The following is a 54,893-nucleotide window of genomic DNA, read 5'->3' as shown; positions in this document are numbered from 1 at the left end:
GGTGCATTGGGGTCTTCAAAATTAGGCTCAAAGGGCTAGATGGCCTACTCCTGCTCCTATTTCTTATGTACTTATGTACCTCGCCCCGTTGTCTGTGATGTGGCAGGAGTCCTCTATAGGCTCTGGACTTTGAGGGACCTGTCCACCTTCCAGTGCCTGGGACTTTTCCATGACACCCTCTTCATCCCGCTGCCCCTAAAATGCCCGTGTCATGAAGGGGGAGAGTCAGAAGATGTAGCCACAGCCTTCTGGCTGGAAGGCCCCAGAATGGCCTCAAGCTCTTCCTCCTCCCTGTGGGTGTTCCTGTGAGTCCGTGAGTCAATCCACGGGGCTGCGGTTCTTCTGGAATGAGCTCCAGAAGCTGAGGCATCAGCTGGCGCTGCCAGTCCAGAGGGGGCCACCTGCGCCCTACCCATGGTGATCAAGCCCTCTATGATGGCCGCCTGAGTCACGGGTCACCTGTTAATGGTCGCAGCAAGTGCCCTCTGAGACTGGGCCACGCTCTGCAGCCCCTCAGCCATGACCCTCTGTGATGAGCTCACATTCTCATATGGCTCAGCACTGTCCTGCTGAGTCCCCTGCAAGCTCTCGATCCTCTCAGCCATGCACCACAGGATCTGGAGAAGCCTGTCCAATCCCTCAGCTGTGGCTCACTGTGACTTGGCCATGCCCCTCAGAGACTCTGCTGTGGCTCGACCATCGCTTGGAGCCTGCCACTCATGGTGAGGATCCCCTGTCCCAGGCTGCCCACTGCAGGTGCCACCCTTGCAGTGATGGCCTGTAAACAACGCAAGACAGGCAATAGCTTTGGGACTCCTCCCAGCAGCTTTGCAGTTTGTCCAGTGTGGCCGTCAGCCTCCCCTGGCTCTGTTGCTGCATCTCCAGCAGCTGAGGGAGAAGTGATCTCAGAGGCCCAGCATGGACCCTGGGACCAGCTGAGTCCTCGCCTCCGGCCAGCCCCCACGTGCCAGAGGCCTCAGATGTTCCTTCCTCCACCCAATATACATCAGCAGATGTGTAGTGCTCCCCAGAGAGTGACCCAGAAACCTCACCACTAACTGGACCCACCAATGTATCAGTGTCTGGGATGATGAGTTGTGAGGTGGAAGCTGATGCCAAAACAGTGCCACCTTGGGAGGTCCCTTCAGCCATATCCTCGAGGACTGGTCTGAGTTGTCCTGAAGAGGATGGGTGGGATCTGCAGAAGGGGCCTGTAGTCCAGAAGGCCCCAGGGCATCTCGTTCTGTCTCTGTAACACAGGACACAAGGATAAGTGCAAAGGAGGGAGAGGAATCCAGGCTGCAAAGGATGTGATTTACATTTCTCCATTGAACATAGAGCAAAGCACCAAGAAAATTACATCACAGGAACAGGTATCTCGGCCCTCCAAGTCTGCAATGACCAGGTTGCCTATCTGATTTTAATCCCCTACCTTTCCGGGGAGCGGCTAAGAGGGGATCTTATTGAAACATATAAGATGATTAGAGGTTTAGATAGGGTGGATGGTGATAGCCTTTTTCCTCGGATGGAGAAAGCTAGCACGAGGGGGCATGGCTTTAAATTAAGGGGGGGTAGCTACAGGACGGATGTCAGAGGTAGGTTCTTTACCCAGAGGGTGGTGAGGGATTGGAATGCCCTGCCTGCTGCGGTTGTAAATGCGCCTAGTTTGGGGGCGTTTAAGAGATCTGTGGATAGGTTTATGGACGAAAAGGGATTGGTTTAGGTTAGTGGGTCATTGTTTTTTAACTGGTCGGCGCAACATCGTGGGCCGAAGGGCCTGTTCTGCGCTGTAATGTTCTATGTTCTATGTTCTATTCCCATCCCATTCACAAAGCTGTAAGGACACCCCTTAAAGGTCACTCTCGCATCGGCTTCCATGACTTCTCCCAGCAGTGAGTTCCAGGTACCCACTACCCTCTCCGTGCAAATAAAGATGCTTCATATCTTGTCCCTTGCACCCCAAATCCATGCCCTCAAGATGTTGCCTCAAAGTCAGTGGAGGAATGACAGGTGCTCATGTCTTGGTGGCAGCGTGACCATGCTGTTGCCGACAGCCCGAATCTCTCCTTCCCTTGAGAGGTCCAGCACCTGCTCCTGTAAAGGGGGTGATGACCCAGAGGTCTGGCTCACCAGTCCCTGTCCTTGCCTCTCACGGGTGCTAAGGTCGATCTTCTCCTTGGAGACAGAAGGAGCCATGAAAAGAAATGATGGTGTGGCCCTTAGGGGGCAAGTGTAGTGGGGCTCGTGAGAGGGATAGGAAGGAGCTGGAAGCATGCAGGCTGCTGGGAAATGGGAGAATCTGGGGGAGATTTGGGGCAATTTGCGAGATGGAGTTAAACACTCACCCTTACTGCCCAGCTGAGATCATTGACCTTTCTCCCGGCATTGCTTCCCAGTTTTGGGGGGGTGGGGGGGAGGGGTGGGCAGTGGGGGTGCGGGGGCAGAGGTCAAGCACTAAACGAGGTAGTGACTGCCTCCCAGGCCACATTGTCATCAGAACACCTTGGTCTGTATCGTCCTGGGAGGAAGAGGGTGTCCCGTCTTGTGTCTGCTGCATCGAACATCCTGCCCAGATCACCTTCACAAAAACTGGTCGCGCACACATTTTCCGAAACGCCTGCCTGTCCATTCTTGACTTTTTAATGGAACTGCCCTTTGTTTGGGCAAATCAGCTGCAGACAGTTTGTCAGAGCATTCCAGCAAGTTACATACAGTTTGCTGTTAGCATTGAGTGGAAGGCAAGTGGGCACTTGCAGGTGTGCTGATGGGGGTTGGGGGTGGATCAGTGCCTCAATGCTTGGGGGACAGGGAGAGAGAGGGAAATCAGCAATCAGAGTCCAGAGGAAGTGGGGTCCGGGTGGGGGTGAGGGGGGATCACCCCGCCTGATATCTGTTGGGTGGAGGGGGGAGGATGGATCTCTCTGCTGAGGTTAGTGAGGGGAAAGGGGGGGGGGTCTGCTGCCATTCTGCCTGAGATCAGTGAGGGGGGGGGGGGGGGATGGAAGGGGGATCCACTGTCACTCGGCCTGAGATCGGGGGTGGGGGGGGGGCGAGGGGTGGGGAAGGACGTCTGCTGTCCCCCTGCCTGAAATCAGTGAGGGGAAAGGGGGGCCCACTGCCACTCTGCCTGAGATCAGTGGAGGGGAGGGGGAAGGGCCCGCGATCGGTTTGTGTGGTGGGGTGGTGGGGGGATAAGGGGATCAGTAAATGTTGTGGGTGGTGGGTCAATGTCTGTGGGGGCCAGGGTATTATCTGGCCCAGAAAGGATGTGGCAGAGGGCAGCATTCTTTCATTTTTCTGTGCAGGTGCAGTTGGAGGGGCCAATCGGAGCTGGAGGGATTCGGGTGAGTTAAATCCCACCCATAAGCTTGTGTCGGGGGATTCAGAATCGCTGATTTTTTTTTACAGGCAGCGTTTGGAGGTGCCTGAAGCTGGGTCTTAAAGTCAGATCTGAAACACTCCCAGTTTTAAGTCCGCTTAGCAGTTAGAATCGAAATGGTAAAATATAGCTCTATATTTCCTATTGGGCAAAAAAGTGCCAAGGATTGTGTCAATTATAACTACAAAGTGATTCTGGTTTAAGGATTTGGAATTACGTCCATCTTCTTTGTCCTTCACATTATGCACTGACACTGGGTGTGATGACGAGTACAAGCCTTTTGTCAGCTGAATACCAAACGAAATGTGATTATCACACTACCAGCACCTCAATTCTGTTTGGGTTCTTAATTAGAATCAAAAATTCCATGAGTAAACTTAGTAAAATTAGGCCCCAACAATGTAACTATGTTAGCATAACTGTGAGGAAAGGGTACTTCAAGCCTAAACTGATTCATTGTTAAATTATGATCTTTTCTTGTAAACTAAAATCTTTGTTCAAACAGTTTAAAAAGTAACACTCAGAAAATGAAACACACTCTCACTATTGAAAGTTGAACAATATGTAAAATGGAAAGGAAGACAATTACTTTGAGCTCATATCTGTTTCAGTAACAAATGAACAAAATTCCTCTTACAAACGTAAATCCCACTTTAGTTAGAGTTAATAATTAGAAATATACTTGCTATAACTTGTGTTAGCAGTTTTAAATTTTTCAGTGAGATTTTAATCGAGAGAGAGAGGATTCTTAGTAATCCTCTGCAAATGTTTTTCATTTGTGCAGAGCTGCAAATTCAAACTGTCAGAAGTTCCTTCTCTCTGTACATAACCAGTTCTGTACATTACAGTATGACATTTTTAAATCAACTTCACAGATAACCTTTTGATATACATCAAAGATCATCATAATGCTCGCTATCATGATAACTAATCACTCCTTCTCTTTGACTAGGACCAGGGTGGAAACCTACAAGTAACACCAAGATTGTTAGAAGCTGAACAGAAAACCTAAACATAGAGTCATAGTTATGTAATGCATGAGAACAGGCCCTTCAGCCCAACTCGTCCATGCCAATTAGGTTTCCCAAACCGAACTAGCATATGATGTTGTGTAGCTGTGGAACTGAGGTCAGTGTATCTTTACTGAGATTAGGGAATAGCACACATCCGCAACAACAGTGGCCAGGGAGAACTGTGAGTATGCAAATACTGTAAAACCCTGCACTTCAATAAGTAAGGATAAGAAACAAACCTCTTCCATGATTATCCTCAACACCACTGCCAAAAAAGGTGTAGTCCTCAGCCCTACTAGACTCATTCTCCTATAACTGTCTGGTCAAATTTCCCTCCAATCAATTCTGATATTTGCTGATGAAACCACTGTTATTGGGCGGATTGCAAACAATGATGATATGGAGTAAATGGGAGAAGTAGAGGATATGGTGAACTAGTGTGTCGAGAAAAATCTCTCCCTTGATGTCAGCAAAATAAAGGAGATCATCATCATTTTGGGAAGTGTAGTGGAGAACACGTTCCTGTGTATACCAACAGGGGATGAAGTGGAAATCATCAAAAGCTTCAAGTTTCTAGATGTCCGGATCACGAACAATCTGTCCTGGTTCCTCCATACCTATGCTACAGTTAAAAAAAACCTATTAATGCCTCTACTTTCTCAGGAGGCTAAGGAAGTTTGGCATATCCTCTATGACTCTCGCCAACTTTTACAGATTCATCATAGAAAGCATTCTTTCTGGTTGTTTCACAGCTTGGTATAGCTCCTGCTTTGCCCAAAATGGCAAAAAGCCACAAAGGGAGGTTCACGAAGCTCAGTCCATCACCCAAACCAGCCCCCCATCCATGTCAAAACCTCCTGTTGTCTCAGAAAATCAGCCAGTATAATCAAAGACTTCAATCAGCCCAGACATACACTCTTCCATCTTCTTCTATTGAGAAAAAGATACAAATGTTTGAGGACATGTACCAACAGACTCAAAAACAGCTTCTCCCCTGCTGCCATCAGACCTTTCAATGGACCTACCTCTTATTTAGTTGACCTTTCTCTACACCCTATCCATGGATATAAGGTTACATTCTGCACTCACTCTATTCCGTGTATAGAGAATCTTCTCTATGTACAGTGTGCTTAGCATACTTGTCTGTATAGCAGGCAAGAAACAACATATTTCACTGCATAAATACATGTGACAATAATAAATAGAAACATAGTGATTAGAACCACTAGTAGGTCACTCAGCCTTTGAGCTTGCTCTGCCATTTATTTTGATCATGGCTGATCATCAAATTCAATAGTTTGATCTCCTCTTCCCCTCATATCCCTGGATCCCATTCGCCTCAAGAGCTATATCTATTTTTTCTTGACATCCGAAGACATTTTGGCCTCAAGGACGTCTGTTGTAGTGGATTCCACTGATTCACCACCCTCTGAGTGAATAAATTCCATCTCAGTTCAGTTCTGAAATGTTTACCCCCTTTTCTTCAAATTATGACCTTCGATTTGAAATTAAATCAAATCGAATATTTTCCACGTGATGAGCAATGTGCTAGGCATAGAGATGCATACTATTCCTAGTGTTTTCAGTATGCGTGGATGCATACTTAAAACATCAAATGGCAAATGGTGTGCTGACGAAACTTACAAATATATTTCCCCACTAAAACATCATTATTTCCCAATACACGCCAACGTGTGCTGAAGCCGCCCTGTTGATCCGTACCAAAACATCAATTAAAAAGACGAATGTTAACAACACTGCGATTGAATCTGTGTCTGAAATTTAGCTGAACATTTCAGAACTACGAGAATTCCTCTCCCTTAAAACAAGAAACGGCAACAAATTGCTGCTCTTCAAATTCATTCTGATACATCGATTGGCGTTTGGAAATTGGAGTCACTCGATGTTTAAATCTGTATTACAATGAGAATGAACAGCCTTGACGTCGTGGCGTTGAGATTTGATATTGGACATGAGATCACGTTCTCAGAATGATGGAAAATTTAGTCCATACCCTTAGCGTTATGGATCTCATTGAATGATAATAAATATATATCTTGCCATTCATTGGAGATAGGTGCCGCTAGCTGGATTTCCCACTGTTCATTGCCGGGGAGCTGAGTAGCTCGCAGGCAATTCAGAGTTAATTACATTGCTGATGGTCCAGTGTCACAGACAGGTGAACAAGGTAACGTTGTCTGATTTACATCCCTGAAGGACTTTAATGGAATCAGATTTGTTTATTTCGCAAATATCAACACTATAAACGGACACCTTGAATTGATTTCAAATCCCACCATCTGCCTTAGATCTGCCATTGGTTTCTGAGTGAGCAATCCCTTGGCAGTACCACAGTCCCAACACTTCTCCAAATGTGCAGTCCTTGCTAAGCTTGCAGTTTTATTGCTTCCATCGGTGATTGCTGAACAAGTGAGGAAGGAAATAGCAGAGAAATCAATGACAGAGCTAATGTGGAGCTCTGGGAAAATGGGAAGATCTGTTATGGGAGCGTATGATTACTTCTGAAAAATTGAGAAAGATCAAATGGAAAATACGAAGACAATAACTTGTAATGCATCCCAAACCTTTCAGCATGAAGAAATGGGCGTGACGATCCATGGTTCACTCTCAAACACGTGACTTAATGAGTTTGTAAACTGGCTCTTACAGACATGAATGATCTCATCTTTTACACAAAAAAAGGCAAAATTTGTGTCATTGTGTTTTCACGTATGGCAAAGACAGAAAGCTAAAGACAGAAAAGATAGATAATTATGAATTGGACGAAAAAGAAACGCTGCTGACCAATGTGGAATTGATGGGGTTACACTGTTTATATTTCAATGCAAAAAGTATGACAAATAAAGATAGATGAGTTAAGGGGCAGGAAGACACACGGCAGCATGACTGGATTTAATTTAGTACATTTATTACTGTCACATATATTGGCTTATAGTAACAAGCGTTATTTCCTGTGTACTATACAAACAAGGCATACTATTCGTAGAGTATATAGTGGAGATGGAAAGGAGAGAGTGGACAACATCCTGTTACAGTTACCAATATGGTCCAAAGTAAGAATAGCTAAATATGTTATAGGACCATTCAAAAGCCTGATGGCAGCAGGGAAGAAGCTGTTTTTGAGTTGGTTGATATGCGTTTTCAGGCTTTTGTATTTTTTTTCCGATGGAAGGCAGTGGAATAGTGTATGTCCGGGCATGTGGGGGTCCTTCATTATGCTGACTGTTTCCTCAAGGTAGCAGGAACTGATATGAAGACAAATGGATGGGGAGGCTAGTTTGCGTCGTCACTAAAATGGAAAATCTGGCTAAAGGGGCAAGTTTTTGCTGCTCAGTATCTCTGGTTATCGAGTTTTCAAACACGATAGAGTGGGAGATAAGAAAAGGAGGGGAGTAGCACCAATTTTTAACTAATCAATTCCAATTGTGAGATGGGATGTGATAATGAACGGCTTTCTGGGTCGAGATTTAAAAAAGGGCAATAACACTACGGGGCGTACACTACAGACCTCCAAATAGTGAAAAAGAGATAGAAAAATAAATATGTAGGCATATTTCTGCCTGTAGGAAAAAGAGAGTCATACGAGTAGGAGACTTTAACCATCCCAATGTCAACTGGAATTCAAAACAAAATAAGAGCATTGTGGGAGAAGGATTGATGTTGTGTGTGACAAGATTTTTTTCAACCAATTAGTGAATAACTCAATGGAGGAGAAAAACAATTTTTGACATAGTCTTGGGGAACAAAGAAAAAGTGAGTGAAGTGATTGTTTGGGACCACATTTGGGATAGTAATCCAATTCAGCTAGATTTAGAGTTGCCAGGAGAAAGGAAAGCTATGAAGCAGGAATAAAAGCTTTGAACGGGGAAGGCAAATTTTGCAGTAACGAGAAGGGACTTGGCTGAAGTGGTTGCACATCTTTTGTAGAGGATAAATCATTGGAAAACGAGTGGCAAGCACTAAAAAGTATCCTAAATGTACAAAGTAGAAATACCCTCTCCAGAAGTAAAGGTGGTACTGCCAAATCTAGAAAAAGGCAGGAAAGATCAAACAGAAACATAAAAAACAGGCGCAAAGAACTAAGAACTGCAGATAGTCTTAATGAATATAGAAAATGCAGAGATGAAGTAAGAAGAAAAAAAGAGCAAGGAAACAAAGAGATGGCATGAAAAAAGAGGAAGTTAAAGAAAACCAAAAGATGTTTTAACAATATATTAATGTAAAAGTTTAGTGAAGGAAACATGGGATTTACCAGAGATGAAGAAGGGAACTTGTTTGTAGTTGCAAATGCTGTGGAAGGGTTTTCACTTAAAGGAATGATGCAGATTTCATAGTCCAGGAGGAAAACTGTGAGATATTGGGTGGGATAATCATAAAAATAGTGAAAGTACTTAAAGGGTTGGAATCCTTGAAATTCCATAAATTGCCAGGGCCAGGTGGACTTTTTCTAAAGGTGCTGAAGGAGACTCAGGGAGAAAATAGCAGATAATCTGAGGATGATATTCCAAACCTCACTAGATGCAGGGGAGGTATAAAGGACTGGCGAAATGCAAATGTAGTTCCATTGTTTAGAAAGGGAACAAGTGAAATGCCAAACAATTATAGCCCAATTAGTCTTACAGCAGTGTTCAGCTAATTAGTGGAATCAATCCTGAGATATAAGATTAATTGTCACTTTGAAAGGTGTGGAATTGTGAAGTGTTGTCAGCATGGATCTGTTAAGAAAGGGTTTGCTCACAAACTGGAATGAATCCTTTGAGGATGGCAAAATGTCACACTGCAGACTTTCTATGAGAAGAATAAAACAACCAGTGACATAATTAGGATCCTTGGAGACTTTCATTAATTGCAACCACTGAACAAACAGATTAATTAACCACATCCAACCTCCATGGCAACAGACGAACAGGAATACATATTTAAAAACCCTGAATTGGAACTCAAAGAATCATTAATGTAGAGAATGGAACAAAGAGCACAATCATTGTCCATCATCGCCACTGAACATGGACATGGAGACAGAGGATTGATTATTAAACTGGAATGAATTCTTTGAGGAACTGACAAAATGAGCTGTTGAATGTAGTTCAGCTGAGGCAGATTGGTCAAAAACGTAAAGGATAGAGGGTACTGTGCCAAATTGGATCAGAAGTTGACTGACTAACAGGAAACAAAGGTCGATGGCTTCCCTTGGGATCAGAAAGATTTTTTTCAAGTGATGGTCCATAGGCTCCGTGGTCAGAGCCTTGCTTTTGTGTCAGATATTAACGATTTGGAACGTGGTGGGCCCGATTGGAAAATTTGTAGATGACAAAGATTGGCTGAGAAGTGAATATTGTAGAGAATATTTATAATCTACAAAACCATATTGATGGGCTCTTGGAGTGGGTGTTACAGTAGCAGATGGTTTTAATGTACTGAAGTGTGAGGTAATGCATTTAGGTCACTGCATTACATGAAGGACGCAATTGGTCTGGCCGGAGGGTGCAGAGGAGATTTAACAAATGTTGCCAGGTCTAGAAATGTTTAGCTATGAGGAGAGATTGGATAGGTTGGGGTTCTTTTCCTTGGGAACAGAAACAGCTGAGGAGTGACTTGACTGTGGTGTACAGAGTAATGAAGGAAAGGTATAAAGTGGACAGGATAAAATTCTTTGTCTCAGTGGAGAGTTCTAGAACAAGAGGACAAGATTCAGGATAAGTGGCAGTAGGTTTAGATCGGACATAAAGAACAGCTGTTTTATGCAGACAGTGGTGGGTGTCTGGCATTCACTGCCTGAGTTGATGGTGGAGACAGAGTCCCTAAACTTGTTTAAAAATGCTTGTATCTGCACCTTATGTTTTGTCAGTTATAGTGTTGTGGGCCAGGTGCAGGAAGGTAGGATTAGAAAGGGCTCCTGAGCATCCTCGGGTTGACATGGACAAGATGGGCCGAATATCCTACTTCTGTGCTATAACTCTTCTATGGTTCTAAGACCCTAACAATGCCTTTCACAATGAGAAATTGCAGGGACCATGCGTGGAACACAACTGCACAAAACTGAACATGTTTTGCCTTCCCAGGAATATTACCAAACATGGCTAATTACATGGTCAACAGCAGACACGACATAGAGTAAGAGCTAAGTGTAACACAACCAGGAGATGACAGAAAAGACCTGTGTTTCAGACATGTATGGTTCTCACTGATGGCGGTTGGACTAAAACCTGGTGTTGTCAGACTTTTTACTGTGCCGGCCAATAGACCAGAGATTGAGTCTCCACAAGCAATACCATAGTGAAACAAGAGTGAGTCTGATACTTGAATGCAATGTTCTGGGGCTGGTGTATTTTTAAAGCATTTTCAACAGCGTGATTCATTTTGTCCTACACTGAAGATCCCAAACATCACAAATTCCAGCAGTCACAAGTAAATTTATTCCAAATAAATCAAGAATCATCTAACAGCAATGCACACAGTAAAAAAAAGCTATGGTCATCCGAATATTCTGGCCATATTGTAGAAGCTTTGTGCTCCATAATTAGCCATATCCCTGGACAAAATGCTTATTCGTAGCTTCTGCACTTGAATTTGCCAAAAAAATGTGAAAATGTGCAGATCCATGTACTTTCCCATCAACTCAGGGGCAATCTCATATGTTATGATCAAGAAATGCATCAATGTAGCCTCCGTCCACTACAAAATGATGGAATAAGAACATAAGAACATAAGAAATAGGAGCAGGAGTAGGCCATCTGGCCCTTTGAGCCTGCCCCGCCATTCAATAAGATCATGGCTGATCTGTCGTGGCTCAGTTCCACATTCCCGCCCTCTCCCCATAACCCTTAATCCCCTCTCTTATCAAAAACCCATCCACCCTCTTCTTAAAAATATTTAGCGAGGTAGCCTCCACCACTTCAACAGGCAGAGAATTCCAGAGATTCACCACCCTTTGAGTGAAGAAGTTCTTCCTCAACTCCGTTCTAAACCGCCCCCCCCTTTATCTTGAGGCTGTGCCCCCTAGTCCTACTGTCCTTTCTGAGCGGGAAGAGTCTCTCCACCTCTATCCTATCCATCCCATTCATCATCTTATACGTCTCAATGAGATCTCCCCTCATTTTTCTAAACTCTAACGAGTACAAGCCTAGTTTATTCAGCCTCTCCTCATAGCTCAACCCCCTCAACTCCGGCATCAGCCTAGTAAACCTCCTCTGCACTCCCTCCAAGGCCAAAATATCCTTGCGTAAGTACGGCGCCCAAAACTGCACACAGTACTCCAGCTGCGGCCTCACCAATGCCCTATACAGCCGCAGCAAGACCTCCCTACTTTTATATTCAATCCCCCTCGCTATGAAGGCCAGCATCCCATTTGCCTTCCTGACCACCTGCTGCACCTGCAAGCTGGGTTTTTGCTACTCATGCACAAGGACCCTGAGGTCCCTCTGCACTGTCGCCTGCTGCAGTTTTTCACCACGTAAGTAATAGTCCTTCCTACCATTATTCCTACCAAAGTGGACCACCTCGCACTTGCCAACATTAAATTCCATTTGCCAGTTCCTGGCCCATTCGCCCAGCCTATCTAGATCCTTCTGCAGACTCTCCACACCCTCGCACAATTTGCCTTTCCACCAATCTTGGTGTCATCAGCAAATTTCGACACCATACACTCGGTTCCCTCCTCCAGATCATCTATATAAATGGTAAATAGCTGAGGCCCCAGCACCGACCTCTGGGGCATTCCACTAGTCACCATCCGCCAATCCAAATAGCACCCATTGACCCCCACTCTCTGCCTCCTATTTGACGTCCTTTACATTCGTCGTCCTTTACATTAAATAAGACATTAAGGAGCTCCGCCGACATTAAAGCCAACAGTAAAAGTGAGGAATATTGTACAATGTTTAGATTACAGTTTCCAGAAAGGAAATGAATGTAGTTTTTGCATCTCAATCATCTCAACACCAAGTATGGGTGTCTTCAGTTGTTTCATCAATTTTAACCTTCATTTCAATTTCAATAGTAGAACCTGCCATCAAATGCTGCAGGGTATTTCAGCAATACTTCAGACTCCATCATTGACAGAGCCATCAGTCTTTGCAGAAATATTGGGAAAAGGGAACTTAGGAGTTAAGAGTAGGAGTAGGAGAATTCAGCCCTTGGAGCCTCCCTGCCATTCAATCAGATCATGGCTGATCTCTCCCTAGTTTCAATCCACCTCCCTGTCTGTTCCCCATCTCCAATTAACCCTTTTTTTATTAGAAATATCTCTATCTCCTTCTTGAAACATTCAATGATTCAGACTCCAACATGCTATGGGGCAGTGAGTTCCAGAAATTCACCACCCTCTGCAAAAAATATTTCCTTCTCATCTCAGTATTAAATCAACTATATACCTGTGACCTCTTGTTCGAGTTTGCCCCATAAGAGAAAACATTTGGTCTACACTTACTTTATCAATCCCTTGATCAGATCTTATCCCTTCTCATCCTTCTAAACTCAAGTGAGTATAAACCCAATCTTTTTAATTCCTCCTCATCTGTCAATCTTTTTATCTCCAGAATCAATCTGGTGAATCTCCTCTGAACTGCCTCCAATGCCACTGCATCCTTTCTCAAATAACGAGATCAATATTGGACTCAGTTCTCCAGATGTAGTCTCACCAACACCCTATGCAATGGAACAACTGCTTTTACACTCCGTGGACGCCATGAAAGCAATGGGTAACATGGGCCTGATAGGTGGGAAGCATAATTCATCACCAAAACAATCAATAATCGCCACACCACCATTACTGAATGCGTAACATAATTATACAGAGTTTTACCATTGACTGAATGTGGAAAGCATTAGCTAATCTCTTGTAAAGAAGATGCAAGAGCGGCTACTCCAATTCAAGAAGGCAGATCACCGGCAGTTTTTCAGGTGCAAGTGCGGTTGCTCAACAAATCCTGCCCTTGACTGAGGCATTTATATCCCGTGAAATAATAAACAAAGAAAAATATCCAAATAAATACATCGATCAATATATAACCAATGTTTAAAAAAAACACCCGTCTTCTAAGGTCATCTACCATCATCAAAACACAATGACTTTAGGCTGAAATATGTGCAATTATCTGGATGATGATCGTGATGACGCTGAAATGCTCTGATGTTGTTTTTGTACTAGACAATTTCCGCACCTTCCCTACTACAGTGAATTACCTATATTCGTATACATTCAGGTCCCTTCACAACAGCACTTTCAGAATAATCATATCCCTCGTTTTATGGCATCCCATGTTCTTACCGCATAATACTTCTCCACATTCAATTTATTTACCATCCATCTATTCTTTCCACCAACGTTTGCATGTGTATTTGAATGCCTACCATGCCTTGATTTGAGTTTACAATACTTCCCTGTTTCCTGCCGGATATAAACGTAGATTTGCCCGCTGCGCACCAATATTTAGATAATTACATCAGGTAAAGCAAATATTCCCTGAGGCGATACCGCCAAACTTTCGTCCAAAACCAAAATATTATTTGATCAACCCTTTCCTATTATTCTGGTCTCGAAGTTTCTACTTTCGCTTTTTTGCATAAGATACATTTTTTTCGCAAGCTTTTATCACTATATCAAAAGTCTTTTGAACATCTGAGCATACCACATCAACAACACTGCAAATCAACACTTTGTGTTAACACTTCACAAAACGATACTTAGACACGATCTAATCAATCCACATTTTTCTCCGTAACTATTAACTATCCCAAGTAATTGTTTCTGGACTGTTGTCTGCCGCTGAATTTCAAGTGACCCATCTGTGAATGCAATTTTTTGTTGAACAAGGGCATATTATATGAAATTCTGCATTCCTCTTGCACCTCTCCGGAGTCCAGATGCTACTGGAAGTGTCCTGCTCTTTCAAGATCCTTGAATGCATCGAAGCCGGTTCATATATCGTGTCATTCTGGAGTACCGACAACGGATCCAACAGATACACCTTGTCAATTTTGAATCTGCGCTATCCGCTCTTTTCGTTGTTTGGGAAGTATCAACCTCCTCAAATAATGCAGCGAAACGGATTGAATTAAGATACAATTTAGGTCCCGCCTCTATGTGCAAATTGCCTTTTCAGTATCTAATCCGTCCTGTTTCTATTTTGTTATCATTTTATTCAGCATATACCTGTACACGACATTCCGCATTCCGAATATCAGTCTTTCCTGATAATCGCTTTTCTTTAATGTTATATACATTCCACCTTCCGTCAGAACCTTAATAATTCAACTTACATTTTAGATATATATTTACGTGATATCTGCAATTTATTTCATTTTACATCCAAAATCTGATGCTGACCTTTCTTCCCAACCCATGTCATTGATGCCATTTTAATGAGATGTCCTGGTTGTTCGCAATCCACAAAAAGTAGCCCCTGCAGTCGCCTTGCTACCCGGATATAAAAGAGCTGAGGAGAACTGGTTGAAGGGGTGAAGGGAATGGAACTTGCATAAGTGTGTGCAGCGATGAAGTCTGACCAATATGTACACAGTCCAGCGAATTAATGAATTTGTTGTGGGCGGTGGGCATACACAGATGATAGATATAAGATAAAGGAGCATCTCAGAGTTATTATGAGAGATACGGCCTCAGCTGTAAACTGACGGCAACATTGCAAACTGAATTTGCAATTCAGTGTGGAACTAAGGATGAATAAAATCGTAACAAATAAACTGAGTTGGTAAGAAAAATAAACCAATGGAACCACAGAGCAGAGCAGTGAGTGACCTGATTAAATATAACGACAGTTAATATTCAATAAAGTTAACAAGGCACGTGGAACCAAAGAGTAAAATATTGTCAGTTGCTTCAATAAATTATTTTAGCATTCACAGGATGTATGTTTGCTGGCTACTGCAGCTATTATTACCCTTTTCTAATTGCATTAGGAAGGTCGTGATGAGTCCATTCTTGCGCCGCCTTCGTTCATTAAATGTAGTTAGACCTGCGGATCTATTATGGTGGGAGTTCCCGGATTTTGCGCCAGCCACTCTCAAGATAAACCGATGTATATCAGCATCGCTATGGTTCTTGATGGGGAACCACAGGCGGGGGTAATCTCATCACTTTTCTGTTTTTGTAATTTCCACAGTGTGGAGATTTGAAAGACGCTGTTCGAGGAATCTTCGCGGGTCCTTTGCAGTGTGCATCGTAAATGGTCACTCTCGCTACTGGTGGAGGGAGCGTTGTTTGTGCATGGCCTGCCAATCGCTTTTTGGTGAATGGTGAATGCTGTCTGAATGTGTTGAAAATGTACACGTGGGGGCAATGTTTCATGTCCATCATTGTGCAGATTGGGAACACGATTCGGATGCCCCACTGTTCCTAGGTTTGAACCTTATAAGGATACTCCAGTTAATTTCTTGTCCATGGCAACAGCGATAATGCTGATGGTGAGCGGGTCCGAGATTACAATGCAGTTGCGTGTCTCTCTATTCCTTTGGGACTTGAGCTTCACTGGCTGGTCAGCATTTCTGGCCGCTCCCGAGGGCAGTTACACATCAAGCACATTGCAGTGACTCTGGAGTAGGCCAGAGCAGGAAAGGACGGCAAATTTTCTTCCATAAACGGCATTAATGAAACATATAGGGTCTTTCCCAAAATCGAATATGATTTCATGGTCATCAGTAGATTCTTAATTCCAGATATATTTTAAAAGGATTCAGATTCCAACAGCTGCTATGACGGGATCCAAACCCGGATCCCCAGAACATTAGCAGAGTTTCAGCTAGAGACAATACTGCCAAGCCAACTCCCCCTCCATCTGCCGCAGTACATGAATTCAAGGAGTGTTGTTTCATTGAACTAATTACTAAATATTGGTTGATAAGGTTGTTAAGAAGGCGTGATTGAATTTCGGAGCTGTGAGGTCATGTTACAACTGTACAAAACTCTGGTGCGGCCGCACTTGGAGAATTGCGTACAGTTCTGCTCGCCGCATTAGAAGAAAGATGTGGAGGCATTGGAAAGGGTGCAGAGGAGGTTTACCAGGATGTTGCCTGGTATGGTGGGAAGGTCTTATGAGGAAAGGCTGAGGGACTTGAGGTTATTTTCATTGGAGAGAAAAAGGTGACCTAATTGAGGCATGCAAGATGATCAAAGGATTGGATAGGGTGGACAGTGAGAACCTTTTACCTCAGATGGTGATGGCTAACACAAGGGGACATAGCTTTAAATTAAGGGGTAGTAATTATAGGACGGATGTCAGAGATAGGTTCTTTACTCAGAGGGTAGTAAGGGCATGGAATGCCCTGCCTGCAGCAGTTGTGGACTCGCCAACTTTAAGGGCGTTCAAATGGTCAGTGGATAGGCATATGGATAACATTGGAATCGTTTAGGTTAGAGGGTCAAAGAACAAAGAACAACCCAGCATGGGAAACAGGCCCTTCGGCCCAACGAGCCCAAGCCGCCATCTGAACAAAGCATTTTCCTACACCTACCTTGCCCCGTGTGTATGTGAATGGTACCCCTAATGTAACCAGATTCAGGGGAGAATAGTGTAGGGTCAATTTGGTACACCAATCAGCCTAAGAGTGCATCTTTCGGGTGTGGGAGGAAACCTGAGCACCCGGAGGAAACCCACAGGGAGAATGCGCAAACTCCCAAAGACACTGGCCCAAATCCATGTATCTGCACAGCTAGCAGTGATAGTCACTGAGCTGTTGTGGTGCCCATCTGCTGGTCCAGGTTTAAGCACACACAACAACGCGAAGTACTAGGCCACTCTCGAAACATCCAAGAGCAGCCCACGCACAACCCACCGTGTGTATGCCCCTCGTTAGACAACAAGGTGGACCGACACACCTGCAGAGTAAAAGAGACAAAACATTAACACGTAGTATTACATTTCCTGTAACGTCCAGAGGCTCTGACCCTTTTTAAAACCGTCTCCTATAACCCTCCATCCCTGTTTCACTCATGTGCCTATCTAAGTAAACCTTAAACAAGTCCAGCGTGCCTGCCTCCACCACCTTACTTGGTAGTGCATTCCATACCCCAATTAGATTGGTTCCACTGGTCGGAGGAACATCGAGGGCCGAAGGGCCTGTAGTGCGCTGTAATGTTCTATGTTCTGTGTTCTAAATAAGGAATGGAGACAGAAACAACCGCAAAGTTCCGAGAGTAAATTCCAGAAAAATAGCTTGCATATCTAACACTTGAATAAGGATACGAACCAGGACGTTAAACAGATGGGAGATCCGCTAGAGCGGCAATTCAGTTTAATGCGTAACATGTAACCAATAGAGTATGTAGATACTTACCAGAAACACCAAATATAACAAGCATTGGAAAGTAAAAGTACTGAACAATACGCAGCAGATAGTATATCCGATCGTCTAAAGTGTCCCAATCATGATTTGTAGAGAACGCATTGATGTCCCATGACAAGTCCCTGTCTATATTCCGTTCTGTTGCACTTTTACTCAGGTCCAACATGTCTTTCTCTCTGAAGCTACTAATCACTATGCCTACACTGAGCTGTGCTTCCCTGCATGGCAAAATGTCACACTGCAGACTTTCTATGAGAAGAATAAAACAACCAGTGACATAATTAGGATCCTTGGAGACTAGCATTAATTGCAACCACTGAACAAACAGATTAATTAACCACCTCCAACCTCCGTGGCAACGGACGAACAGGAATACATATTAAAAACGCTGAACTGGAATTCAAAGGATCGTTGATGTAGAGAATGGAAAAAGGAGCGCAATCATTGTCCATCATCGCCACTAGACATGGAGGGGGAGACAGAAGGTTGATTATTAAGCATATTATTACAATGGTTAGAGGTGACTGGAGCGGTGATCTACATCTCCTCACCTTACCGTCAATTAAATGTCAGCCTTAATCAAGAACAGAAATAACTGGTGCTTTTGAAATAAAAACCTGAGCCCATTAAGTGAAACCTAGCTCGGAGTTCCTACAGGCAGAATGTTTTATAGACAATGTCGCGATTATGGCGCAGAATGAATCCATTCTTCCATGGTCTTTAGTGCAGAAATCTGTAGAGAAAGCGAATCCGTTCCCTTCCTCTACGAATCCTTTTTTTTTCATTCTTGTCAGATTGTATTTAAAGTAATGGATTGTCTGAACTTGCACAACTCTCGCAGTTGTTTCATTAACCTTTTTTAATGTAAGTTGTTCGTAAAACATCCCTTCTTCTCACACGTATATCTTATCAGCAATTTTAAAGCCTTTATACCATCTGCCAATCAGAGAAAATTTATTGCGTCTGCAAATGAGCCTGTACACATCAGTGGGATCTCTGCTAAATCTTCGTTATTCCCGGAAATCAAACAGCATAGCTCTCGGGGAAAGGATGGTGCAGATTTGAAGGCAGTCTGTTTGCAGTGATTCAACTAATTGCGATTGAAGTTCGTTGCGAGATCTCATACAGTCAAAGAGTGGTAGAATTCCACAGCGCAGAAAGAAGCCATTCTGCCCATCTTGTCTGTGCTGGCATTCAAACACCTATCATTCTAATCCAATTGTCCAGTACTTGTTCTGTATCCTTGTATATGATGGCGTTTCAAGTGTTCATCTGAGTGCTACTTAAATGGTGTGAGGGTTTCCAACTCCATCATATTTCAGGCAAAAGGTTTCATAATGAGACACTCCTGTGGCTGAATGGTGGCAGAGATTTAACCTTTAACATGCTGAATGACCTTCAATCAAACAAACCTGATTTCTGGGTTAAAGCTGTTATTTTTTCATTTTGCTGGGATTTCTTGTGGCCAAGCTGGCCTGGAACTTAGATGTGACAGCTTGTCCTTGACAGGGAAGAGTTCTTGAGAGACTTTTGGAGCCAGTGTTCCTTATCTGGGCATTGAAATGTAAACAATGTGTATTTAAGGAGGTTAGATATTGTTGGGTCTGGATTGACCAATGTCACTACACTAGCTCTATTTGATTGGCCAAATCGAACAATCCCATTGGGTTTCCTGATCATTGGCTGCTAACCAAGGAAAATTTTGAGTTTCAACTCTGCTAATACAAAGAGCTTGTTCAGAATGGCAGTGTGAAAACTGCATTGTAGAGGCAGTTGAGGCTACCTCATTGAATGTTTTAAAGGCAAGGATAGATAAATTTTTGAACAGTAAAGGAATTGAGAGTTATGGTGAGCGGGTAGATAAGTGGAGATGTGTCCATGAAAAGATCAGCCATGGTCTTACTGAATGGTGGATCAGGCTCAAGGGGCCAGACGTCCTACTCCTGCTCCTAGTTCTTATGTTCTTATAACATGAATCAATTCCAGCCTCCCAGACTACCTGGATCCACTGCAGTCTGCCTACTGCTGCAACAGGTTCACAGCAGATACCATTTCCCTGACCCTGCAATCAATCCTTGAACAACTAGATAACAAGGTCACCTATGTCTGACTCCTATTTATTGACTACAGCTCAGTTTTCAACACTATTATCTTCATGAAACTCCTGATACTCTCAGCAGCACATCCTGGGCCCTGAGTTTCCAGCTGGCAGGGGGTGACGTCAATGGGCCTTCCTGTTGACAGTTGCAGGACCAGAGAAACTCACAGCTAGAAAACAGTGCGTCACTCCCGCCAGCAGGAAATACATGGCTGGGAGGTCAGAGAATCTCACTCATTATGTCTGTTTGACTGAATATCGACTTACAATGTCCTGCAATTTATCTTGTTCCTTGCAATAATGGATATATGAGCTGCAGCTGCATAGCATTCAATTATTTTTGTGTTTGCAAACTGGTTGATTAAAGCCTCTATTGTAATTGGGAATAGTCCTTGACTCTTATCTGGGTCTGCTTCAGTCAAGACCTGCAGTATTTCCCACCATAGTTTGTGTGATTTTTAAACTTGTGTGATTATTAACCTTTTCATGGTCTTTACAATATCCTACCTTACTCCCTTCCACTGAAAGTTCACAGCATGTACTGCTATCTCATTATTGCAGCCACATATCCAGCTGGAGCGCATTTGGCAGATCCCAGATTATGAATGATTATTACAAACTCATGAAAGACAAATGCTGTAGATCTCAACTGCTTTCAAATGTCAGAAAATTCGAGCTCTCTCTTTATATTGTCAGTGCCATGGCGGGCAATGAATCACATTGCCTCATCGTGACTTACCAATTAACTACATTATTATAAGGGCGTTCAAATGGTCAGTGGATAGACATATGGATAACTTTGGAATAGTTTAGGTCAGAGGGTCATTAGATTGGTTCCACTGGTCAGCGCAACATCGAGGGCCGAAGGGCCTGTACTGCACTGGAATGTTCTATGTTCGAAAGACTTTCACTAATGGGCCATGATGTGGAGGAGCCAGTGTTGAAGTAAGGTGGGGACAGTTAGAAGTCTCACAACACCAGGTTTATTTGGAATCACGAGCTTTCGGAGTGCGGTTCCTTCATCAGATGAGTGTAGAGGTGGGTTCACAAGCATGGTGTATATAGACGGATACTCAAATGCAAGATAATAGTTTGAATGCAAGTCTTTCCAGGTAATCAGGTCGCTACAGCGATAGACAATGCGAGTGGAGAGAGGGATAATCACAGTTAAAGAGGTGCAAATTTTCTCAAGCTAGGACAGTTAGTTGGATTTTGCAAGCCCAGACCAAATGGTGGGGGTTTCATGTTGTGTGACGTGAATCCAAGATCCCAGCTGAGGCCGTCCTCATGCACGCAGAACTGGCTATAAGTTTCTGCTTGGCGATTCAGCAGTATCGTGTGTCTTGAAGGCTGCCTTGGAGGAGGCTTACCTGAAGATCCGAGGCTGAATGCCCTTGACACAAACAAAGGCCTCAATCAGAATCTTGGGTTCTTTTGAGACTTCTTACCGTGTTCACTAATTGGCTAACAGGACTGTAAGTCAGGAATTATTAGAATGTAAGTCAGATGTATTAATCAGCCTAAATGAAAGGCCTAAAACTGCATTTCCTCCACACAGACGCCTCTTATACATTGGACAAACTCCACTGAGTCGGTCAATTGTAGAAGAGCTGCATGGTTAATAGGCTGTGAATGTGACAACTGATTTGCTCAGAATGTGTGATTGACTCATAAGTTGGCAGGTCATGTTCTCTTGCTCCCTGGTTTGTTGACATTACATGTTAGACACTGGATGAACATATTTGAATGAAGTTTATCACAGTGATGGGAAAAAGCTTATCTCTTGTCAAAAGTGGATCATCGTGAGTGTCTGAAGATGCTCATCCACTGAGTCAACCATCAGTCATCGGGAGAATTTTCCCATTTTGCTGAGTCTCTGTACAATTGCTTTGAGAGGATATGTCAACACCAAATTCATTTGCTCTCTGAACTTGGAAAGGGTGACCACATAAATAAGTGTGTTTGTGCAGCAATTTAAATTGAGCATCGTACCTCCTACATCTTGTAATATATATACAGAATCAGTAATGGAAAATAATCCTATGACCTTAACATATATAAATTTTACAACATTGAGCGACCAAAGGAGAATGAAGGTTCCAGATATAGTGAAGAGTAAAATTATAGACTTCCTTCTGCTCTCCATTTCTGGATCACTGTTATTTCCATTCTTACGCTGAGCCATCAGTCCCTTACGGACTCTACTTGTTATTAAAATATGCCTGACTGTCAGAGCATTAATCAATAGAATTAAACCAAACGGGAGCAATGGAGTCACAACCTTATCAAACCATTGAAATCCAACCCAAATGGGGTCAGTGAAAGTGCTTAGCTTTGTTTGACAGCCCCACGGCACATTTCTGAATACAAATATAGGGTCCTTTGTAAAGTAGAAAGGAATGTTTTTTAAAATGAGCAGAATGCCAGTCAGTGCAAGAATCACTGTCGCAGTTTTGCCAGTGCAATATTTTGTTTTCAACTTCTGACAACGAATGGCCACAAATCGATCGAAAGAAAATGTTACAGTGAACCAGACGGAACAATCTGTGGCTGCACCCATCATGACAGATTTAATGCTACACACAGGTGTGATGTACAGGAAACTAATAGGAAAATAATATTCATTGATGGTGGTCAGTATAACCACAATAATAATGACGAGTAGATCAGCTGCCGCCATCGCAAGTAGTGAGTTGTACAGATGGAGAGGCCACATTTATTCCGGGACAGGACCAGAATGGCCAGTAAATTAACTGTAAAACAGAGACGGGAGAAAACAATGTTCAGTATTACTAATGATGCATTCTGGTTCAGGCACTAAGGAAAGCAGTTTCGCACTAAACATTTTAGTCAGAATTTAATATTTTAAAATCTCTACGAGGACTCGATCCACTTAGCTCCATTCCACACCAAATAAAGGTTTAAAACAGTTGGTGCAGAAGTAAGGCTAACAGGAGGAGGCTGGTTGATAATTCAAATGTTTCGATGAGTTTGGAATTTGATTTAATGTTTTTGACAGAGTTAACATATGACAACTCACATTTTGATATTGAACACCAAAGTGTACCGGGCAACACCTAGGATTGGCATCAGCTAAGCCACACATCCTCCCAATAAATACCCTGAATTGATACCAACTTGGACTAACTTTTCAGCACTTGCAACCAACAGGCGGTTATCGCATTCTCAAAGAATTCTCCCCCACGTCTTGTGGCCAGATCGTTTACAGTGATAGTGAAGATAAGGAAGTACGAGATGCAAACGCAGACACTGCCTAGGCACATTCTACTCAGAAATAAACCCACGCCTTGTTGGATCACTCTAATGGCACATAATGCCCATGAATAGACCACCTCCAGGTTGCCACCCTCAGAATGTTTTTTTTAACCCAATCAGTAGGTGTAGAATTAGACACATGGTACTTTGTATTATCTCCATGATGTCTTCTGTTCTAGTTTCGGACACATAGAGATCAGGGCTTGGTTAGATATGCACAGCAGAAGATTGTATCCAATCCAGGAATGTGAACATCACAAAGAACATTCAACTTTTAGATCCAGATTCACGTATGGATATAAAATAACTTGCCAAATCAAATGTTTCCCAGGGTAAGTAATTCCACCCACACTCTGAGGAACAGTGCATTCTCAGAATTAGAGCAGTATTGAGTATTCTCCATCCCCATTCCAGATAGAACAAATAGGTATGTGTGTGTTTTTCAGTTGAAAACCAAAAATGAAATTAACACCAATGCATTCACTATAAAGCAAACACAGTCATACGAATCAACAACACTTCATCAAGGCTAAATCATGGCTTTCAACTTTTAGAACATAGAACATAGAACACTACAGCACAAACAGGCCCTTCGGCCCATGAGTTGCGCCGATCACATCAACACCTATCTATAACCCCCAATCCCATAAAACCCCATATACTCATCCAGAAGTCTTTTAAAAGACCCCAGCGAGTTCGCCTCCACCACCACTGACGGCAGCCGATTCCATTCACTCATCACCCTCTGAGTGAAAAACTTACCCCTAACATCACTTCTGTACTTTCCTCCCCGCACCTTAAACCTGTGTCCTCTCGTAGCGACCATTTCAACCCGGGGAAATAGCCTCTGAGAATCCACCCTATCTATTCCTCTCAACATCTTATAAACCTCTATCAGGTCGCCTGTTAACCTACGTCTCTCCAGGGAAAAGAGACCCAGTTCCCTCAACCTATCTTCATAAGGCATGCCTCCCAGTCCAGGCAACATCCTTGTAAATCTCCTCTGTACCCTTTCAATAGCTTCTACGTCTTTCCTATAGTGAGGCGACCAGAACTGCGCACAGTACTCCAAATGAGGTCTGACAAGGGTCTTATAAAGTTGCAGCATTACCTCCCGACTCCTAAACTCAATCCCTCGATTTATGAAGGCCAGTACACCATACGCCTTCTTGACCACCTCTTCCACCTGCGAGGCCGATTTAAGAGTCCTGTGGACCCGGACCCCAAGATCCTTCTGCTCCTCAACACTACCAAGACTCCTGCCCTTGATAGTGTACTCATTCATCCCGTTGGTTCTGCCAAAATGGACGACTACGCATTTATCCGCGTTGAAGTCCATCTGCCACTTCTCCGCCCAGTCCTGCATCCTATCTATGTCCTGCTGCAACTTTTGCCATCCTTCCACACCATCCACAACACCACTGACCTTCGTGTCATCAGCGAACTTGCTTACCCATCCTTCCACCTCCTCATCCAGGTCATTTATGAAAATGACAAACAGCAAGGGTCCTAGAACAGATCCCTGGGGCACTCCACTGGTGACTGACCTCCATTCAGAAAAAGACCCATCCACAACCACTCTCTGCCTTCTGCAGGCAAGCCAGTTCTGGATCCACAAGGCTAAAGGCCCTTGGATCCCATGCCCTCTCACCTTCTCAAGAAGTCTTGCATGGGGGACCTTATCAAACGCCTTGCTGAAGTCCATATACACCACGTCCACGGCACTTCCTTCGTCAATGTGTTCAGTCACATTATTGAAGAACTCAACTAGGTTCGTAAGGCACGACTTTCCCTTGACAAATCCATGCTGACTATTCCTGATCATGTCAAACCTCTCCAAATGGTCGTAAATCTTGTCCCTCAGAGGCCTTTCCATCAGCTTACCAACCACTGAGGTCAGACTCACCGGTCGGTAATTTCCCGGGCTATCTCTGTTCCCTTTCTTGAAAATAGGGACTACATCCGCAATCCTCCAATCTTCCGGAACCTCTCCCGTCTCCATTGACGACGCAATGATCATCGCCAGGGGCTCTGCAATCACTTCCCTCGCCTCCCACAGTATCCTGGGGTATATCCCATCTGATCCCGGCGACTTATCTATCTTGATAGAATTCAAAAGCTCTAACACATCCTCCATCTTAATATCCACAGACTCAATCTTTTCCATCTGCTGCAAATCCGTGGCAAAATCTCCCAGATCAGCTTCCACCGTGAATACTGAGGCAAAGTACTCATTAAGCACCTCTGCCATTTCTTCTGGTTCCACACAGACCTTTCATAAGAACATAAGAACATAAGAAATAGGAGCAGGAGTAGGCCATCTAGCCCTTCGAGCCTGCCCCGCCATTCAATAAGATCATGGCTGATCTGTCGTGTCTCAGTTCCACTTTCCCGCCCTCTCCCCATAACCCTTAATCCCCTCTCTTATCAAGAACCCATCAACCCGCTTCTTAAATATATTTAGCGAGGCAGCCTCCACCACTTCAACGGGCAGAGAATTCCAGAGATTCACCACCCTTTGAGTGAAGAAGTTCCTCCTCAACTCCGTTCTAAACCGCCTCCCCTTTATCTTGAGGCTGTGCCCCCTAGTCCTACTGTCTTTTTTGAGCGGGAAGAGTCTCTCCACCTCTATCCTATCCATCCCATTCATCATCTTATACGTCTCAATGAGATCTCCCCTCATTCTTCTTCCCCCTTCCTCATTCCCCCTTCACCTTTTATAGGTCCTATCCCTTCTCTTCTCATCCTCTTACCTTTCACATATTTATAGAAGGCCTTGGGATTCTCCTTAATCTTACCTGCCAAGGTCTTCTCATGACCCCTTCTGGCTCTCCTAATTTCCCTTTTAAGCTCCTTTCCACAGTCCTTATACTTCTCAAGATCCTTAACCTCTCCAAGTTCCCTGAACCTTTTGTACACCTTCCCTTTCCTCCTGACTAGGTTCAACACAGCCTTCGTGCACCATGGTTCCCTCGACCTACCAAAACCCCCTTGTCACGCATAGCTCCAGACAAACATTCCTTGAATATCCTCCACCTTCCTTCAGTACTTTTCCCTAAGAACGCCTCCTTCCAGTTTATTTGTCCAAGTAACTTCCTGACTTCTTCGTATCTCCCCTTACTCCAGACAAACACCTTCCTAGCCTGCCTGATCCTATCTCGTTCCAATGCAATTGTGAAGGAGATAGAATTATGGTCACCATTCCCAAGATGCTCTCCTACCGAGAGATCCATCACCTGCCCTGGTTCATTCGCCAGTGCCAGGTCAAGTACAGCCTCTCCCCTTGTAGGCTTATCCACATACTGTGTCAGGAAACCTTCCTGAACACACCTAACAAACTCCTCCCCATCCAAACCCCTTACCCTAGGGATATTCCAGTCGATGTTTGGGAAATTGAAGTCTCCCATCACGTCAACTCTGTTATTAATACATTTCTCCAGAATCTGTTTCCCTATCTGCACTTCAACTTCCCTGTCACTATTGGGTGGCCTATAGAATACACCCAGCAAAGTTTTTGACCCTTTGCTGTTTGTAACTTCCACCCACAGAGACTCTGTAGATAGTCCCTCCACGGCATCCTCTTTCTCTGCAGCCATGACACTGTCCCTGATCAACAGTGCCACTCCACCACCTCTTCTGCCATCCTCCCTGTCCTTCCTGAAGCATCTGAAACCTGGCACCTGAAGTACCCAGTCCTGTCCCTGAGACATCCAAGTCTCCGTAATGGCCTCCACATCACAATCCCAAGCAGCAATCCACGCCCTAAGCTCATCTACCTTGCATTAAAATATATACACTTCTGAGGGGGTTCTGAAAGAATAGATAAAGAGGAATCAATAATTGCTATATCTTTGGATTTCCAATAAAAACAATAGGTTCATAAAGTACAGCACACTACTTAATAAGCAAGGAGCACATGTTGCTGGGTTTAGCATGGAGAAAGGCTTGGCTGACCAATAAAAGACCGAGCGTTTGTATTCGAGGAATGCTTTCAGTCTGTCATCTTGTAACTAGTGCTGCTCCATGGGGATCTGTGTAGTGACCATAAGTGTTTGCAATACGTACGCTCACTTGGAGGACGGACCTGAATGTTACATTTTCAAGTTTGTAAATGACTCAAAAAAAGGTGGAAATAAAGAGTTCAGGATTTTACAAATATTCCACGTATGCCGATAGACAAGTGAATATGAGATAAACTGTCAGAAAATGTGAAGTCATGCATCCTGATAGGAAAAATAATGAAGCTGAATAGTATAGCTGGAAAAGGCTGCCAAAAGATACAGCACAGAAGGTGTTTGGTGTCCTTGTGAATAATTCACTCAAAGCTAGCATGTGTACACAGCCGATAATTGTGAAGGACAATTGTATTATTTCAAATGGAATAGAGTGAAACAATGGGAAAGTCTTGCTAAAATTATACAAGGTGCTAGCTAGATTACACCAGCAAAATATACAGCGGCACTGCCTCCAATCATATGAAGGCTCATTAGATGAATGCTAGGAATGGAGAGAAATTTGTACAGTAAGAAGTCTCACAACACCAGTTTATTACCCCAGTCCAACGCTGGCATCTCCACATTGAGAAATTTGTAAGCAGAGGGGTTGAGGCTGTATCCATTGGACCTTGGAAAAATGAAAGGGAACCTGACTGAGAGAAAGAGAATTCTCAGAGCGTTTTACAGCGTAGGTACTCACAAGGTGTTTCTCCAGATGAGATAGTCTAGGAACAGGTGGGTATAACCTTAGAGTAAGGGGCAACAAATTTAAGACATACAAACACAGAATGTCTTCTCTCAGTGTCCAGTCAAACTCAGGAATTATTGACCATAAAGGCTAATAGAGATTGGATTAAGTATGCTCAAGACAGAACCATAGAACCATAGAACAGTACAGCACGGAAACAGGCCTTCTGGCCCTTCTTGTCTGTGGCGAACCATTTTTCTGCCTAGTCCCATTGACCCGCACTTAGACCATATCCCTCCACACCCCTCTCATCCATGTACCTGCCCAAGTTTTTCTTCGATGTTAAAAGTGAGAAATAGACAGATGTTTTTTAATTAAAAAGAGGATCAAGTGTTACGGAGACCAGGTGGAAAAATGGCATTGAGGATTATGTTTTCATATCAGCTATAATCTCTTTGGCTGAAGGAGCAGATGCAGTGGGCCGATTGGCTGATGTCTGCTCCCATGACTCATGATATGGTAGTCTTATGAATGCATCCACAAAACCAGGAAGTTTAAGATAAAAGAATGGGATACGCCTCCAGTTTAAAGACAGTGCTGCTCTGGATTACTAGCTCACTGAGAATACCACGAGGCCACAAATTCAGGAGAGAAATAGCATGAAATGAAGAACCAGTGAGAGACTAAAATAATGATGTCTGCTTTAATAGTTGGCTTTATAGGACGTTGAGACATTGTTAGAGGCTAGATCCAGCTTCCAGTGCACGCATGTGAAAAGATGGGGTTGTGTTTATCAGACAGATGAAATGTGAGTGTAGATGCCTGGATGGGATTAAGCTGTCATGATTATAATACAGATCTGGCTTTTTGTTTTATTCTTAGTGAGCAAGGATGTGAAACTTTATCAGAGTAAGTGGAGTATTGATTTTACATTACTACCAGGTCAACCACGATCTTACTGCATGGTGGAGCAGTACAGTGACCTGAATTAGATTTCTGCTGCTCTGCGCTTGTGTATTCATATAAAGAATTCCCAAATACAAAGTAAGATGAAAATACTGTGGATATTCGAATCTGAAAAAAATAACAAAGTTATGGAATAAAAAAACACTCAGCAGGTTTAAGGGCATCCGTGGAGAGAGAATAAAGCCAAGGTTTGTGCAGAAAGGTTTTATAAGCATTCCTGATATTTGTCCCATGTACAAGGTTGTCAAAATAGTTGTAAAAAGTTTATCTATGTGTGGGTGTGTGTGTGAGTGTGTGTGTGGGTGCGTGTGCTTGTTAGTGCGTAGCATGGGGGTGGGGGGGTGGTGGGGGGGTGGGTGGGGGAGAGGCGGGGGGGGAGGTTGATTGGCTGGAAACATGGAACAACGAAGGAATGTTGTATCCATCATTCTAGTTAACAGATGAACAACCAGATGTTCAGGAATGAAATCCAATGATGTTCATAATTTAGCTTCAGTCGCAGAGTGCAGGAGGCCCAGGATAGAGCGTTCACACTACAGTGGATTGCAGAACTGAAGTAACAAATGACTGGAAACACAGTTTAATGTTTGCAAACTGAATATCAGCAAAGTGGTAAAATATCTGTGCATGGAATTCTCCCAATAGTTGCTGTGGATAATTTAATGAACTTCATTAACATCGTGTTTTTACTTTGAATGCGAGCTTATCATTTTGGAATGTGGAAATGTGAAAATTAATGGACATGTTTACATTTCCTGTACTTGCACTGGAAGATGACGAGTAGACTTATTTCATGACGGTTGCATGAATTACTTCAGTATTGTTTAGTATTTGTATTATTCAGTAGCATGAATGGCAGGTTGCACTTTAACATTATGCAACATTTTGACTACCGTCACCTGATCAAGTAAATCTGACATTTTCTCCTAACGCTGAACTGAAAAAGAAAATAGAACATAGAACATTCCAGCGCAGTGCAGGCCCTTCGCCCTCGATGTTGCGCCGACCAGTGGAACCAATCTAATGGCCCTCTAACCTAAACTATTCCAATGTTATCCATATGTCTATCCACTGACCATTTGAATGCCCTTAAAGTTGGTGAGTCCACAACTGCTGCAGGCAGGGCATTCCACGCCCTTACTACCCTCTGAGTAAAGAACCTACCTCTGACATCCGTCCTATAATTACCACCCCTTAATTTAAAGCTATGTCCCCTCGTGTTAGCCATCACCATTTGAGAAAAAAGATTCTCACTACCCACCCTATCTAACCCTCTGATCATCTTGTATGCCTCAATTAGGTGACCTCTTAACCTTCTTCTCTCTAACGAAAATAACCTCAAGTCCCTCAGCCTTTCCTCATAAGACCTTCCCACCATACCAGGCGACATCCTGGTAAACCTCCTCTGCACCCTTTCCAATGCCTCCACATCTTTCCTATAATGCGGCGACCAGAACTGTACACAATACTCCAAGTGCGGCCGCACCAGAGTTTTGTACAGTTGTAACATGACCTCACGGCTCCGAAATTCAATCCCTCTACCAATAAAAGCTAACACACCGTACGCCTCCTTAACAACCTTATCAACCTAGGTGCCAACTTTCAGGGATCTATGCACATGTACCCCGAGATCTCTCTGCCCACTACTAGGAGTCCTTCCATTAGCCCTATATTCTGTACTCCTGTTACTCTTACCAAAGTGAATCACCTCACACTTTTCCGTATTAAACTCCATTTGCCACCTCTCGGCCCAGCTCTGCAGATTATCTATGTCCCTCTGCAAACTGTAACATCCATCCTCACGGTTTACAACTCCTCCGACTTTAGTGTTGTCAGCAAATTTACTAACCCATCCTTCTACACCCTCATCTAGGTCATTTATAAAAATGACAAACAGCAGTGGCCCCAAAACAGATCCTTGAGGTACACCACTTGTAACTGAACTCCAGGTTGAATATTTCCCATCAACCACCACCCTCTGTCTTTTATCAGCTCACCAATTCCTGATCCAAACTGCTAAATCGCCCTCAATCCCATGCATCTGCATTTTCTGCAGTAGCCTACCGTGGGGAACCTTATCAAACGCTTTACTGAAATCCATATACACCACGTCAACTGCCTTACCCTTATCCACCTCTTTGGTCACCTTTTCAAAAAACTCGATAAGGTTTGTGAGGCACGACCTACCCCTCACAAAACCGTGTTGACTATCCCTAATCAATTTATTTCTCTCCAGATGATTATAAATCCTATCCCTCATAATTCTTTCCAAAACTTTGCCCACAACAGAAGTAAGGCTCACCGGTCTATAATTCCCAAGATGGTCTCTACTCCCCTTCTTGAACAAGGGGACAACATTTGCTATCCTCCAGTCTTCCGGCACTATACCTGTAGCCAATGACGACATGAAGATCAAAGCCAAAGGCTCTGCAATTTTCTCTCTAGCCTCCCAGAGAATCCTAGGGTAAATCCCATCCGGCTCAGGGGACTTATCTATTTTCATATTTTCACGAATTGCTAACACATTCTCCTTATGAATCTCAATCCCATCTAGTCTAAAAGCCTGTATCTCCTCGACTACATTGACTTTTTCTTGTGTGAATACTGACAAAAAATATTCATTTAGTGCCTCTCCTATCTCTTCAGGCTCCACGCACAGCTTCCCACTGCTGTCTCTGACTGGCCCTAATCTTACCCTAACCAATCTTTTATTCTTGACATACCTATAGAAAGCTTTAGAGTTCTCCTTGATCCTATCCGCCAAAGTCTTCTCATGTCCTCTTCTGGCTCTTCTTAACACTCTCTTTAGCTCCTTCCTGGCTAATTTATAACTCTCCAGTGCCGTAACTGAGCCTTCATGTCTCATCTAAGCCTCCTTCTTCCTCTTCACCAGAGATTCAACTTCCTTAGTACACCACAGTTCCCTCTCTCGACCACTTCCTCCCTGCCTGACAGATACATATTTATCAAGGACTCGCAGTAGCTGCTCCTTGAATAAGCTCCACATTTCAGATGTTCCCAGCCCCTGCAATTTCCTACTCCACCCTATGTATCCTAAATCTTGCCTAATAGCCTCATAATTACCTTTCCCCTATCTATAACTTCTGCCCTTCGGTATATACCTATCCCTTTCCATCACTAAAGTAAACGTAACCGAATTGTGGTCACTATCACCAAAGTGCTCATCTACCTCCAAGTCTAACACCTGGTCTGCTTCATTACCCAGTACCAAATCCAATGTAGCCTCACCTCTTGTTGGCCTATCTACATACTGTGTCAGGAAACCTTCCTGCACACATTGGACAAAAACTGACCCCTCTAACGTGCTTGAACTATAGCTTTTCCAATCAATATTTGTAAAGTTAAAGTCCCCCATAACAACTACCCTGTTACTTTCGCACCTATCCAGGATCATCTTTGCAATCCTTTCCTCTACATCTCTGGAACTTTTTGGAGGCTTATAAAAAACTCCCAACAGGGTGACCTCTCCTTTCCTGTTTCTAATCTCAGCCCATACTACCTCAATAGACAGGTCCACATCAAACGTCCTTTCTGTCCCCGTAATACAGTCCTTGACTAACGATGCCACGCCTCCCCCTCTTCTACCACCTTCTCTGCTCTGACTGAAACATCTGAACCCGGAACCTGCAACAACCATTCCTGTCCCTGCTCTATTCATGTCTCTGAAATGGCCCCAACATCGAAGTCCCAGGCACCAGTCCAGGCTGCAAGTTCATCCACCTTATTGCGTATGCTCCTCGCATTAAAGTATACGCACTTCAAACCACCCTCCCGCCTGCCAATACACTGCTGTGACCTAGAAACCTTATCCATGACCTCCCTATTCTCATCCTCCTGTACATTGGAGCTACAATTCAGGTTCCCATCCCGCCTCTGAATCAGTTTAAACCCCTCCGAATAGAATTGGCAAATTTTCCCCCCAAGATATTAGTACCCCTCTGGTTCAGGTGCAGACCATCCCTTTTGTAGAGGTCCCACCTACCCCAGAATGAGCCCCAATTGTCCAAGTATCTGAACCCCTCCCTCCTGCACCATCCCTTTAGCCACGAGTTCAAGTGTTCTCTCTCTCTATTCTTCTCCATGCTATCCCGCGGCACAGGTAACAAACCAGAGATAACCACTCTGTGTGTTTTAGCCCTAAGCTTCCACTCTAACTCTCTGAATTTCTGCCTTATATCCCCGTCCCTTTTCCTACCCATGTCATGGGTGCCTACGTGAACCACGACTTGGGGCTGGTTCCCCTTCCCCTTAAGGATCTCGAACACTCGACCGGAGACATCGCGGACCCTGGCACCTGGGAGGCAACATACCAACCGTGAGCCTCGCTCGTTCCCACAGATGTCCGCTGCTAATTGAACATCTCAATACATCGTAAATTAAATTTGTTTCTATTCTATTTCAGGAAGGGCGGCCTAGAGACATTATCACTAGACTATTAAACCAGAAGCTTAACGAATGTTCTGGGGACCTGGGTTCATGTCCCCCCATGGCAAATGGTGGAATTTGAATTCAGTAAAAAAATCTGGAACTAAGAATCTACTGTGACCGTGTAAACATTGCTGATTGTCAGTAAACCTCACCTGATTGATTGATGTCGTTTAGGGAAAGAAATCTGCCATTATTAACCAGTCTGGCCTACATGTGATTCCAGAGCCACAGCAATGTGGTTGACCCTTAGCTACACCCTGAAATGGCATGGCAAACCATGTGCAGGGCGATTAGGGACGGGCAATAAATGTTGGTCACCAATGACATCCATTTACCATGAATGAATAAAACAAAATAAGCTCGGCCCATAGATGAAGTAATGAGATGATTTGAACCAAAATTATACAAACCTTGAAGAACCTATAATTAATTGATTACTTTAAATGATGGATATTCTTGTGAACATTCATCTGTTAACATAGAACATTACAGCGCAGAACAGGCCCTTCGGCCCACGATGTTGCGCCGACCAGTTACAAAAACAATGACCCACTAGCCTATACCAATCCCTTTTCGTCCATAAACCTATCCAGAGATCTCTTAAACGCCCCCAAACTAGACGCATTTACAACTGCAGCAGGCAGGGCATTCCAATCCCTCACCACCCGCTGGGTAAACAACCTACCCCTGACATCCGTCCTGTAGCTACCCCCCCTTAATTTAAAGCCATGCCCCCTCGTGCTAGCTTTCTCCATCCGAGGAAAAAGGCTATCACTATCCACCCTATCTAAACCTCTAATCATCTTATATGTTTCAATAAGATCCCCTCTTAGCCGCCTTCTTTCCAACGAAAACAACCCTAAATCCCTCAGTCTCTCCTCATAGGACCTCCCCTCCATACCAGGCAACATCCTGGTAAACCTCCTCTGCACCCTCTCCAACGCCTCCACATCCTTCCTATAATGTGGGGACCAGAACTGCACACAATACTCCAAGTGCGGCCGCTGAGAGATTACATTAAAGTATGTTGCCAGTTTGATGAATACGTCATATCTTAAAACGACAAAGGCTGAGGCAAGGATGGCAAAGTGTGAGATTGGGAGAATTTTTGTTTTGTGGCGACTGAAGGTGGATTTTGGAAGAAATGTGGAAAGTTTGTGTTGAACGTGGAGTCTGGTAGCCTGGAATGGATGAGGTGACATTATGATTAACATCTCCAGAAGGGGTGCAACTAGTAATAAGAAAGCTGGCTTAGACACGATACAGGGACCTGTTTGAAAACAAGAAGAATCTGGGCTCAGGAATAAAGCAGAAATACTTGCTAAAAGGCAGCATTTGTCGGAAATTATGGGACAGGCACTGGAGCATACGGAGACAGAATTTCTCCAGGAAGATTTTGGGGGTGGAGGGCCCAGGGGTATATGTGTGAATGTGGAATTTATTGTGTTATGGTGAACAGCATTGTGGGAGCTGGAAAGATTTTTTATTACATCGGTGGACACCCAAATATGTTGAATGGAATTTGATGCATCGATTACCGGACGGGAATTGTCAGAGAGGGACATTGCAAAGAGAATGTCGAGGGCAAATTCAAGGCAAATGTAGTTATATATATAGTTCAAAGCAAAATAAGTACATTGCAGTAACAAGAATGTGAGGATTCGAGGAGCAAATGCTCACTGAATGCTGCACAAGATAGCTAGCGTACCTGCGTTTGTCCTAAAGGCCACATCGATAGCACACATACAGACAGTTTCAGAGGGAGAAATTGAGAGTAAATTATCCCTGTGTTTGCATGTGGACCACACATAGTTATACTGAAGGTAGGGGCCCTCTACCAAATTCTCATTGCGGAATCTGAAAGGATGCACATTTCCAGAGTGTTGTTGCTTGAGATGGAAAGGTTCAGATGGTAATTGAAAGTGAATAAATCTAAAGAAGAGGATCTGTCCTCGCAATATCTGAGCTGCAAATGATGGAAGGGAACTGTTGAGGAAAGGGCCTCATGGTGTCTTTGAGGCACGTCCCATCGTTTGTGAGTTTACTGAAAGCTCGGATTAACAGGAGTCTGCAGCAAAGAGAGACAGAGAGAGATGACAGAAATAGAAATGAACATCTGGAGGACAGTTCTGAGCTCAGAATGATGGAGGTAACACAAATTTTGAGATTTCATTGCTGAATAAACCATTTCAGGATCATTCATGGCTTGAAAAAGGAGAAAGTATTCGGAGGGGAGGAAATCTACAGCCAACTAGTAGAAAATCAATTCAACCCAATAACTCAAGTATAATGAAGGTGGAAAGTTGACAAATTAATCGATAACAAGGGAAAACTTCCAATTGAGGATTTCTACTGAAGATATTATAGCAATTAGAGAGGCAAAGGGTTATTATTATTTGTTCAGTCATAATAATCATAACAATATGAAAGGACTGATCAGCAACTGTTGTTGCTATACTTCAAACAGAAGATAGTGTAAGTACAAAGAATTCTAGACTCATTAAAACAATGAGTTTTGGGAAAAATAATGGAATCACAGATTATGACAAGCATTACTCAATGCAACCTCCTAAAAAAGTCCACACTTCAATGAATTATTTGACAAAATCTCAGAAATTACAGATTAGGTTGATACTGTAGACCATAATATTTAATTTTATAGAGACATTTTGTATATCAGAAGACAGCATTGTCATGGCTAATTTAAAAAGAAAAGTGCAGAGGGGACAAGGAGCAGAACAGATAACAGGGGAAAAAAGTAATTTACGGTCAACTTCACACACATTCTGCCAGCTATGCATGATATTTGGTGTTTGGGTCCCACTGTGTTTAGTGTTCCACATTTAGCGTTATGTTGTTGCTACTCTCAAGCATATCCATTCACTGCATCAATTTCAACTGACACCGGCTTCTCCTAACCATAAGCACTTGGTATTTCAGAGATCGTCTGAGTTATAAACTAGGTTTGTTATCAGTAGTGGAAACATAATGAAGGTACAAACATAATTCAGCATGCTTGATTTTATCAGCTGTTATCACTGTTAATGGGTCTGCTGTACTCTGTCCATTAGGTTATCGTTAAGCGTATCTGACACAGAGAAGAATCCAGAAGCAGTTCACAAACAAATGTACACATATTCAATGGCCACAATCGCTTACCAGGAACACCAACGACGGCAAGTGTTGGGTAGAATATTTTGTTGAAGATTTGTAGAAACATGTTGAATGAAGTGACGTGACACTTCGTGCTGCAGGTAATCACACTGTATTAAGTAGCACATTGCAAAATATGGTAATTTATGTCCTTTAGTTCACCTCTGGGACATTAATGTCTTTCCAATTGTTGCTCTTTCATAGTTCTTGCAAAATACATTACGCCACCCCATTCAGAAATAGAATGTATTTATTTTTGGAATGAGTTGCCATGATCCAAAAACTGGACAACACAGATTAAGTTAACTAACTAATATAACCTAGCTGCTGTATTCCCCAGCTGTAAGGTCTCCACATGTTTCAAGGTGATGTGCTGGGCTAAGTGCCTCCCTATTCTGTGTTCGAGGCTGGAGTTAAAATTGTCACATATGGGCGGGTGTCAGTTGGATTGGACTCTCTGAGTCCACTGGGTTGAAGGAGCCGGGCGATAGACCATCCGTCTCCCTACCTACCAGTGCTCGAGGGCTCTTTGTTCCTGTTCTGTGGTGAAGAGTCAGCTGGAGTGATTTTTAAGAGATCCACTGTAGTTTGGGCTGGGAATCCTCAAAGTTAACACACCATGGACCTCGCTGACTTGTAGTGCTGACAGGTCCTATTTGGAAAAAAGCTGTTTGGACTCCCCAGGTGGCCTTGCAATCAGAAGAATGAAGTCCGTCTGTCTGCCCGCTCACCACTTGTTTTAAAAGAATGCTCTCGTGTATTTATTATCATACATTGGAACATCTAAAGAAGTTGAAATTGTTGGTATTTCTTCCTTTTCTACCTTGATCGATGTTCCTCTTGTAATAGTCTGGCTTGTGGTCGCACAAGAACATTTGAGTAGCATTATAATCACAATAATCATTAGTAAATAAACAAAAAGAGATGTAGCTCTGATTAATATGTTCTTTCCCAATATTCCGACCGATCCTGTTGTCCATTTTTCCGGAGAGGATGGCTCTGATTTTTCTAACTTCTCGACCTCCTTCCGAATATGAGTTACCAGATTGGTTATTCTCTGAAATAAATGATATGTAGGTGCAGCATTTTGATCCAATCTAAGTGCATATTTCTCCTCTTACTTCGAGAATGAAGTCCAGCACCATCCAATTCTGTATCACTACTGCACACATTGATAAAGCAGTGGCTGTGTCATGAGCTTCCCTTTCTAAGATAAGTAATATTTTCCAATTCCATTTACGCGAACGTCCTGGTACCATTATCCCAAAGAAATAATCTATGCCCACTGCAGTATGTCAACATCTGGTAGTTTCCTCTGGTAATTGATCACTGTGGTAAAATTGTGGAACTACACGTTCTAAGTAACAGAGTCCTTCCCAACCTTTGGGCAGCCCTGGGTAAGCTTCGTTACCACAAATCCAAAAAGAAATTCATTAAGTGTTGGGTATATTGAATGTTACACATGTGATCATCCCCTGGCAGGCTGAAGCAAATCTTGCTCCTGATGTGTAGATTTAATTTTCTAATCCCAATATCCCTGATCATTTTGATGCATAAGATTCCTTGTTCCTCTAATCTTGTATCAGTTATCAGATTGGGTGCTTGTTTGGCTGTATTGAATACAGGTGGGTATCTATTCAAGTAAAAAATCTACACTTTCACACTCCTTTGTCAATCCCACTACCCTTCCTCTAGGTTTCCTGAACTATTAGGTTAATTGATCCCATATTATTAATTCCTCCCACCATAAAGGGATTTCTGCAAAGGAAACTTCTTCCCTGCATTAATTGGTATTTGAGTTCACACCCAACATTTAGATACATCAGCTGTTCTAGCATAAGAACATAAGAAATAGGAGCAGGAGTCGGCCATCTAGCCCTTCGAGCCTGCCCCGCCATTCAATAAGATCATGGCTGATCTGAAGTGGATCAGTTCCACTTTCCCGCTTTCTCCCCATAACCCTTAATTCCCTTGCCTACCAAAAACCTATCAACCCGCGTCTTAAATATATTTAGCGAGGTAGCCTCCACCACTTCAACGGGCAGAGAATTCCAGAGATTCACCACCCTTTGAGTGAAGAAGTTCCTCCTCAACTCTTGTGATGCGGTCCTGCAATTGATTTTTGATTTTTTTTAATATTGATCAGTAGCTGGGAGATATGAAAGAGGGTATTACCACTAGTAGTTCATAATTATCACAATGCTTGTAAACTTTTCTGTTCTTGTTGCTACATTTAGTGTGTTAATAAAGGGAGATGGTGTTCCTGCTGCCAGGAGGGTCTAGAATACAATGTGACTGCGTCAGTTGTTTCAGACTGATTTGAAGATGAACTGTTTCACACTATTTCTGGAATTTGCTCTCAGAACAGGCTCTGGCTACTCACTCGTTGAACAGACCCTTAAACATGATCCACAGATTTTTGCATACGGAGGAATATTACATTTACAGTTATAGAGTCATAGAGGTTTACAGCCTGGAAACAGGCCCTTCGGCCCAACTTGTCCATGCCACTCTTTTCTTAAAAAAACCCTAAGCTAATTCCAATTGCTCACATTTGGCCCATATCCCTCTAGACCCATCTTACCCGTGTAACTGTCTAAATGCTTTTTAAAAGATAAAATTATACCCGCCTCTACTACTAACTGGAACTGCAGCTCGTTCCAGACACTCACCACCCTCTGTGTGAAAAAATAGCCCCTCTGGACAATTGCCCCTCTCACCTTAAACCTCTGCCCTCTGGTTTTAGACTCCCCTACCTTTGGGAAAAGGTATTGACTATCTACCTTGTCTGTGCCCCTCATTATTTTGTAAGCCTCTATAAGATCACCCCTCAGCCTCCTACACTCCAGAGGATTAAGTCACAGTTTATTCAGCCTCTCCTTATAACTCAATCCATCAAATCCCAGTAGCATCCTAGTAAATCTTTTCTGCATTCTTTCTAGTTTAATAATATCCTCTATACAATAGGGTGACCAAAACTGTGCACAGTATTCCAAGTGTGGCCTTATCAATGTCTTGTACAACTTCAACAAGACGTCCTAACTTCCGCATTCAATGTTCTGACCGATGAAACCAAGCATGCCGAATGCCGCCTTCACCACTTTGTCCACCTGTGACTCCACTTTCAAGGAGCTATGAACATGTACCCCTAGATCTCTTTGTTCTGTAACTCTCCCCAACGCCCTACCATTAACTGAGTAAGTCCTGCCCTGGTTCAATCGACCAAAATACATCACCTCGCATTTGCCTAAATTAAACTGGCCCAATTGATCAGTTGGAGACAACTTTCCTCACAGTCCACTATGCCACTAATCTTGGTGTCATCTACAAACTTGCTAACCATGCCTCCTATATTCTCATCCTCTCCTTATAACTCAATCCTCAGTAACTCAATCCTCCTTATAACTCAATCCTCAAGTCCCCAGGACCGGATGGAATGCATCCAAGGGTCCTGAAAGAAATGGCGGAGGTGATAGTGGGTGCCTTGGTGATTATTTTCCAAACGTCGCTGGATTCCAGGGAAGTGCTGGAAGATTGGAAAACGGCTAATGTTACGCCGTTGTTTAAGAAGGGTGCCAGGCAAAAGGCAGGGAATTATAGGCCGGTTAGTTTAATGTCTGTTGTAGGAAAAATGTTAGAATCCGTGATCAAGAAGAAAATAGCGAGGCATCTTGAGGAGAATTGTTTGGTAGAGCAGACGCAGCACAGTTTCGTTAAGAGGAAGTCGTGTCTGACGAATTTATTGGAGTTCTATGAGGATGTGTCTAGGGCAGTGGATAGAGGAGAGCCGGTGGATGTGGTCTTTCTTGATTTCAGAAGGCGTTTGATAAGGTGCCGCATAAGAGGTTATTACAGAAGGTTAGGGGCATGGAGTTGGGGGTAGGGTGTCAGCGTGGATAGAGGATTGGCTGTCAAATAGGAGGCAGAGAGTGGGGGTCAATGGGTGCTATTCGGACTGGTGGTTGGTGACTAGTGGAGTGCCCCAGGGGTCGATGCTGGGGCCTCAGCTATTTACCATTTATATAGATGATCTGGAGGAGGGAACCGAGTGTATGGTGTCGAAATTTGCTGATGACACCAAGATTGGTGGAACAGCAAATTGTGCGGAGGGTGTGGAGAGTCTGCAGAAGGATCTAGATAGGCTGGGCGAATGGGCCAGGAACTGGCAAATGGAGTTTAATGTTGGCAAATGTGAGGTTGTCCACTTTGGTAGGAATAATGGTAGGAAGGACTATTACTTATGTGGCGAAAAACTGCAGCATGTGACGGTGCAGAGGGACCTCGGGGTCCTTGTGCATGAGTCGCAAAACCCCAGCCTGCAGGTGCAGCAGGTGGTCAGGAAGGCGAATGGGATGCTGGCCTTCATAGCGAGGGGGATTGAATATAAAAGTAGGGAGGTCTTGCTGCAGCTGTATAGGGCACTGGTGAGGCCGCAGCTGGAGTACTGTGTGCAGTTTTGGTCGCCGTACTTACGCAAGGATATTTTGGCCTTGGAGGGAGTGCAGAGGAGGTGACTAAGCTGATTCCGGAGTTGAGGGGGTACTATGAGGAGAGGCTGAATAAACTAGGCTTGTACTCGTTAGAGTTTAGAAGAATGAGGGGAGATCTCATTGAGACGTATAAGATGATGAATGGGATGGATAGGATAGAGGTGGAGAGGCTCTTCCCACTCAGAAAGGACAGTAGGACTAGGGTGCACAGCCTCAAGATAAAGGGGGAGCGGTTTAGAATGGAGTTGAGGAGGAACTTCTTCACTCAAAGGGTGGTGTATCTCTGGAATTCTCTGCCAGTTGAAGTGGTGGAGGCTACCTCGCTAAATATTTTTAAGACGCGGGTTGATGGGTTTTTGATAGGCAAGGGAATTAAGGGTTATGGGGAGAGGGTGGGAATGTGGAACTGAGCCACGACAGATCAGCCATGATCTTATTGAATGGCGGGGCAGGCTCGAGGGGCTAGATGGCCTACTCCTGCTCCTATTTCTTATGTTCTTTTTTATTATGTTCTTATCCAAATCATTAATATAAATGACAAATAACATTGTGCCCAGCACTGATTCCTGAGGCACACCATTGGTCACAGACCTCCAGTTTGAAAAGCAACTCTTTACAACTACCCTAGCCAATTTTGTATCCATTTAGAAACCTCACCCTGGATCCTGTGAGATTTAACCTTATGCAACAACCTACCATGTGGCACTTTGTCAAAGGTGTGAAGAGGGAGGGAAATTGGATTGGACAAATTCTACCCAAAAATATTTTGTTCCAATTTTGGAGTTGTTCGAGAAGTCAAAAAGGTTTTTTTTCTGCTCCAAAGTAATTGAAAGCTTACTGTGGGCATGATATGGAGATGCCGATGTTGGACCGGTGTAGGCAGAGTAAGAAGTCTCACAGGTTAAAGTCCAACAGGTTTATTTGGTAGCATAAGCCTTCGGAGCACTGCTCCTTCATTACCTGAGAGACTTCTAATTTTGCCTAACTGTGGACAAAATGGAGAAAATCATCTTTAAAGTGGTAAGAATTCCACTGTCTCCTCAGTGTATCTCTGCTGGTTAGCTTGAGAGATGTTATGTTGCTCAGGGTTCGCTGTCATTTCAGAATGAGTTTGAAGAGGTTGTTTGCTTCAGCTGAATAATTATTTTCACTTAAATTAGTTTGGGATGGCGCTGCATGCTGATAGGGTGGAACCATTCAAGGTGTGTTGTTTGTCTGAGTGTGGACCTTGATTGGAGAGTCTGTGTGAGTTAGTTACTGTATTATTGGTCAGAGGCTGTGTATTTATTGGAACAGTTCTACAAATTGCAGCTCCCATTTCTCTAAGAAGGACAGTGTGAGTTTAGATGATGGGTACCCGTTGTGAAAGGATGGGGGGGGGGGGCACTCGATTGAATGGCATCTCTCTAACACTTTGTGACTCTGTGTGAGTTATGGAGAGTATTGATTGCAGTATATTTTGTAAATTGCAGTATATTTTTTGAATTGAAATGTCTTGATTGGTTAATGTTGGCTTTAAGTGTTAATTTGAGGTAGTGTATTGTTTTGAGTGACTATATCTGATGGACATTTCAGAATTGCTTATGATGTCAACTGCATTTGGAACACTTTATGAACCCGATGCTACAGTCCATAATCATTTTTAGCCGAATTTAATCATTTATATTAATCATTGTGTGTCCCCAGTGAAATGGGACCAGATATATCCGGCAGTGCACTAGAACACTCAAGGAGTGACATTCCGAGATTTGGAATTTAATTTCACTCTTGTTTAGCATCAATGTAAGGACATAGGGACATGCTAATTAGGAGCATCAGTAAGCCACTCAGCCTCTCGAACCTGTTGTGCTATTCAAGATGATCATAGTTAATCTAATTGTAACTACAACCCCACATCCGTGCTGACCTCCTGTAATTTTTCACCCTTTTGTTAAAATATGATAGATCCAGCTAGGTTTTAAACGTGTTTAAATTCTCTGATTCCACTGATTTCTGATGAAGGGAGTCTCAGCATCTAATGGCCTGTGAGGAAAATTCGCTCTCTTTATGTCTGTTTTAAACATTATTGTTATTTTGAACAGTGACCCGACTTTTAGATTATCTGACGAGTGGAAACATTCTATCTGCAACCAGCTTTCAACGCATCTCAGCTTCTTAAATATTTAGATGAAGTTGCTATGGACTCACTGTAGCACCATTGTTACCACTGCTGTCTCACAGCACCAGGGACCAAGGTTCAATTCCCATCTTGGGTCACTGTCTGTATGGAGTTTCCATATTCTCTCCATATCCGTGTGGGTTTTCTTCACATGCTCTGATTTCCTCTATTAGTGAAAAGATGTGCAGGTTAAGTGGATTAGCCATGCTAAATTGTCCTTTAGTGTTGGGGGATTAGATAGGGTAAATGCACGAGTTTATGGCGATAGGGCCTGGATGGGACTGTGGTCGATACAGACTCAATGGACCGAATGGCCTCCTTCTGCCCAGTATGATACTGTTGTAAACTCTAGTGTATACTCTTGTGGGAAATTTACATCTTCAGGGTCAGACTTGGAGGCTAACAAAACAGTTTTATTTCGGACAAAGCTTTGGGAGAATCTGGTACTCTGTAGTACTTGGCAGCCACCTTTTCAACTACACAATTGTAGTTGGGCACCTTTTATACTTTTTAGACAATAGGCAGTACAGACATTAGCCATTAACACATCATTACAAGTTGAGTAGACAGATACAAACATCGACAATTAACACATCATTACAAGCAGACAGGTACTGACAAGGACAGTGAACACATCATTGTACATAGAATGGCAGTTATGTCCTCGGTCAATGACTGGTTTCGATATATATACATTTATGTATTTATGTCCCCATCAGTAGCTGACCTGGTTATCAAACTCATTGTTCTGGGTCTGCTTTTATCTCAAGTTTTAAAGTGGCCCAGGTCTGACCAGTTTCCTGTAACAATTCAGACACTGCGGGTTTTAACTCTGTGTCTGTGCCCAAAGTCAGTGCCTCTTAATGTCTCTTCCCAGAGTCCACTTTGTGTGTCAGGTAACATTTTGTGTCCATCACTTTAATTTCACCATAACAATACAAACCTAACCTCTTTGACAATTCCTAATAAGGCAATCCACTAATTACTTGTTGTAGTCCAGTAAACATGTTTCAAACTATTTGTAACGCATTTACCTCTGTCCTGAAGTAAAGGTTTAAATGAAAATATCTGTGATCTAGAGGTGAGAGAATGCAGCTTTTAAATTTTAAGTTAATTATTCTGATCAGCATTTTTTGGGGTGAGGGATGAGATTTGAGCATTAATTACTTACAATGTTTTATATTCACCACAGGGGTTAAACTTCTAATTGTTGTAGCAACATCGTCCCTGAGGTGATCTCACAGCGTATAAATACAGGGCTTTGGGAATGCATCACATCAGGTTTAAATTACAAGTGGTAATTGTAAATACACGGACAGAACACTTCAGACTAAACATGCATCGACCAATTGATATGCCTGTGAAAATATTCTACACAATCCTTGCTGTTGTTGCGGTTCCGGGTAAGTAAGTATAAACATTGATGTATATATCTTTGTGAACTGTTCTGTGATGATGGGTGACAGGGATCATCTTTAAGTGTCGATTGTTACTGAATGTGTGTTATGTTCAGATGTGTAATTTCTGTCCCTAGAGCTGATGTTATTGTGGGGTATCTCTCAGTTTGAATGGAATATGTTTCATGCATTGGAGTATCTTCCTTCAGTGGCCGTACTTTCCAATGAGTAGCAGGTATTGTCGAGCTTTGGGCCACCAAACAGACTGGGACATGTGATCTGTGTGACCAGGATGGCACCAAGGCACAGTGGGTTAGTGCCTCACAGCGCCAGGGACCCGTGTTCAACTCCAGCCTAGGTTGACTGTCTGTGTGCACTTTGCACATCTTCCCCGTGTCCGCATGGGTTTCCTCCGGGTAATCAGTTTCCTCCCACAGCCCAAAGCTGTGCGGGTTAGGTGGATTGGCCATGCTAAATTGACCCTAGTGTCAGGAGGATTAGGAGGTTATGGGAATAGGGGCAGGGTGAGATTATGGTCAGTACACACCCAATGGGCTGAATGGCCTCCTTCTGTACTGTAGGGATACGACGATTCTATGATTTTATAACCATGTATGGTGCTATGAGATTGCAAGAGAGAAATTGGATTGAATCCAGAAAACCCACTAAAGTACATCACCTGCCCCATCAACACTACACGTGTGGAGATAACTACTAGTGTAAATAGTTTACTGCCCCCGGCTCAGTGAACCACAATTACTATTTGATCTGTATCTCATTCTCTTTCTTGGAGTATCTGTTACTGTGCAATCGAAACAATATCTGCCTCTCGGCAGAGTTGAATACATGGCTCCAGCATCAATCCAAGACTGTGCCTATCAATGTAGAGTTGTGTTGAGTTTGGGGCAGTAAATAAACTGGGATCACTGAGTATACAGAGTGTGGGTCACAAGTCAAATACAATGTCTGACCATGATGCCCATGAATGGTTGGAAGTGTCAATTAATGTAGAATTGTATGTAGGTTGTGTTGTTAAGCTGAATGGAATCTCTGACCTCAGTGAAAAGGTATCACTTAGAGAATTCTTCAATGAATTGCACATTGGTCTCTGACTGGAGTAGAATAACTTACTCAGCAATCAATAATTATTAGCAATACATACAGAGAGGAATAACTAACCACAGTGATCTTATCTTTTTGGGACAGTCAAAAGTAAAGTTTATTCCTTAGTTACATGTAAAGCTTATATTAACACTGCAATGAAATTACTGTGTAATTTCTCTAGTCACCACAATCTGGCGTCTGTCCATTTTAATGCACCTAACCAACATGTCTTTGAGGCTTGGCAGGAATCCAGAGCACCCTTGGGAAACCCATGCAGACACGGGGAGAACGTGCAAACTCCACACAGACAGTGTTCCAAGACGGGAATCAAACCCCCGGCGCTGTGAGGCAGCAAAATCATTGCCCAAACAGGCACCTGAATCTTGGACCCTCAGGCTAAAAGTCTGTTGCTCTTCCAACTGGGATCAAAGTTAGAATGAAATTTTGCTGAGTGTTTGTCACTGAGCAGTGTGGATTATTGAGTTATCTCTCAGCGTAGAGCAGAAAAAAATGAGTTTGTCTTTAATGTGAGCTTTTATACGGTGTGTAATGTGTATTCGTGGGGCTATCTGTCAATACAGAATTCTACTCAGTATGGTTCAGCAACTAGAGCTGAGTATTTCAATGCAGTGATCTGCTTTATAGGGTGGTATTTCACTGAATGTGTTTAATAAGAATGGCAGGCCTGAACATTGTGATCTCCGATACTGGAAGGATTTGTCTGTGTAGAATTTTGCTGAATGTAGTTCACTAACATGTTTTGATTATGTTAGTTGCAGTAACTGCCAGGGGAAAAAAGTGGGTCAGAAATGAAAATAGAACATCTGACCCCAGTGACTTACAGGGTGTACCTGCCACTGTAGCATTGTAATAAGTGTTGGTCACAAGCAATGTGGTCAAGCTAACTCCAATGAACCTCTCCCTCTTTCTCTACAACAATAGTTTCTTGTCCTAAAGTGCTCCAGAAGGTGGAATTTTAGTGATCATTTGCTTTCTCAATCCTGTTGAGTGTTTTATGTACCTCAACCAAATCCTCCCTCATTCTTTTGTACTCCAGTGAGTACATGCCCAAGGTACTCAACCACTCCTCATACAACAGCCCCATCAAACCGGGAATCAATCGAATGAATCTCTTCTGAACCACATGCAGTGTGACTACATCCTTCCTCAAAGAAAGTGACCAAAATTGAATGCAATACTCCAAGTGTGCTATCACCAACGCCTTACAGAATTGTAAAAAACACTTCCCAGCTTTTATACTTTTGCAAAAATGCATATGGGAGACTTGAATTTATCAGCTGTGACACAGAGTACAAAAACAAAAAGATAATGTTGGAACTGGTCACAATGTTGGTTCACAGCTGGTGTACTGAGTGCAGTTATAATCACCACACATCAGAAATATGTGATTGCACTGGTGCGCGTACAGAGGAGATTCACCGGGATGCTGTCTGGAATGGAGCATCTGAGCTACAAGGAGACATTGGATAAGTTTAGATTCTTGTTTCTCGAGCAGCGAAGGCTGAGTGTGAACATGATGTTGTTGTTTAAGATTATGAGGTGTAAGGACAGTGTAAATATGGAGCAGCTATTCCCCTTGTTAGACGGGTTAAACACAAAAGGGTAGGGGAAAGAGATTCAGAAGGGAAATGTAGTTACGGCCGGATTTCTTAGATCATTTAAAAGATACTTGAAACATCATACCATTTAAAGCAATGCGACAAGTGATGGAAAATGGGATTAGTGCAACATTTGTGGTAGATTTTTTGGTGTAGACGCCGTGAGCCTAAGGGCCTTTTCCCTGCTGAATAATTCTATGTGTGTCAGTCTGTGACGACACGATTTCAACATCTTCACTTAAGATGTCAACCGTTAACACAAATCCCTAAATAACCTTTGTGTATGATGAATAATTATTGTGTGTCTATTCATTAGACTGTTCAGAATCACATTGTCCTGGCAATCAACAGCAGGGTCTCAAGTTTTCAATGCCCCTTGATATCTGAGAAGCAAATCCTAAATCCAATAGATGCTGGAAATCTGAAATCAAAACATAAAATTCTAAAAGAAAGCAACTCAGCGGCTCCGAAATCATCTTCAGATGAAAAGTCTAACTGAATCGCAGCACTCAGTCTGTTTCTCTCCGCAGCAAGGTAGAGCTGCTGGACTTGTCCAATATTTCCATTTGTTTTCCCAATATTTTTACTGGTTTGGGTTCATGATAAGAACAAACAGGATGTATTCCAGCAATGAAATCAATCTTGTAAACTTTCCCATAATTTGTTTATTGACTTTTTTGACTCTGAGAGGAGCAAAATCCGGAACTATCACAAGCCAGGCTCTTTTTCATTAATTGTGGAAATCTGTTTGATTATCCTTAATGATATCTCGTATTTTCTCGAGATTTTGATGAAACCCGTTATATTTTGCATTTGTTTCCCTGATGTAACCTTTTAGCGAGATTGCTTAAAGGTTCGTGGTGCTGTAAAATGTCTCCCGTTCAATTTGAAACACTTGGTTTGATAAGAGAGAACGTTGCGAGGAGCGAAAGTGAAGCAAATTGATCTTGAGAAATGCCAGAATATCCAAGGAAGCGGCTATTGGATGGTGATCCCCTTACATGGGCAGTTTCGGACAGTAGTGTCTTATTTCACATGTCCAATCATACCTGGCTACCTGGTGTTGTGAGACTCTTACTGTGACCAGTCATATACTTTGGACTGTGGTAGGGCTGATACACATCTTTCGTTAACATTTTCTCCATATGTACAATAAATATTGGAGTATAAGATTAAATTGTCGTGACATGTGTTTTATAATTATAGTGTTTTTTAGAACATAGAACATAGAACGTTACAGCGCAGAACAGGCCCTTCGGCCCTCGATGTTGCACCGACCAATTAAGAAAAAAGCAATGACCCTCTAACCTAAACCAATCCCTTTCCATCCATAAACCTATCCACGGATCTCTTAAACGCCCCCAAACTTGCCGCATCTACAACTGCAGCAGGCAGGGCATTCCAATCCCTCACCACCCTCTGGGTAAAGAACCTACCTCTGACATCCGTCCTATATCTACCACCCCTTAATTTAAAGCTATGTCCCCTCATGCTAGCTTTCTCCATCTGAGGAAAAAGGCTGTCACTGTCCACCCTATCTAAACCTCTAATCATCTTGTACGTTTCAATAAGGTCTCCTCTTAGCCGCCTTCTTTCTAACGAAAACAACCCCAAATCCCTCAGCCTCTCCTCATAGGACCTCCCCTCCATACCAGGCAACATCCTGGTAAACCTCCTCTGCACCCTCTCCAATGCCTCCACATCTTTCTTATAATGTGGGGACCAGAATTGTACACAATACTCCAAGTGCGGACGCACCAGAGTTTTGTACAGTTGCAACATGACGCTGCGGCTCCTAAATTCAATCCCCCTACCAATAAACACCAAGACACCGTATGCCTTCCTAACAACCTTATCTACTTGATTCCCAACTTTCAGGGATCTATGTACACATACACCTAGATCCCTCTGTTCATCCACACTATTCAGAGTCCTACCGTTAGCCTTATACTCTACACATTTGTTATTCCTGCCAAAGTGAATTACCTCACACTTTTCCGCATTAAACTCCATTTGCCACCTCTCGGCCCAGCTCTGCAACTTGTCCAAGTCTCTCTGTAAACTATGACACCCCTCTTCACTATCTACCACTCCTCCGACTTTGGTGTCATCAGCAAATTTACTAATCCACCCTTCTATACCCTCATCCAGATCATTAATAAAAATTACAAACAGCAGTGGCCCCAAAACAGATCCCTGAGGCACACCACTTGTAACCGAACTCCATGACGAATACTTTCCATCAACCACCACCCTCTGTCTTCTATCAGCTAGCCAATTCCTGATCCAATTAACTAAATCACCCTCAATCCCATACATCTGCATTTTCTGCAGAAGCCTTCCATGGGGAACCTTATCAAACGCCTTGCTAAAGTCCGTATATACCACGTCAACTGCCTTACCCCCATCCACCTCTTTGGTCACTTTTTCAAAAAACTCAATAAGGTTAGTAAGGCACGACCTACCCTTCACAAAACCGTGCTGACTATCTCCAATCAATTCATTACTCTCTAAATAACTATAAATCCTATCCCTAATAATTTTTTCTAATACTTTGCCCACAACAGAAGTAAGACTCACTGGTCTATAATTCCTGGAAAAGTCTCTGTTCCCCTTCTTAAACAATGGGACAACATTCGCTATCCTCCAGTCTTCTGGCACTATACTGTGACCAACGACGACCTGAAGATCAGAGCCAGAGGCTCTGCAATCGCCTCTCTTGCCTTCCAGAGAATCCTAGGGCAAATCCTGTCTGGCCCAGAGGTCTTATCTATTTTCAAACCCTCAAAAATATCTAGCACATCCTCCTTACCTACTTCAATACTATCCAGTTTACGACCCTGTAACCCAGTGTTCTCCACAACTACATTTACGTCTCCCTGCGTGAATACCGAAGAGAAATATTTGTTCAGTGCCTCTCCAATCTCTTCTGGCTCCACACATAACTTCCCACTGCTGTCTCTGACTGGCCCTAATCTTGCCCTAACCAATCTTCTATTCTTAACATATCTAAAGAAAGCTTTAGGATTCTCCTTAATCCTATCAGTCAAAGTCTTCTCGTGTCCTCTTTTAGCTCTTCTTAACTCACTCTTTAGCTCCCTCCTGGCTAATCTATAGCTTTCCAGTGCACTACCTGAGCCTTCAAGCCTCTTCCTGACATAAGCCTCCTTTTTCCTTTTAACCAGCGAATCAACTTTTTTAGTGCACCACAGTTCCCTTACTCGACCATTTCCTCCTTGCCTGACAGGGACATACTTATCAAGGATTCGCAGTAGCTGTTCCTTGAATAAACTCCACATTTCGGATGTTCCCAGCCCCTGTAGTTTCCTAGTCCAACCTATGCGCCCTAATTCTCTCCTAATAGCCTCATAATTACCTTTCCCCCAGCTATAACTACTGCCCTTAGATTCATGCCTATCCCTTTCCATCACTAAGGTGAATGTAACCGAATTGTGGTCACTATCACCAAAATGCTCACCAACTTCCAAGTCTAACACCTGGTCTGGCTCATTTCCCAGCACCAAATCCAATATAGCCTCACCTCTAGTTGGCCTATCTACATACTGAGTCAAAAAACCTTCCTGCACACTCTGTGTAAAAACTGACCCCTCTAACGAGCTAAAGCTATAGCAATTCCAATCAATATTAGTAAAGTTAAAGTCTCCCATAACAATCACCCTATTACTTTCACTCCTGTCCAGGATCGTCTCTGCAATCCTTTCCTCTACCTTTCTAGAACTTTTGATGATGATGCTCCAGAGCACAAGGCAGTGTTTTATGATATAATTTACTGGATTGTGGTGCACCTTTATCTTTGCAGTTTACAGGTTTTGTAATAGTACATTTATTCTAGTTCTATTAAATTTAAATATGCCATATTGTGCCACTAATTAACAAAAATATCCATAATTATTGTAAGTTCTACAGTTTTTGTTATATTTCAGTACATGGTGCAGCTGCTAATCAAGTAATATTGGAATAACATACATTTGTACATTTATTTGGAGAAAATTGCGCCGATTCTTATCTTTAAGTTCATATAAAATAACAAGTTTAGGTTTGTGTCCTTGTCACTTAACTTGAACATCCTCCTGTGATCTCTTTATGTCCCACTCTCTGTTGTTGAATATTTTTCCTGCTTTTGGAGACTCTCCAATAAGCACCCTGAAAATTGGGATAACTCCCTTGAATGGCACAACTTTTCAGGTTGCCTGCTTTCCTTTTGACAGTGTTCTGTATTTTTAAATTTATACCACTGTGCTACTTAAATGTTTTTTTTATGGGGGGGGACTGCCTTTGCAACCCACCTCACTGAAAAAAGAACGTGCCACTGCTGTGAACAAATCTTACAATGACCACATGCCTTCAGATTTCCAACAAAGAGGTTGGAGGTGACATGGTAGCACAGTGGGTTAACACTGCTGCTTCACAGCTTCAGGGACCTGGGTTCAATTCCTGGCTGGGGTCACTGTCTGTGTGGAGTTTGCACATTCTCCTTGTGTCGGCGTGGGTTTCCTCTGGATGCTCCGGTTTCCTCCCACAGTCCAAAGATGCGTGGGTTAGGTTGATTGGCCATGCGAAGAAATTGCCCCTTAGTGTCCTGAGATGCGTAGGTTAGAGGGATTAGTGGGTAAAATATGTGGGGATATGGGGGTAGGGCCTGGGTGGGATTGTGTTAGGTGCAGACTCGATGGGCCGAAGGGCCTCTTTCTGCACTGTAAGGTTCTATGATTCTAAAGAACTGATATCATATTGTACAAATAAACTCAACATCCCGTTTCACAATTACATGTTATATTACACAATGACAAGCAAGTAAATAAGCAGCTGTTTGAGGGTAAATCCATATCCGATATGTGGGAGTCATTTAAACATTTTTGGTAACAATTCAGGACAAGTACATTCCTGCAAGATGGCAAGATTTGAGAACCCTGGATGACAAGAGAGATTGTAAACTCAGTGAAAATGAAGAAGGAGACATGCACAAAGTTCAGGAAACTGAGAATGGATAACGGTCTTGAAGAATACAAACGTAGAAGGATAGGAGTTAAACAGGGACTTAGAAGGACTAAAAGGGGACAAGACATGTCTTAGGAGGCAGGATTATGGAGAAGCCCAAGGACTTTTATGCGTATATAAGGAAGAAGAGGGTAGATAATGAAAGTGTAGGTCTACTCAAGGACAGCAGAAGCAATTTGTGTGTGGAGTCAGATGAAGTGGGTGAGATCCTTGATGAGCACTTTACATCAGTATTCACAGATAAGGAGGGAGTGGTGCATGCTGTCTCTAGAAAGGATGGTGTTCACATTCTAGAACGTGCTGAGATATAAAGAGAGGTATTGGAGGTTTTGAAGAACATTAAGGCTAGCAAGTCCCCAGGGCCAGATAGCATCTATCTGAGAATCCTGAGAGAGGTCAGGGAAAAAAATTGCTGAGGTCTTGGCCACAACATTTGTCCCTTCTTTAGCCACTGGTGAGGTACCAGTGGATTGAGAGTAGCTAACATTGTTCCTCCATTTAAGAAGGATGGAAGAGACAATCTGAGAAATTGCATCAGTGACGGGAAAATTATTGGAGAAGATTCTTCAGTACAGGATGTACTCACATCTGAAAGAGAATAGTCTTATTTGTGATCAGCAGCATGGTTTTCTGAAGAGGAAGTTGTGACTCACAAACTTGATTGAATTCTTTGAGGAAGTGGCAAAAAGGAGAATTGACCAGGCCAGGGTGCTGGATGCTGCATACATGGACTTTAGTAAAGCCTTTGATAAATTCCTCATGGCAGGCTGATACAAGAGGTGCAGTCATGTTGAATCAGACTTCAGCTGGTAAGATGGGTACAAAACTGGCTTGGGCACAGAAAGCAGAGAATAGCAGCAGAGGGATACATTTGTAACTGGAGGTCTGTGACAAGCGGTGTTTCACAAGGATCGGTGCTGGGGCCTCTCCAATTAGTAAATTTGCAGCTGATACAAAAATTGGAGGAATAGCAGATATTGAGCAGAATTGTCAAAGGATCCAACAGGATAGAAATCAGTGATTTAGAAGGTCTTCTGCTGAAGGAAAGTATACAGTAAATGCTGGAGCAAACATTGAGATCTAGGCGTTCAGATCCACAGTTCCCTGAAGGTTGCAACTCAGGTGGACAAAGTGGTCAAGAAGGTGTATGGCATGCTCAGCTTCATCAGTCATTGAGTATAAGAATTGGAAAATCATGTTGCAGCTGTATAGGACTTTGGCAAGACCACATTTGGATTATAGTGTACAATTCTGATCACCAAACTATCAGAAGGATGTATTGAAAAGAGATTTGCCTGGATCTTGCTTGGTTTGGAGGATATGGACAATGAAGAAAGGTTGAACAAGCCTGGATTGTTTTTATTGGAGGATTGGATGATGAGCGGGGACCTGATAGGGGTTTACAAAATTATGACAAGCTTGGAAAGAGTGATAGACGGAACTTTTTACCCATGGTCGAAGGGGTAATTACTCAGGGACAGAGGTAGGAAATAAGAGGGAAAAAATTTGGAAGAGATGTAAGGGATAGTTTTTCACACAGAGGGTGGTGAATGCCTGGGACACACTGCCAGAGGATGTCGTGGAAGCAGATTCCATATAACGTTCAAGAGGCAGCTGGATTGATACATGAATTGGGAGACCGTAGAGGCACATGGACCATGTACAGACAAGAGAATAATAATATCTGTGTCAGCATAGACTTGTTGGGCCGAAGGATCAGTTCCTGTGCTGTACTGTTCTTTGTTCTGATTATCTGAATTTAAACAAAACTAAGTTACATAAGACAGCATTCATGATTTATGCTACTCCATTTCTTTAACATTGCAATGGAACAGCAACAAGCATATCGGGTTTGGCCATAAGGCTTTCAATGTCAATCCATGAGCATCGTTTCAAGTAAAGTGCCTGAAAAAGTAGCACAAGGCAGGTGGCTGTGGATAAGGCATCAACCAGGACAAGGGCTGTAATCTGCAGCAGTTCCTGTTCAGTGAAGATAGAAATGAAGAGCTGACTGGTGTAACAAATTGTCCCTAAATTATTCTCCCCTTAATCTGGTTTCCAATGGGGGCACCATAAGCATAGACATGGGTCAAGGGTGGAGGAGGAAAAACACATTGTTAAGATGGCGGCGCGGGCTCGTTGGGCTGAAGGGCCTGTTTCCCGTGCTGTGTTGTGTGTGTGTGTTGTTCTATGTTCAGAGAATTTAGATCTATATAAAAGAGAGCAATTTGCAAGGTTCAAAACTCAAACAAATTGGGTTTGAGAGAAGGCAAATGATCCAAGGGGGCAGCTGATGGGGAATGACACTGTTCACCAGGTCTTTGATGAATGACGTTAGTTTTGGCATGGCCAAAAAAAAAGTGTGCATGAAGGTATTTATTATAATACAGTTGTCTTTGGAAATATCTTGAGTAGCTTGCATGTCAATTTTGTATATGTCTGCAACAAAATACGTTGGTGATTTTCCCTCTTATAATTGATAAACATCCATAACACATGGTGCAAATAATTTTTACCCAATTTTCTCAATTTTAATATAGAAGCACATTGATTTTTGTCATTTTTTGTCTGTTAATGAAAACATGCTTTCAATAAGAGTTTCTGACAGTTACAGCCAAATTCACATTCTGTAAAAACATTATTATTTTCCTCAATAATTCAATTGATAACAAATTAATTTCCTCTGTTGTTATAATGAGAATCTATTGAATATACTTGCACTGAATGAGCTTACCAATATTATCTCAAGTCAATTTTTTCTTTACCCAA

At 43.0% G+C, this 54,893-nt stretch overlaps 1 pseudogene; it reads right to left on the bottom strand.

Annotated features, from left to right (window-relative positions):
- Positions 1-21,653: 21,653 nt before the first annotated feature.
- Positions 21,654-37,317, bottom strand: LOC145360410 (putative G-protein coupled receptor 139; annotated as a pseudogene).
- Positions 37,318-54,893: the final 17,576 nt, after the last annotated feature.

The sequence above is a fragment of the Carcharhinus amblyrhynchos genome, chromosome 31 (assembly GCF_965287045.1).
Source record: "Carcharhinus amblyrhynchos chromosome 31, sCarAmb.v2.hapA, whole genome shotgun sequence".
NCBI classification, from domain to species: domain Eukaryota; kingdom Metazoa; phylum Chordata; class Chondrichthyes; order Carcharhiniformes; family Carcharhinidae; genus Carcharhinus; species Carcharhinus amblyrhynchos.
The sequence above is the reverse complement of the archived record's forward strand: the minus strand, read 5'-3'. Positions and strand labels throughout refer to the sequence as shown.